This window comes from Monodon monoceros, unplaced genomic scaffold, assembly GCF_005190385.1.
Source record: "Monodon monoceros isolate NGI ecotype Baffin Bay Population unplaced genomic scaffold, NGI_Narwhal_1 Super_Scaffold_19, whole genome shotgun sequence".
Classification (NCBI taxonomy): Eukaryota; Metazoa; Chordata; class Mammalia; order Artiodactyla; family Monodontidae; genus Monodon; species Monodon monoceros.
The window spans coordinates 11,548,381-11,620,230 of record NW_021703775.1 but is presented as its reverse complement, the minus strand read 5'-3'; the positions used below and the strand labels follow the sequence as shown (position 1 = coordinate 11,620,230).

Genomic DNA, 71,850 nt, shown 5'->3' with positions numbered 1-71,850 from the left:
GCTGAGTTGGCAAATGGGAGCCTGAGAACGTGCGGGGAAATTCTGGTTCCTACTGCTGCTACTGAGTAATCGCTCTGAATTCATTTTGTCTCTACCAGAACTCTGCCTGCGCTTCCTTGGGAATTCCCCCAGAACAGGGCATTTGCAATAAACTTGATGTCATGCTATTTATTTCTAAGGCAGGAAATGGAATATTTGCGGAAATTCCTTTGCAAGAAGAAATGATGACCTTTAAACTTTCATCGAAAGAAAAGGAAGTATATGCTGTAATAAGATTCCCTCGGTCGATACTATCCAGCAGGGCTAAGAATCTCTTGCCTTTGGAGTGACCTCAGCAGAGCAACTGAGAGACAGCTTGGTAGTGGCTCCACGGTTCCTAGGACCTAAATCGCAGAGACCCTTCCTCCTCCCACACACCCTCCAGTCACATGAGGCCTTGAATTTCATTTTCTAAGACTCAGAATGAAAAACACTCATCTATAAGAACTCCATACTCTCTACCTGAGCTTGTTTCCCAAGCCTGTCCCTCCACACCCCCTTGCCCATCAGTCAGTTGGCGTCCCTGAATGAGGAAGGAACTTTCTACCTGGTCACCAAAAAGTCCTCCTTGGCCTTCAGGCTGCTCCTTATCAGCTGAGTTCCCGCCAGGCCGGGCCTCTTAAAACCTCTCCCTGAGACTTCCCTCGCAGTCCAGTGGTTAAGACTCTGCCCTTCCACTGCAGGGGGCACAGGTTCGATCCCTTGTCAGGGAACTAAGATCTTGATCTTGCATGCCTCGCGGGCTTCAGGCCCTGGAATCCCTATACTCAGAGGCTTATCTTAACTCCCCTCCCCTTCTCCCTCCCCTTTTCCTGGCAGGAAGATCCATCCTTAACTGACCCCTGAGGTGCCTCCATTGACCTTCACACCATCCCGAATTGAGCTGCAGCATCTCTTCTATCCTCCCAAGACGTCGCCCTCACCCGTGGGCTGGCACATTCTCCTCCTGAGAAGTTTCCACAAAGTAGCTGCTGAAGTAAAAGGAGAAAAGGAGGGATAAAGGGGGAGAGGCAGGAGGGAAGGAGGAGAAATGACTTTTTACTGAGTACCAAATGTAACCAATATATCAGGCAGTCTGAACTTCACAAATGACAAACAAGAAATGACTTTGTTTTCAGTTTATTTTTGTACATGGTGTTAGAGAATGTTCTAATTTCATTCTTTTACATGTAGCTGTCCAGTTTTTCCAGCTCCACTTATTGAAGAGACTTGTCTTTTCTCCATTGTATATTCTTGCCTCCTTTGTCATAGATTAATTGACCATAAGTGCATGGGTTTATTTCTGGGCTTTCTATCCTGTTCCATTGATCCATATGTCTGTTTTTGTGCCAGTACCATAATGTTTTGACTACTGTAGCTTTGTAGTATAGTCTGAAGTCAGGGAGCCTGATTCCTCCAGCTCCATTTTTCTTTCTCAAGTTTGCTTTGGCTATTCAAGGTCTTTTGTGTTTCCATACAAACTGTGAAATTATTTGTTCTAGTTCTGTGAAAAATGCCATTGGTAATTTGATAGGGATTGTAGTGAATCTGTAGATTGCCTTGGGTTGTAGGGTCATTTTAACAACATTGATTCTTCTAATCCAAGAATGCAGTATAGCTTTCCATCTGTTTTCCTCCAGCAACTGTTTCACACATGCTCTATCAGATCCTTCTGATCCCTCCAGCCAGTGCAGAGCTTTCTGTTGAATAACCTTCATATCTGAACAGTCTCAGGTTCCAGATAAAGAGGGCAGATATGAACTCTTTCACTAATTCTGTTCCTTTTCCCAAACCCTACTAAAATAACATTAAAGGGATCTTTAAAGGCACAAACCCACAAGGATGTAGAGAACAGGAAAGGAACCAGCAATAGTGGAAGGAGATGAAGATCAGGCAGCTCCCTGGCATGCATTTTGCTGAGTGCACATTCACAACAGAGATGCAAGAGGTCTTAGCCTCACATAGGAGTTTTTCAAAGAAAAAAATTTTTTTGAAAGCTGGAAAGCAATAGTTGGACAAGTGGAAGTTGATCTTAAGTGAGCAGTGGAAAAACTGAGAACCAGCCAACATTTAGTATCTCTGAGAGAGGGATTAGAGGGTAAAATATGGAAGACTGCTTGAAAGCCAATAAAGAGAGCAAAGAAAAAGTACATCTTGTGCCATTCCATTTTCATAAAACTCTAGAAAATGTAAACTAGTCTACAGTGACAGAAAACAGATCAGTGATTGCTGGGAATGAAGGAGGGGAAGAGAAGGAATTACAAAGAGGCCTGAGGGAACTTATGAGGTGAGGAATACATTCGCTACCTTGATTGTGGTGATGGTTTCACAGAGGTATGTCAAAACATATAAAGTGAACAATTTAAACGTGCAATTTATTATATGTCGGTTTTACCTTAGTAAAGTTGTTTGTTAGAAGTACTGGCAGGGCTGTGGGGAAATTCTCATTTGTTGCTGACTGGTTCAGTGTTTTTGAAGAATAACATGATAGTAATTTAACATCTGGATAATAATTAAAATGACATTAACAGGGAAAAAAATAAATAATTATATCCACAGATGACTTTTCCCATGTTAACAGAAGACAACAAGAAGATAAGAAGACTCCGTAAAGGGTGTAAAATAAAGGGTCTTTGAACTAGGGAATACCAGGTATATTTGAAGGTGGGAGAAGTATCACAAACAGAGTAATTAATGACAGCATGCAGCATGATGCTGAGAATCCCGGCCCTTCCCCCACACATACCACTTGCAGAAGGCTGATGGCCAGGTATTTACCCTTTAGGCAGGAGACTAAAAGAGGCTTCTCTGGGGAATCAAGCCAATACTGACACTAGGGCTTGTTCAACCCAATGGCCCTGCCGGGGCATCAAAGGACGACAGTCACAGTCAACAAGCCTTACCCATACTCTCAGAGTTTCCAATCAGCTTTTGAGCACCCACTTTTGCACATAAGCAGAAAATCTAGGATTACTAAACATTTGCAGGAACTTTCTAGCAAGGTGGGTATAAAAACAAACCAACTGAAAAAAAAGCAGAGGGAAAAGAAGAGACTATGCAAAGAGAATGAAACTTTAAAAGCAACAACAACAAAAACTATTATGAATGTCCTCAAAATAATAAGATAGTACGATCATGAAACAGGAGGAAGATACCATGGGGGAACGAGAGAAGGGCTGGGGGAAAATATTCAGAGAAAAAGAAAATATGGTAAGAGAACTGAAAATAATTAAAAAGTTGGGAGATTAAGCTAAACAAATCTCCCAGAAAGTAAAGCAAAAGACTAAAGACTTAGAAATAGGACAGAATCAATAAGAATATTAGAGGGCAGATCCAGGAGACTCAGAAGCTAAAACTAGAGGTTCCAGAGGAAAAGACAAGAGGAAAAATCAGAGAGGAAAGGCACTTACTCAAATAATTAATAAAGTTTTCAGAACTTAAAGGACAGGAGTTTCCAGATGGACATGGCCCATTGAGTGTCTAGCATAATGAGTGAAAAAAGATCCACAGCATAAAATCAAGACACGTCAAGACACTGGGGATGAAGACATAATCCTACAATATTCCAGACAGAAAACCACAGCCACGTGGAAATAACGGGCATTTGAATGGTATCAGACTTCAAGCAGCAATATTGAAAGCTAGAAGAAAAGGGAGCAATGCCTTCAAAATCACAAGGGAGAATTAATTCCATCCAACCCAGAATTCTATATCCAGCCAAACTATCAACCAAATGTCAAGGTAGAATAAAGACTTTCTCAGACATGTAGGTTCCTAAAAATAGTTTTACTTCTTTGGCATCTTTTCCCAAGAAGCCACTAAAGGGAGTAAACCAAGATAGAAGAATACATGGGAAACAAGGAAAGGGTGGCTCCAGTGCAGGAGTAAGGTGTAGGGAATCCTGATGGTGAAGGAGATCTCAGGATGAAGCTGTATGCAGCAGTAAAGAGAGCCACCAGTCCAAGGTAGAGCAGGTCAGAAAACCTAGGAAATACTCTTTTTCTAAGATAAAAGAAACTGCCTAATACATCTGAATGTCTTAAAATTTAAACAATTACTGGAAATTTAGAGTTGGATTAATAATCATCAGAGGTGGATTTACTGTGAAGCTAATCAAGCTTAAATCTCAAGACCCTTCATTTACAAGGTCCCTTGCAAAGCCTGTGCTTAGTTTGCATTTGTAATTTTTTTTAAATAAATTTCTTTATTTTTGGCTGCGTTTGGTCTTCATTGCTTGTGTGCAGGGCTTTCTCTAGTTGTGGCGAGCGGGCTTCTCATTGAGGTGGCTTCTCTTGTCACGGAGCACGGGCTCTAGGTGTGCGAGCTTCAGTAGTCGTGGCACATGGGCTCAGTAGTTGTGGCTCACGGGCTTAGTTGTTCCACGGCATGTGGGATCTTCCCGGACCAGGGCTCAAACCCATGTCCCCTGCATTGGCAGGCGTATTCTTAACCACTGCACCACCAGGGAAGCCCTGTATTTGTAATTTTTATTTGTTTTCTTAAAGAGGGCTGCCAATAGAAACTATATCCAGCCCCAGTGATAGGTACATAAAAACTAAGCAAATGAAAAAAAGACAGTTATTAACTCAAGGGAAAACAACATGTTGAACTGGAAAGGAAGAGTTTACTAACTGGCTTAGGTCTGAATAGCACTGACATATTCATAATAATATAAACTCTTATTATTAATCTAAGAAAATTAAGATATAACTGTATTAGGAGGACTGGGAAGTAGGTAAAGTGGATGGTTGGGGCAGGACAGAGAACTGAAATTCTCATTCTCCAAAGTGGGAAGACCACCGTTAATGCCTAAAACTTAAAGTTCAGGAAAAAGTAAAGCAAGTATCTCATTAAAAATAAGAATTAAGTACCAAATGATAGAGATGGGAGAAGAAGAACCTGCTATATTTAATATATTTTATATTTATAAATATACATTTATATCTATTAATAATATATTAGTATTTAACAAATCTTCTAGAACTATTTGACTCTTTACATGTGGAACTTTGCTTTTAAAAACAAACACAAAACACAATAAAGCTGTACTTTTTTTTTTTCTTTACTGGCTTACGTCAAAGATTCTCTATTATTTTCTTTTCTTTTGGCCATGCCACATGGCATGTACTATGTTTTAAAACTAGATTTAAAAAGGAGAAGAAAAAGTCTAATCAGTCTCATTTCAGTAATTAAAACTCCCTTCCATAACACAACATTGTAAATCAACTATACTTCAATTAAAAAAAAATTTTTTTTAGATTCCCTTCCAGGTTAGTCCACCAATCTAAGTCAGAACTTCAAACTTGCATTCAAAATCAAAACGTCAGTCTCACATGTGACCAGTACACCAATTCCTTACTCTGAAAGGGGCAAAGAGAAAATAATTAAACGTTAGCCTGCCTCTGTGTGTGTGTGTGTGTGTGTGAAGCAAATGTGACAAAACATTGAGGACAGTTGCTTTAGGAAAAGGAGCATGCAGATGTTCATTTTGCTATTCTTTAAATTTGTCTGAATGTTTGAAATTTTCCATGGTGAGAATTGAGGGGGAGGAAGGAAGATTACCAATCCCACAACTAATTCAAAGTTTCTCGGGATCCCTGCTCAGCCTGGCCTGTGGCTCTGGGAAGCGGGGCGTGTATCTTCCTTCACTCTTTCCTCCTTCCCCCCCCTCCAGTGTCCTACCTTCCTCCCTGATTTGGAGCCTAGGAAGAAGTAGTGGCAGTAGGGAAAGTCTTCCATGTCTGGGGTCTGCCAGCCAAACGGAGTCTGCCCTGAGCGGTGGGTGTGCTCGGCGGAGGCCTAGGTCAAGCCAGTAGTTGGATACAACTGGTGCAGGCAGGTCAGATGAGCGGGTTTGGCAAGCAGCAGGAAGTCACTCATTGGCATGAGCTGATTTGAATGAGGGGGCAATCTAATCAGAGGGATCTCCCCATGAGGAAACTGTGGCATCCTTCTTTAGTAGATGCCTCGGCTCAGGCACAGGAAATCACGGGGAAGGGGCTTGGAGGTAGTATTTCATCAGACACTCCGTGAGACGTGGCTATAAAAGTACCCAGGACACAGAGGCAGTGGGTAGGGATGTGATCTTCCCTCTTCTGCACTGATGCAGAAAAGCCTTGGTGCCTGTACACACACGGGTCCTCAGAGGACAGCCTCTCCTGGAGAGACGGGCCTCTGGCGTAGACATCACATCTCTGCTGGTCCCTGGCAGCAGGGCCAGTGCAATGCCCTCAGGAAGCATCTCAAGCCGCTCCCAACAACAGCAGGGGCAGTGCCACGTGGAGACTGTAGCTGCCAGGCTGATTTACATGTGAGATAGCGACAAAGCTATCTCTGAATCTAAGATAAGCTGGGCGACACTCTGAGTTCTTGGCCAGAAGAAAACAGGAGCCAGGGAAACTGCAATTATGTTTTTGCAGTTTCTTTTTTTTAATTTTTATTGGAGTATAGTTGATTTACATGTTGTGTTAGCTTCAGGTGTCTAGCAAAGTGAATCAGTTATACATATACATATGTCCACTTCCTTTTTTAGATTCTTTTCCCATATAGGCCATTAGAGAGTATTGAGTAGAGTTCCCTGTGCTATACCATAGGTCCTTATTTGTTTTTGCAGTTTCTTTACGCCCGCACGATCGTGAGGCCCAAAGCGTCTTTGTTTTGTTTTTCTATGTCTAGTCTTTTAACAGACTTATTGAGATGCAACTTACAGTTAAAAAAATGCACGCACGGAAAGCATACAGTTTGATAGTTTTGACAAAGGCATACATTGGTGAAACTTTCCCCACAATCAAGGTAATGAACAAATCCATTACCCCCAAAAGTTTCCTCATGCCCCTGTGTAACCCTCTCTCCCCCGACCAGCACGCCCCCCAACACCAGACAACTACCGATGCTTGCTGTCCCATTAGTCAGTTTGCATTTTCTAGAATTTTCTATAAATGAAATCATATGGTATGTTCTCTTTCATGTTTGGCTTCTTTCAGAATAATTATTCTGAGATTCCGCCACATTGATGTGTGTGTCATTAGTTTATTCCTTTCTGTGGCTGAGCGGTTTTCCACTGTGTGGATGTACCATAGTTTGTTTATCCAATCACTTGCTCATGATGTTGAGTTGTTTCCATTTTTAGTAATGACAAATAAAGCTGCTATAAATATTCCTGTATGTGTATTTGTATAAACATATGTTTTCATTTCCCTTGGGTAAATAAAAACCGAAGAGTGGAAGGTCTGAGTCATATGGTAGATATATGTGTAAAGTTTTAAGAAACTGTCAACTTGTTTCCCAAAGTGGTTGTACCATTTTTCATTCTCACCAGCAGAGTATGAAGGTTCTATTCTTCGACATCCTCATCAACACTTGATATGGTCAGTCTTTCTCATTTCAGACATTCTTGTAGGTGTGCAATGAGACCTAAAGAGTCTGGAGTTACACTGGTATCTTCTTTGGCACCAAGAACAATGCCAGGCCTAGAGGAAATACTTGTTGCTTGATTGACCAGTTGTTTTCAGTAAATGGAATCAGTTACAAACTGGTAGTCCCACGGGTTAAACTGTTCCTAATCAAAGGCACAGACACAGAGACAGTGAGGTATAGAAGACAAAGCAAGGGGTTGGTAAGGAGGTGACTTGGGCTCTAGTCCTGGCCCATCGTCTAGTAAAGTATTAGTTAAGTAGCCATTAGTTAAGTAGTACTATTAGTTAAGTAAAGTATTAGTTAAGTAGTCACTCAACTTCCCAGGGGTTCAATTTTCTTATCCGTAAAATGGGAAACATTAGGATAACTGATTTGCAAAAGTTTATGGGTGGTCAAAATTATGTATATCAGTGAAGAAGTCTTTTCTATATAATAGAAATTTCATTTTTATGAGGGATGCAAATTTCCAAATATTTTAAGGACTACATCAGATGCAAAAGAAGAGAACTTGAATATTTTTGAGTCTTCATTTTTTACCCGGAAATTCAGCTTTTGTTTGATTTCCACAACTACCTTACAAGGAGAACTACCCCATTTCAGATGCTAGAAAACGCCAATCTGTCAGACTCCAAAGCCCAGGTTCTTCTTCTGCAATGAGAAATGAAGCAACTAGTTCCCTACAGATGCATTAATCACTCAGGACCCCTGTGTATGTGCACTCTGTCCCCCAAATTGAATAGAGTTGCAGTTTCATAATAATCCCCTCAATCATCCTCAACCCGATCCTTAACACGAATGCTTTAATCAGGCCTAGAAACAAAGTTGCTGAGGATTTAAAAGAAGAAGACTGTGTTACAAATGAATTTACATACAAAACAGAAATAGAACCACTGACATAGAAAACAAACTTATGGTTAGCAAAGGCGAAAGGGGGAAGAAGGGATAAATCAGGCATTTGGGATTAACATATATACACTACTATATATAAAATAGGTAAACAACAAGGACCTACTGTACAGCAGAGGTACAGGTACCCCATTTCTTGAATCACTCTCATCTCTGCAGGAAATGCAGCTGAAGGTAATAACTGCCACCCTGAGGAAGAGTTGGACTAGGAAAACTGTTCCAAAATTCTAAGAAGTAGAAGGTATGGTCACATACTTGGAGTTTTCTAAGGTCTTTATCTAATGAAACTGAAGAGTTGAGAAAGGACATGCCAAATTAGACATTAATAGAGATTGCATTAAGACAACACAAGTAGGGACTTCCTTGGTGGCTCAGTGGTTAAGAATCTGCCTGCAAACGCAGGGGACACAGGTTCGATGCCTAGTCCGGGAAGATCCCACATGCCACGGAGCAACTAAGCCCATGTGCCACAACTACTGAGCCTGCACTCTAAAGCCCACGAGCCACAACTACCGAGCCCACGTGCCACAACTACTGAAGCCCGCGCGCCTAGAGCCTGTGCTCCACAACAAGAGAAGCCACTGCAATAAGAAGCCCGCCCACCACAACGAAGAGTAGCCCCTGCTCTCTGCAACTAGAGAAAGACCACACGCAGCAACGAAGACCCAATGCAGCCATAAATAAATAAATAAATAAATAAATTTATATATCAAAAAAAAAAGACAACACAAGTAGATGGCAATGAAGTAACGAGTTCTAGGGTCTAGCTCAATTACAGTGGTAAAGGCTGAGAAGGAAGGCTTCCTAGAATATTAAGTAATGCTGAGCATGGGGCCAGCTCAGCTGGAGAGCAACAGACTGGAAGGACTTTTATACAGGGGTCTACTACCCCAAAATCCACCAAGGTGTCCAACAAAAAGAGGCGTACCTACCCTCTTCAAAGAGCCCAGAAAAGTCCCAAGAACTGAAGGCCAGAGGAAGATCTCTTTGTAAAATTTTCATAAGCTAGCTGGGAAGACTTCTTTTTAATATTTTAAATCTTTTAAACATTTTTTAAATGTTTTTCTTATTATAACAAAAGTAATATAGGTTTGTTGCAGAAATTTTTCAAATAAATAAAAGCACAAAGAAGAAAATTTAAAACATCTGTGATTCAAAATGCAAAATATTCCTGTTGTTGACATACTGGTATATATCCAGCCAGTCTATTTGTTTTTATAAAACAGAATCATAAATACTGCTCAGTAACTGAAATACAGGCCAAAAGGAAAAAAACATATTTGCTTCATCCGTGTCAATGAGTTTACTATTTTATGAAGAGGTTTTAAAAGCTAACAGTAAAAAATCGAAAAGGGTAAAAATCATTAACAGAAAATTAATGAAATTTTTAAAGTGAAAATAGCATTGGTGAAAGTGTGAGAAAATGGGCACTTTCATACAATGCTAGTGGCAGTGTATATGGACACAACCTTTCTGGAGGGCAATCTGGTGATAGAGTCCATAAACTTCTGGACGCTGAATTCCACTTTCAGAAATTTAGCCAGAGGAAAATTTATCCTATGGAAATGTATTCCCAAGATTATATAAGTATTTGCCTTTATTTTCTTCTCATAATTTTATGATTTCTTTTTTTTTAATGTTTAAGCCTTTCATTTATTTGGAATTGAATTTGGCATGAGGAAAAAAATGCAACCTTTTCATTTTTTATTTTCCAATGATTATCAGTTCCCATTTATTAATTAATCCATGCTTTCCCCCTCTGCTTGTAAATACCGGAAGTTTGGCTTTGACATGTAATCCACTGCCGTTCGGGCTACACTTCAGGAAATGTTAGACTGAAAGTCAGAACATCCTGTCTCCTCCCTCAAACCTATGAGACAAATAATATGTCACTTCCTCTCTTTTTACTTTGGTTCTATGAATTCCTTCTTTCCAAATTCTGCAAGGAAAGGCCACTGGTTCCCGGGGCTGCAGACAAAGCAGAACTAGCTAAAATGGGGAAATCTGGGAAACGCTATTGGTTCAACCTACCCTAAGCTGTTACTCAAACTGTCTAAAGCCTAAATCATCATCTTGCTCCCCAAACCATTTCCTCCTCCAGACTTCTCCATTTCTATTGTCCAGACTCAAGATCTTGATGTCACCCTAGAGTCCTCTTTCTTCTCTCTCACACACCCAGGACCCAGCACGTCAGTTCCTCCTTCCCCACTCGGGCCTCTCAGATCCGCCCCTTCATCTGGTCCCATCACGGCTTCTCTCAGCCCACACCTTGCACACCTTTTACCTTTCACTTCCCTGCCTCACTCATTTCCTGTTCTAATCACTGTCAAAATGTTCTCCATCACAGCATCGCTCTGCTCCAAACGCTCCAGGGCTTCCTCCTTGCTCATAAACGACAGTCCAGATATCATATTGTTGCAGCAAAACCAGAAATGAGACTTTCCTGAGAAACAAGGAGAAAATGAACAGGCTGGGGAAACAACATAAACAGGCCTGAAAGAGTTAAGCAATCTTGGTTATTCTTTAGCTGTTACTACTAAAAAACACTTGTAGCTAGACTTATGCTTCACAAAGCTGATTACCCTCTGACTCCATACAAATTACCCTTTGCACCTGGCATTTCGTCTCCCCGTACATTCCCTTGTAGCGTTCTTCATTTCAGAAAGAAGGTCACGGGCCAATAACAGCAGACCAGATAACTTCAAGGATGCCAGCTTTGGCCATAAATTTGCAGAAGAAAAGAAATGCAAGACCTTCACCAAATTGCTTATCATATACCCTGGACTACAAGCCCCACCTATAAAATCTTCTCCGATTCCCACAGGAGGGGGGCACAGTTCTTGAGGCGTTAGCATACTGTGTCTTCCCTTTGCCTGGCAAAGAAAATAAAAAGCCTCTCTATCTCTTATGTTCCAATTCTCTGTCTCGGTGTTTTTATTTGGCATCAGTGCACAGGGAGCCAGATTTGGCCGCAATATCAATACTCAGCGATGCCCCCTGCAATTTGGGAATCCCACCCACCTCCTCAATCTTTTCTCCTTCCTCTGACACGAGCTCTCTGTCTATCTCTTAAATATTTCGTTATTTCTCTCCTCTTTTACCTCCAGTCTCAACTGGATTTAGGGATCTTTATTCAAGTATTGCATAAAGTATGACGGTGCCCACTGTTAATTTCTAAAATTTTAAATTACACTGCACCTTAATGCCCACGTATTTACTTTTCTCAGTGGGTCAGTAGCCCTCACAAAAGCACAGTTCTCAGTACCAACGTAAGGCCTTGCCTTTTCCAAGCTCTTCTTTTTTTTTTTTTTTGCCGTACGCGGGCCTCTCACTGTTGTGGTCTCTCCCGTTGCGGAGCACAGGCTCCGGACGCGCAGGCTCAGCGGCCATGGCTCACGGGCTCAGCCGCTCCACGGCATGCGGGATCCTCCCGGACCGGGGCACGAACCCGTGTCCCCTGCATCGGCAGGCGGACTCTCAACCACTGCGCCACCAGGGAAGCCCCCAAGCTCTTCTTTTAAGAGACATAAATGTCTGCGAGTTGCACCATATTCGGTCCCGGAAATTTTGCATCGACGATTTTATCAGACCACTTTCCTCTAAGCCAAGAAAGAGCTGGGGTCAGAATAGGGCACTGGGTGACTGCAGTGAAAGGGCTGAAAGAGGTCAGAACAAGCTGGAAGGAGCGGTAACACTAAAGGTGAGCCGGCAGTGGTTTTGGCTGCACTGGGACCTGTATCCTCACGTGGATGGACCAGAGCCGGCAGCTCCCTTGCCTCCCAGGACCGCACACTCTCCATGCTTCCCCTACTTCCCTGGCTTCCCAGTTGCCTTTACCTGCCCCTTCCTGGGCACCTGCCCTCTGACCAGTCGGTTTGCCTACCGGGCCCTCTCACCCGCTCTCAAGTCTTCCACTGCTAAGGATTCCACACCACCAGCTCCAGCCCACTGTCTCTTCTGAGCTCTAAACGCATGCCTGCAACTCCCGCCTCATAAGCTCCTCCCACCCCACAGCCTCTTCTCCAAGTCTGCCACCATTTCTCTCAGAATGTGGTGCCTTGGTATTCCTCGCTGCTCCTTCCAGAATATGGATAACTCAAATACATCAACCATCCAAGTGGGTAGTTTTCTTAGGGCCGTCTATCTTCTTCACACCCCACGTCTAACCAATAATCGAGTCGTGTAGACGCTGCCTTCTAATAACTCCAGTACATCATTTTCTCTCCACCTCCACTGCCACCACCCAAGTCCGAGCCATCCTAATCTCTCACTGGGAGGATTCAATAGGCTTCTCCCCTCATTTGCTTTCTCCCCCTTTAAAAACACAGACCTGACTTTACCTGCTTAAAATATCTCAAAATGCCTTCAGAATAAATCCAATGTCCTTAGTATGTTTACAAGGTTGTCAGTGACCTGGCCCTGTCTACCCCTTCACCCTCAACTCATGCCACTTTGCCCCTCACTCTTTTGGCTTCTGCCAGACTGGCTCTTTTCCAGTTTCTCTAATACACAACAGTCCTTCTAGATTCGGGACCTCCACGCATGCTGTTCTCATTGCCCGAGACATGAATCTCTTTCCATACATCTACCTGCACCTTCATCTGGCTAAACCCTCCCCTCCCTATCCATTAGGTTGCTTTCTCAGAGAGGCTTTCCGTGACTTTTCAGAATAGATTTTGTTCTCCCCTCCCACTGCATACATTGACATCTCCATACGACCCTTTTCTTAATAACCACCCCCAAATGTGATCATCTGTGCAAGATACGGCTTCCCTGCTAGCAGAGATGCTCCGTGAGATTCAGAACAGTGTTTCTTTTCATCATACCTCATTTCTCAGCTCCAAACACGTTCCTGGACCAAAGATCTCCATCTTCTATGAATGAATGAAAGAACTGATAACTTTAATAAGTATTCCAGTCTACTATACTCACTATAGACAAGCTTGCATTCCACTTTAAATTCCTTTGACTGTAACCTGATTTTTGGCTAGCCATATTTGACATTCCCTGCAGCAAATCTATGCTTTCCATTCTGCATCACGGAGAGACCGGGACTAGTAAGAAAAAGGTCTAAAATTCCATGGATGGAGGAAGGCGGATGGATCCAAAAGAAGGGGCAGCCTGAGCAAATGTGGAGAGATGGGAGAGCATTGGACATTTGGAAAGAAGGGAAAGGAAACTAACACTAAACTGAACACTCTTACAAACACAACCTCGTTTAATCTTTCTAAAATCCTGTGAAGGAAGAATTACTAGCCCAGTTTTACAAATGAGGCAACCAAAGTTCTAAAAGTTAAGGAAATTGCCCAGGGCCACACGGTAGGAGAGACAGACGTGAAATGTTACTCCTTATGCTTTTACTCAGCCTATTTCCTCAGCCTGGACTATCCATTCTCCACTATCTAAATCTAATTCTTCAAGACACGGCTAAAATGCAGCCTTCGGGAAGCTTCCTTAATTCTTGGTGTTAGCTTCAGTCACTCCCTTCCCTTCCGTCTGTTTCTGTCTCTACTACAGCACTTCTTTTATTCTGCTTGTGCTATTGTCTTCTACACAGGTCTTGCCCACAAGTTCCAAGCCTGTTAAGGGTCAGTGGCTTTCTTTGCCACCTCTTTCCCATGGCTTCCAGTACAATGCCTTACACATGATGGAACCATGAAGAAGGTTGTCAAGAGGGCTCCAGGAAGGCTTCACGGAAGTAGGCTCTATAGGATCACCTTTTCCCCTCTGCCTCCAAGCCCTGCTCCTGAGTCCAGGCTCTCTTAGGCTTCTCCTCCAGGGGAGCCACAGTGCTTTGAGCAACCCTGCAGGGAATATAATGGCCTACTTGGGGACAGCACTGGATGGAAGACCTCCTGGATGGAAGAGTCCAGAAAAGGGGAAATTAAGATCATATTTTTTCCTTGGATATTCCTTTTTTTACCAAAATACTCCAACACTTGTCCAGCCTTTCAGGCTCAGAAACCTAAACTACCTTTTCTTGAGGGTAATCGAGGGCTCAGATGGTCCTCCATGTATATCAAGCTTTCTAGAAAACAAGCCTGAGTCATCATCACTTAACAGATGGAGTAAAATTGTCATTTCCATCTAATTTATCAGCAACTGTTATATATTTCTGTACTAGAAAAGGAACTTTTTTCTATATGCACTCAGAGTGACAGATCAAATTTGCCATTGAAGTAATGAAAAAGCTGGTATGTCTTTGTGACTCAACTGTACGTGTGACTGAGAAAGATTATACAAAGGATAGTGAGAGGACTTCCCTGGTGGCGCAGTGTTTGAGAATCTGCCTGCTAATGCAGGGGACACGGGTTCAAGCCCTGGTCTGGGAGGATCCCACATGTCGCGGAGCAACTAGGCCCGTGAGCCACAACTACTGAGCCTGCGCGTCTGGAGCCTGTGCTCCGCAACAAGAGAGGCCGCGACAGTGAGAGGCCCACGCACCTCGATGAAGAGTGGCCCCCGCTTGCCCCAACTAGAGAAAGCACAGAAACGAAGACGCAGCACAGCAAAAATAAATAAATTAGTTAATAAACTCATACCCTCAATATCAAAAAAAAATAAAAAAGAATCTGCCTACCAATGCAGAGGACACGGGTTCAATCCCTGGTCCGGGAAGATCCCACCTGCCTCAGAGCAACTAAGCCTGTGTGCCACAACTACTGAGCCTGAGCTCTAGAGCCCGTGAGCCACAACTACTGAAGCCCACATGCTCTAGGGCCTGTGTGCCGCAACTACAGAGCCTGAGCGCTGCCACTACTGAAGCCCACGCACCTAGAGCCTGTGCTCCGCAACAAGAGAAGCCACTGCAATGAGAAGCCTGCACACCACAATGAAGAGTAGCCCCTACTCGCTGCAACTAGAGAAAACCCGCACGCAGCAACAAACACCCAATGCAGCCAAAAATAAATAAATAAATAAATTTATTTTTTAAAAAAAGTTTAAAAAAGATAGTGAGGAATGAGTTCAGTGTGGGCTCTATGTAAGCAAACATAACATTTCAAGAGCACAGAGCTGCCATGAGGCAGAACATGGTCATGTTCAGGGTAGTCGTGAAATATGGAATGGACAGCCAGGGCTAGAAGCCTAGTAGTCATTCAGTACAACTTCCTCCCTTTATAGATAAGGAAGGTCCAGAGAATGTGTGGGAATTGCCAAAGGTCACACAACTGGTTAGGGTCAGGGTCAGAGTCAGATCCAACTCTATTGCCTCTCCCATCACACTGTCGGCCACACCTGCCACTCCACACCTCTGCCTGGGCCACAATTGCTCTAATCAGGGGCCCATCCTCTCCAGCAGCCAGGAGTTTATAACAAAGGGAGGGAGGAGAGAATCATGCACTGGGCATGGGATCTTTGCAATTGACCACTTGCATGCATAAGTCAGTCTCACATCATATTAAATGCCCATATTTTGTTTATTAAAAATGCTTTGAAAAATTGTAAAGTACCATATAAAGGTTAGAGCTTGAATGTAATTATTATGTGCTTTGATTCTGGGCTGTTACTTCAACTTTATTATTGGCTATTTTGTTTTCACAATTAATTGATCTTTGTATCTGGAATTGAAACTTGGCCAAAATGACCTTAGTGGAAAATTCGTCTCCCAGAGGGTAAAGAATGTGACAAGAAGAATGCTAATCTAGACACACTTCTGTCCAAGAAGAAATCGATTATGTGAAAGAGGAATTTTGAGAAAAAAAATGCATGTCACTTTGGAGTTTGTGATAAAGGAAGGACAGTCATCCATAGTAGTAGTCAGAATAAGTTAGGCTGTACCAGAGTAACAAATAAACCCTGAAATCTCAGTAACTTAAACACTAATGCAGGTTGTTCTAGTCTCATACATTTACAGCCACACCTCACGCATTTGTAACCACACCCTCAGGAACACACCACCTCTGAAGTTGCTGCATCAGGGGAAGTTGGCAATGACAGAGGCACATACTGACCCTCGATTGCATCAGCCTAGAGGTGTAACATGTCACGCCTGACTTCCTGCTCACAGTGCATTGGCCAGACAAACCATGTGTCCCTAATCTAACTGCAAGGGAGATCAGGGCATGAAGATAGACATTTATCAAGTAATCCCACAAATGAGTAGATGGATATTCGATTAGCATGGTCTACCAAATATATGTTCCTTAGATTTCAGGAAAGCAAATATTGAAATGCTTGGAGCATCTCATCTGTATCAAAACAAATGTATACATGCCTTGAGAAAAAAAAAACTGAAAGGAAATACACCAAAATAATAATAATGAATACTTTTTTGAATAATTATTCAATTGTTTGGGGATTTTATTTTCTTCTTCTCTCTTTTTTTTTTTTGTATTTTTTGTATTTCCCTAGCAATATTTAATCAACATGTTTTAGAATCCAAAAAAGTAATACAAGTGGTTTTTTTTTAATTGAGAAACAAGTTCAGGCCAGAGATAACTATGATTCCCATAAGGAAAAGAAAAGAAAATCTTTTAAGAATGCACTTCTAATTAGACAGTCACAATTAGCCAGCAAGAAGAAAATGAGAGAGAAGCATAGACATGACTGTGCCACACAGGAAGCTTTCTGATGAACTATGATTTTTTTTTAAGGTTTTAAAAATTTATTTATTCAGTTCATAAAAAGCTCCCCACCCTCCAAGTCTTCATCCATGGCATTTTCAGGACCACACCCTGTTCTGTAGCTTCTTTTACTGTCCAAATTGTATCACGTTTCTTGCTGGAGTCCAGGCAATTGAAAATAAACAGACTTACATCTGGGGAATCAACAGACCAACAGTGGCAAAACACAATACCATGAAACAGAAAAATAAAATGTTTGTTACAGGAGGGCATCTCACGAGTGTGGCTCACTATGTGAGCGTTTCTTTCTGCCTCGAGTTCAGAAACAAGCTGGGCTATCTCAGGGTGACTGAAGTTTCCTGCTGTGGAATCGTAGATGTCCTGCAGTCTCCCAGGTTTGTTCTCAAGGTCTTCATATTCAGATGCTTGAAGAATCATTTCACATTGGTCCAGCTGCTTCACAGATTTAGCTTCTGCACTCGATTGGGTCTCATATTCTTTCCAAAGTTCATAGAGCTCTTTTCTGAGATCCTCTGGGAGTAGCTGGGTTAGCTGCTTCATAGCTTCCTCTTCTCGCCTATGTTTTTCTTCTTTGGGGATGTTATCTGCTGGTGCTATGTCCCCAACGATGCATTCTGCCAAATCATGAACCAGGGCTAGGCGTACACATCGGTCTTTGTTAAGATGTTCATCTTTGGTCACCAGGGCCATAAATGCCATCCTATACATGTGACCTGATACGCTCTCTGGCTTCTGGACATTTCTGTATGCCCAGCCAGTACATGGGACTCTCTTGAGCTGCTCCACCAGCCGCAGGAACTGCAGCAGGTTCTGGGCCCCGTGGCCCGAGATGGGCGCAGCCATGTGGCTACCCAACGCAACAGTGAACTATGATTTTTAAAGTGTGTCTGTGAAAGAGAGAAAAAAGGACACAGAGCCAATGGAGAAGGCAAAGAGGGGGCACAGCTCTATTTACCACCATCTCAAGAGAAGAAAGAAAGAGAATTTAGAAACAATAAAAGCACATACATCAGGGAACAAACAAGCTTAGGGGAAGAAAGGGGATCACAGCTAAATGGGGATTTGCTGGCTGACCAGGAAACTGTCCCTTCCTCACCCTGTCAACTTGAATTTCTCCATCTGCTCCAAGCCACAGCCATCCCTATGCTCTCCACGTTCCCAGAGCACTTGCCCAAAGTTTACCCAAAATTAAATGGGTAAAGACCCTAGTGGGGTCGACACAAGGCGCTGCCCAGCTGGCTGTTGCCTCCCTTCCCACCCTCATCTCACCACCTTCTTAACTCCCCTCAACTCTGGGCTCCAGCCTCAATGCCCTGCTTTCATGTCATCATTTGACCCCCATGACTTTTTCTCTGCCTGGAACATTCCCTCTTCCCTTCCCATTGAACTACCCACTCCCGATCTCAGACTAGCTCCTCTGTTCAATGCCCTCACAACACTTTTATCTCAGTTTGTACATATCTACTCATATAGGGGATTATTGATGAACACTTTTGCTGTCAGCTTCCAGGAGAGCAGAAACCATAGCTGGTTTCGCTCACTGAATGGGGTTTCATCTTTTTAACTCCTTTTTTACTTACTAATGAGGAGCCATAGAGAGATTATATCTTCACCTTCCCTTTCTTTACTACAGAGCCAGTGTCACTAGGTAGTGGGATATTTTGAACTAGAAATCAAGAAACAGCGAGTTTTCATTTTTCGTTCCCACTCTCCATGTGACCTTGGGACACTGACGCTCCCCCTCTCTGAGCCTACTTCCTCTTTTAGGAAGTGTTTAATCTAGATAGTGTCTGAGGTGCATCCTTCTCCAACATATCATTCTAGGTCCTTTGAAAGACTAACAAGACAAAGCAGAAGAAATTAGAGATTAACAAGAGCGAAAGAAAGAAAGAGTTCACCCACTAAGAAAAAGAGAATCCCTCGTGGCTGACTGAGCCTCGACGCTGGAATCTAAATTCCATTTCGACAACTTGGTAACCTTGCGATCTTAGACAGATTGCTCCATCTCCCTGGACCTAGGTTTCCTCTTCTATAAATGTGATAAGAATACCGACCTCACAGATTTGATTATCTCCCTTCAATCAAGCACTCTGTCACCCTGTCACATCCAACTACATGCAATGATTTTAAAGTTGGTTCCCAAGACGTTTACAGATGACTCCTGTCTTCGTGATACAATGACAAGAGCATCACCAAAGTCCCCATTCAGACTCCACCACGATCATGTACTCGATTATGCTGATCGCCTTCACCCCTTTCCTGTATTTCCAAAGAAAAAAGTGAGATTTCATAGAAGAGAGGAAAGCTATTTCAAACCATTTCTTTTTTTAATTTTTATTTATTTATTTTTTTTTACAAAGAACCTTAGAATCACTGAATGATAGGCTGTTTGAGGCAGGAAAGACCTTTAAGGACAACCAGTTTCAGCCCTGTCACTTGGCGTTGGTGGTGATAAGAGACTGGCGCATCTATATGCAGTGGAAAGAGAAGCTTGGACTTGGAATCAGAAACCTGAGTTCAAGTGCTGGCTCTGCCAGTTTGGTGACCATAGGTTGGTCACTTAACCTCTTCAAGGGTCCTCAGCTGTGAAAGGGCATGGTAATCACTGTCTCTCGTAGGTAAAGTGAGGAGCCAGTGAGACAGTGCGGGTGAGAGTTCTTTGTGAACTATGTAAAGCAGTTTTCAAGTGAAAAGCACCACCGTGACTGTTAGACCCACAGCCTCCAAGCTCATAAAGCGTATCCAATCACCTACCAAAATACTACATCCTCTCATCCTGCATACCTATATAATTTTTTATTTACTTATTTTTTTTTTTTGCGGTACGCGGGCCTCTCACTGTTGTGGCCTCTCCCGTTGCGGAGCACAGGCTCCGGACGTGCAGGCTCAGTGGCCATGACTCACGGGCCCAGCCACTCCGCGGCATGTGGGATCTTCCCGGACCGGGGCACAAACCCTTGTCCCCTGCATCGGCAGGCGGACTCTCAACCACTGCGCCACCAGGGAAGCCCTATAATTTTTTTTTTAAGATTTAATTTTATTTATTTTTGGCTGCATTGGGTCTTTGTTGCTGCGTGCGGGCTTTCTCTAGTTGTGGCGAACGGGGGCTACTCTTCGTTGCAGTGCGTGGGCTTCTCATTTGCGGTGGCTTCTCTTGTAGCAGAGCACGGACTCTAGGCACGTGGGCTCAGTAGTTGTGGCTCACGGGCTCCTAGAGCCCAGACTCAGTAGTTGTGGCGCACGGGCTTAGTCGCCCAGCGGCATGTGGGATCTTCCCGGACCAGGGCTCGAACCTGTGTCCCCTGCATTGGCAGGCGGATTCTTAATCCCTGTGCCACCAGGGAAGCCCCAATACCTGTCTAATTTTGTGAATCAGGAAAGAAAAATACTGATGCCCAGCAAAACCCCTGGTACAGAATAAGGGCACAATAACTTTTTTCTGAATGATTTAGATTAAAATGACTAAAGAAGGATTTTTGAGGCCTCCCCAGAGTCAAGAAGTGGATACAGGAAACCACCCAAATTCCCAGTCGCAGGACAACCCACAAACACACTTGGGGCTCCAGTATGTTCCTCTCTCTGTTTCCTAGAAAGAGGTGGTGTGGTGCTGAGAATTACTTGCAAGTCAAGCTTCGTTCACACTCACAGAAAAGCACGTTCCCCAAAACAAAGCAAGGACTTCTCACTCTCTAAACCTCACCCGCATTTTTGTTCTTCCTTTAAAAACCAGTTTCCAAAAAGGTCATGTCCGGGAAAAAGTTAAGTGAGACACAACCTGAGTTGATTGGCGAGAAAATCAGTTCAGACCCTCCTTGAGAAATTCAGCAACCACATTTGAGTAATTTTCTATGACAGAGATGTGACATCGGCCAGGATGGGTGTTGCCACTGATGGTGGAACCAAGGGTATTTTCCTGGATTACCAAAGAGGTGGTATGTATTCCTCCCAGAAACTGAACCCACCCTAGGTTTCAGTGGAGGCTTTCACCTGAAAATGTCCTCCCTGTTGAAGTTTCAAGTCATTATTTTCATAAGAACTATATTATCTTCAGTGAACATTACAATGATGACTCTACAGGGTCCCAAGTGACAGAAGCCATCGTTAGCGCTGTTATTATTTTTGTTTAATTGCATCTCCACAGCAGCCCACATTCACTATGTGCTTTGCCGTTGTTTCTTAGTAATAGTCCTCACAAGATCCGTAGGAGGCAGAGGGGGTAACGAGTGTTAATATTTCTGTGTCGCCTGAAAGAGAAGCACAGACTGCCAACACCCTTCACAAAAGGATCCATCCTGAGACACCCAAGCTCGTCCCAGTCTGGTCCTACATCTACATTGCCTGCACCCAGGATGCCAATTATTCCTGTGGCTCTTATTTATAACTATTATAACACCAGGTCTGTGAACAGGAGGAACTGAACTGGACAATAGAATCAGTACCAGAGATTTTGCAACTGGGACAGACCTTAATGATCACCTAACCAACCTCATGATTTACGTTAAACAAGGCCCACACAGCATACTTTACTCAACTCACACCAAACCACTTTACTCCTAGCCCTTCTGAGCTTTTTTGCTTTTTAATATCATGTTGCATTGTGGTGTCTTGCCTTCCTCTCTTTACTTTTTATATTCCTCCTCTACCCTCTTTTCCCATCCATTTCCTTTATTTTAAATTATATGGCTTAAACTCCAACCAGGAAACCTGAAACATTTATCTGCTAAGAGTCTGGTGTTCTGCCACCTGAACTGGGCCAGCCTCAGTATACTGAAAAAGTCTTTGATGATAACAGCCAGGTAACACTGAATCAGGGTCGTGTATAAGAGTCCCTGAGTCCCTTCCTTTCTCAATCTCCATTCTTCTTTTATTTTTGACCGTGCCACGCAGCATGCATGATATTAGCTCCCCGACCAGGGATGGAATCCAGGCCCCTGCAGTGGAAGCGTGGAGCCTTAACCAATGGACCACCAGGGAAGTCCCCCAATCTCCATTCTTGAATCCAGCCACTGGCTTCCAGCCTTGTCCATACCTCCCTGAGTCTGCAGCTATCCTCACACACCTTGGGTTTATCCTAGAGAAGACCATTCTTCTCTCTGGGCTCTGGCAGAAGCCAAACATGGCCAGGAAAAGAGTTTTCTCCTAAAGCTCTGTCACTTCTGTCTGAAATGGATTGACAGTATTCAGAGGAGTAAAAGGATTGACTTCCGTGGTTGACTATCATTTTTCTCTCCTCTACCCTGCCCTAACGGAGAGGTTGTCACCCCATACTCAGAATGATGTATGCCTACTCAAGCAGACCTCCCTCTTCAGAAAAGATGGATCGTCTTCTCTCAAGAGCCACCCCTTAGCTGCGGGGGGGCTTCCAAGTATTCCATCAATTCATACTCAGCCCTGGGGCGCAATAAACAAATTAAGCCAAAACACGAACTACAACTCCTAAGCGCCCCTCCAACTCTAACCATCTACAATTCTGCTTTTAGTAGTTCTCCCTCCATTCCCCCACCAAATATTTTTAGAAACTTAAGTTTCCTGTTCTTCTTCCCTTTTTCTAAGACTACATGTTTATAACTGTTTAGAGCAAAGCAATAAATAAATGAACCAAGTCAGAAACTCCTGGAATCTCTGCAAACACTATGATCAAGTATATTGTTTGTCATTATTTTGGCCAGTATAAGGTCGGATGAACTTAAAAAAATACAAAGCAGAATTTTTCCCTGTGAATTTCCAGTGGTGCAGTCATGGCCACGCCCACTCCAGAGCAGACAAAAGGCGAAGAAAGCTGACTGGGGCTACAGTCTCCACACGGAAAGAGAGCAAGTCACTTCACTGTCGCTCGCTTGAGTCAGCAAAGGTAAAGTCCTTATCACATCTTTGGATCTTAAAACATTTTTTTTGTTTTTCCCCTTGGCTGTGATCTCCCAAACTGCCTCCTCTGAAGCTAAAGCCTCTTCCTTCCTTTCCCATCCCTCTCTGGTTTGGTGTGTGAGTTAGAATCACAGTCAGATTTCAGAAAATCATTCTCTCTACTGGTGGGAAATTGAGGGACAGAGGAACTGGTTACATATGAGGGCATTGGAGGGTGCAGCCAAGGCTTTCCTTGAAGGGAATCTCTACAACCAAAAACTGTTAGGAGAAAACTGGGAATTTCTAACTCTGTCTCTTTCTTGCATCTGTGTAAGGTAAATATCTCATCCTTGTTGGGGGTTTTCTGTTTCTTGTTTTTTACTTATTCAAACTTTCACTGAATGCCTACCATGTGTGGTGCATTGGGTTGGACACATAAGGGTTACCAAGATTCTAAAAGAAGTTTACTGTGTAGCAGAGGAGGCAAATACATATGCAAATAATTCAAGGGAGTGAAAAGAAGAATGCTGAGTGTGAGCTAAGTCATTCATTAAATTTAGTCTCAAGAAACACAAAGGGGAGGCGGTTCTCGTTGCCGGCATCTGGTTCAGAGGCTGGCAGGGCTGACAGCTACTGGTGCTCTTTGTTGCAGAAGTGAAGATGGCCAAAGTCCCTGACCTCTTTGAAGACCTGAAGAACTGTTACAGGTAGGAAAGAGCTTCTGTCTCTTGTGATTTAATGAGGGGATCAAGGTACATTAGAATCCAGCTGGGCCAGACCCGCAGAGGCTGTAAAGATGCGTCCTACCTCTGAAGTCAGGGCAGGTTCAGTGAAGACCCAGGGAAACAGCACCCAGAATTTAAACTGAGGTGAGATTGACAGGGAGGCAGCCATTCTAGAAAGATCACTTTTTTTTTTTTTTTTAAATGTCTATTCAGGTCTTTTGCCCATTTTTTAATCCGGTTGGTTTTTTGTTTTTGTTTTTTTTAGATGTTGGGGGTAGGAGTTTATTAATTTATTTATTTAGTTTTGCTGTGTTGGGTCTTCGTTTCTGTGCGAGGGCTTTCTCTAGTTGTGGCAAGCGGGGGGCCACTCTTCATCGCCGTGCGCGGGCCTCTCACTATCGCGGCCTCTCTTGTTGCGGAGCACAGGCTCCAGACGCGCAGGCTCAGTAGTTGTGGCCCACGGGCCCAGTTGCTCCGCGGCATGTGGGATCTTCCCAGACCAGGGCTCGAACCCGTGTGCCCTGCATTAGCAGGCAGATTCTCAACCACTGCGCCACCAGGGAAGCCCGAAAGATCACTTTTAAGGGCTGCTGAGTCCTAGTGGTTTTCAACATCTACTTAGACACAGCTTCAGTCTGGTTCACATGCCCTGATACAGTAAGGAGTTTTAATGGATTGTCAGAAAGAGAAACCTTTCTCAGGAAAACTTCTTGATCTCAATCTGGAAGAGGAAATGGCTTCACAGCAATTTGAGCATGTGAAACACACACGGTCAATCTCATTCAGACATAGGAGAAAGATAATGAATAAAAAGTTAAAATTGTATAACACTTTAAGCCAACATGGTATTCCCATTACCTATTAAGATACACTAACCACAAACTAGACTATGGAAATGTTGCCTGGATATTTGGCAAAGTATAAATTATTAAATCTGTTTTAGTAAATACATGAAAGCAAAGTGTAACGTATAACCCATTTGGTTCAAATTTAAGTGAGGTGCTTCAAAAGTGTTTCTTCTCTCTTGAGGAGCTTAAAATTTTTCCCCGAAATTCAATTACAGCTCTTCAATTGGTTAGCCAAGTCTTCTTTTTATAGATAGAGCACAGGTAGAGTTCAAGGCCTGGCCCGATGATTACTAATTCCAAATTATCAAGTACAAATTACTGTATGGGTGTGTATGCACAGAGGCCCTTAATTTTCAAAGATGACAGTAATGGCCGTGTGTGTGTGTGTTACCCAAAGCTAATATAGTTATTAAAATATGTTGCCCAGTGACTGTAGTGATATAACAAACAGAATTAAATTCTCATCCTCTTGTTTAACAGTGAAAATGAAGAATACAGTTCCGAAATTGACCATCTGTCTCTGAATCAGGTAAGCATATGACTGTAATTCTTATGAGATTGCTGTGTTTACGCAGTGTTTTCTCCACTAGTATAACAATGGCTTGAATCTTAGATGCTTCTGTTTTACCTTCACTAGAAGTCCAGAGGCATGCATTTTTTCATTATAAGTGAGACCAACTGCCTCTTTGCACTAACAGTTGATGGCATCATTCATGCTCACCAGATTTTCCCAGAACAGAGCAGAACTCACCTGAAACTCCAAGAATGGAGTCTGCTCCATCAGCCTTCAATCAGAATGTTGGTTTTGCCATCCTGGGACAGCCCCTTTGGGCCACTTCACCAGGGGTCTGTCTCCTTAAGTGACGTGTTGTTGACACCTTCTCTAACACCAGCTCCAGAGATTAGAGATAGCCCTCTAAGTGTAATAGCCCATGAAGCTGAGGTGGAAGAAGCAGACCAGTTGAAAGTAAAAAATCTGCAGCCATTCACATGCTGTGTTATTTGGTTAGGAGACCACAAATAGGTACTGCTTTGTGTGTCTTCGGTACTAGTTCTAAAAGCTATACCTAGAGGAGTATTTCTAAAATATTTAAGCATTGTCAAGTAGGTGTTTGACCTCCTGAGGGGGAACTGACTAGAAGGCTACCACTCACTAAGATCACTTGTAGACCTGTTTCATTACAACATGTCATTTTTTTTTACTGAAATATAGTTGATTTACAATATTGTGTTAGTTTCAGGAGGAGAGCATAGCGATACAGTTTTTTTTCTGGTATAGGTTATTACAAGATATTGAATATAATTTCCTGTGCTATACAGTAAATCCTTGTTGCTTATCTATTTTATGTGTAGTAGTGTGTATCTCTTAATCCCATATCCCTAATTTGCCCCTCCCCCCTTACATCTCCCCTTTGGTAACCATAAGTTTGTTTTCTACGTCTGTGAGTCTATTTCTGTTTTGTATATAGGTTCACTTGTATTATTTTTTAGATTCCACATGTAAGTGATATCATATAGTATTTGTCTTTCTCTGACTTACTTCACTAAGTATAACAAGATCTCATTTTTGAGTCTGTGGTTGGATGACAAAGACCTTCCCAGAGATCACATCTTTTCAGGGAAATCCTCAAAGGAGGGATGGGAGGAAGTGGGTAAAGAGGAAAGAGGCAGAGGAAAAGGAAAGGAGGAAGGAGAAAGGAAAGGAGGAAAGGAGGAAGGAGGGAAAGACTGATGAAACATGGGTTACCCGAGACCAAAATGGACATCCTTCTCTCTAAGTCTGTTGAATAAAACTCCTATTATAAAGGAGTCTCATTCTACGGCCATGGGCAGCCTCTCAGTTTTCATTTTCCTTCCTCACAGAAGTCCTTCTATGATGCAAGCTATGAACCACTTCATCAGGACTGCATAGATAAATATATGTCTCTGAATACCCCTGAAACCTCTAAGACATCCAAGCTTACCTTCAAGGAAAATGTGATGATGGTGGCAGCCAACGGGAAGATTCTGAAGAACAGATGGTTGAGTTTAAATCGGTTCCTCACCGACGATGACCTGGAAGACATTGCCGATGGTACAGAAGAAGGTAAGGGGTCAAGTGCAATAATATCTTTGTTTTCTATTTTTAAGCAAATGGGGACAGCAGAGTACAGGGAAAAATAAAACCTTGAGTAACAAGAGGGCAACCAACCACTCGTCTGGTAACTATAAGAAAGGAAAATTAATTTTTAGCCTTCTCCGGTGGGAAGAGGTCAGCAGTGGCTTGAGTTTAGCATACCTGCTCACAGGCTCACTTCGTGGCCATATTCTTAAGGTCATGTGACTTTGCACCTTTCGACAGAAAGCAGTTATATACTGTTAGTGGGTGACTTCCACTGTAGAAGTTATGCTCCTCCACATACTAATTATGTCTCCTTGGGCAAGTTACTTAACCTTTCTGTACTTCAGTTTCCTCTACTGTAAAATGGGGGTAATCCCCTAACTGTTGTGAAGATTAAATGAGTCGATACTTGCAAGCTTCTGGACTAAAATAATGCCTGGCACATAGAAAATACCTAAAAAATGTTAGCTATTATTAGCATTATTACTACTACTATTTTGTTAATACTACCGACACTACTAACTTACTAATGGCTGCATTATCTCTCACCTTCACAACAACCCTACATTCTTGTTTTATATATGAGGAAAGTAAGCTCAGTGAGATAGTGGCCTGCCCAAAATCTCACAGTGTGTAAGTAGTAAAGTGTCAAACCAAATCTGTTCTATCTGACTATAGAAGTCATGATTTTTCTCCCATGCCTTCACTATACAAGCCTCCACATGAGATATAAACCTAACATTTTTAAAGTAACAGCTAAATATTAACACATGTTCACCTAGAAAATTGGAAAATACAAGAATGAAAATTAAAACCACGCATACTCATACTACCCCTCAGAGTTTACCACTGCCAGCACTATGTTACCTTCCTTAAAGTCTTTTCTATGTGCATGCACACACAGGAATATACATGTTAAACATTATTAGGTCAATTACATACAATTTAATATCCAACTTTTTTCATTTGTCAATAAATAAAAGACATTTTAGAGCTCCAGTTTTTTACCATTATAAGTAATGTGACAATGAAGAGCCATATCAATAAATCTTCATTTCTATCATTTATTTCCTTAGAATAAAATATTCCTGGAAGTAGAATTATTCAGAGCCATGAGGATTTGTGAAGCTATTGACATATACCCCTGTTCAGAAAGGTGGTAGATAGAAAAAACAAAATAAAAAAAATTTTTTTCAAAAAATAAAAAGAAAGGTGGCAGACTATGGAGAACAGTATGGAGGTTCCTTAAAAAACTAAAAATAGAATTACCATATGACCCAGCAATCCCACTACTGGGCATATACCCTGAGAAAACCATAATTCAAAAAGAGTCCTGTACCACAATGTTCATCGCAGCACTATTTACCATAGCCAGGACATGGAAGCAACCTAAGTGTCCATCGACAGATAATGGAAAAAGAAGACGTGGCACATATATACAATGGAATATTACTCAGCCATAAAAAGAAACGAAATTGAGTTATTTGTGATGAGGTGGATGGACCTAGAGTCTGTCATACAGAGTGAAGTCAGAAAGAGAAAAACAAATACTGTATGCTAATACATATATGTGGAATCTAAAAAAAAAAAATGGTTCTGAAGAACCTGGGGCAAGACAGGAATAAAGACGCAGACGTAGAGAATGGACTTGAGGACACAGGGAGGGGGAAAGGTAAGATGGGACGAAGTGAGAGAGAGGCATGGACATATATACACTAGCAAATGTAAAATCGATAGCTAGTGGGAAGCAGCCACATAACACAGGGAGATCAGCTCGGTGCTTTGTGACCACCTAGAGGGGTGGGAAAGGGAGGGTGGGAGAGAGATGCAAGAGGGAGGAGATACGGGGATATATGTATATGTATAGCTGATTCACTTTGTTATAAAGCAGAAACTGACACACCATTGTACAGCAATTATACTCCAATAAAGATTAAAAAAAAAAGAAGGTGGCAGACATTTAGACCTGCACCTCAGTGACATATAAAATTCCTAGTGGATTCATTATTTTCTCAGAGTGCATTCATTTGAAAATATAGGTGGAGAATATACAAGGAGTCTTCCTTGTTACTTACAAACCTCCAAACAACCAAAAAAGTTGTACGGGTAATCTTTAAAAAAAAAACTATTGCCTGAAGAATCTAAGTTTAAAAAGAAACAAATAAGTAACCACAGGGATAATCCTAGAACCAATTCTGCTGACAGGGTGATTTCACTTCTCTCTCAGTTTCCTAACCTAGACTGGGATATTCTTCATGTCCCTTCAATAGCTTGTATTAGAGCATGTATATCATCTATGTTTGTACTTGGACATTAATCTGAGCTCGTGATAATGGTTTTAGAAATCATCAAGCCCAGATCAGCACATTACAGCTTCCAGAGCAACATGAAATACAACTTTATCAAGCTCATCCAACAGCAATACATCCTGAATGACGCCCTCCATCAAAGTATAGTTCTACATCCGTCAGGTCAATACCTCATGGCTGCTGCATTAAATAATCTGGATGAGGCAGGTAAATGGACAATTCTGTCATCTTCCCCCACCCTTTTTATTTCTGTATTCTTTTAAGCTTTCTGCTTTTAAAGAATAAACCTCTCTAGATTCCTGGCTTTGCACGATTTATCTAGAATAGGATGAAGCACATCACCCCTCGTAAAAATTCTGGGCAAGGACAGGAACTTCAGCCAAATCTGGAAGCTTTAACAAGAGAGAAGTGTCTTAGCTATGAAAGCTCTAAGTGCAGTTTAAAGCTTTCTGAGATACTGTCTCCTTTGGTTCTCTGAGATAGTCTTATCCTTGATTTTAAAGGTAAGTAAACGGAGCCTCAGAAATATTCAGTGACTTATGCAAATTTACTCAGAAGCCAATGAGGAGCCTGCTGACCAAACTTCCAAATAACACCAAACTAGGAAGAATCATTATCTTTTTATATATATATATAAATTTATTTGTTTATTTTTTCGCTGTGTTGGGACTTCGTTGCTGCACACGGGCTTTCTCTAGCTGCGACGAGCAGGGGGCTTCTTTTCCTTGTGGTGCTCGGGCTTCTCATTGTTGCGGCTTCTCTTGTTGTGGAGCACGGGCTCTAGGCGTGAGGGCTTCAGTAGTTGCAGCACGTGAGCTCAGTAGTTGTGGTGCACAGGCTTAGCTGTTTCGCGGCATGTGGGATCTTCCTGGACCAGGGCTCGAACCCGTGTCCCCTGCACTGGCAGGAGGATTCTTAACCACTGCGCTACCAGGGAAGCCCAAGAATCATTTTCTCTGATAACATAATTGTGAGGCAAAGTAGCCAAAAAGCTGCAAATATGTTCTGAAGAATGAAATTTAGGATGCAAGAAATTTTGTCACAACGATCCAATTTCCATGGTGTACATATTTTAGCTTAAGGACATGTCATCAGTAAACAAAATTATCTTCAGAGGTCCAAAGAGGCTACTTTGTGATAAACAAGCAGGGCTCTTTCTGATTGGATATATTTCAGCTAACATGCTTTCCACTCTAAGACATTTACAAATTATTTTGTGTTCTACTTTCCTACTTAATATTATTTCACACAATTTTCCCACATATTGACAGGGTATATGTATTTGCCATTTTTAATGGCACTAGAATATCCAATCATGTTGCTATACTGGTGCCTTGGGTTTGCTCTAAATAATTCAGTTGCAAATGTCTTTGTTTAAATTATTTCTTTCTCTATGAGCGTATTTCTTGGAACGTATCCCAGATGCTGGATTTCTAGGCATAAATAATTTTACAGCTCTTATTAAGCATTGTTCTCTAAGGAAAACTGAACTACTTTTCACTATCTTTAGCAACATATGAGTGTATTAGCTTCTAAACCCCTCCATTTTACTCATGACTTCACAAATTCCAGGGTCTTATCCCACTAATATAATTATAAGAGATTCAATAAATATGCAGCCCCCAAGCATTCATTCAACATAGAAAATTCTAAAGCCATTAACCAAGTATTTACCTGCCTAGTGAATAAGGCAGACATTGTGAAGGATACAAAGATATATAAATTCCATTCCTGACCTTCGGGTACTTACACCATAGTTGGGGACATAACTGCACACACACACACAGAGCATCTTTTTTATATATATATATAAATTTATTTCTTATTTATTTATTTTTGGCTGCATTGGGTCTTCGTTGCTATGTGCGGGCTTTCTCTATTTGCGGTGAACGGGGGCTACTCTTCGTTGCAGTGCACGGGCTTCTCATTGCGGTGGCTTCTCTTGTTGCAGAGCACGGGCTCTAGGCATGTGGGCTTCCGTAGTTGCAGCACGTGAGCTCAGTAGTTGTGGCTCATGGGCTCTAGAGCACAGGCTCAGTAGTTGTGATGCACAGACTGAATTGCTCTGTGGCATGTGGGATCCTCCTGGACCAGGACTCGAACCCGTGTCCCCTACATTGGTAGGCGGATTCCCAACCGCTGTGCCACCAGGGAAGCCCACACACAGCATCTTCATAAACACTTGATTTTTACACAAATACAATGGATTTACTTTTTTTTTTTTTGGCTTTTCTCTTTGCCAGTGGAATTTGACATAGCTGCTTATACATCAGGAGACGATACTCAACTTCCTGTGACTCTAAGAATCTCAAAAACTCAACTGTTTGTTTGTGCTCAAAATGAAGACGAACCCGTATTGCTAAAGGTCAGTTGTTCTCAGTCTCCAATTTACCTTCATTTACAACCCATGCATTTGTAGATGATCCCAAGAGGCAGACACCCCTAGCAGGATGGCACAGTCCTCTTTTCTTCCTACCACAGTCCTACCTGCCCACCTGCCTTCCCATCCTACTTCTTTTTTTTTTTTTTTTTTTTTTTTTTGTGCGGTACGCGGGCCTCACTGTTGTGGCCCCTCCCGTTGCGGAGCACAGGCTCCGGACGCGCAGGCTCAGCGGCCATGGCTCACGGGCCCAGCCGCTCCGCGGCATGTGGGATCTTCCCGGACCGGGGCACAAACCCGTGTCCCCTGCATCGGCAGGCGGACTCTCAACCACTGCGCCACCAGGGAAGCCCCCATCCTACTTCTTACCCACTATATTCAAAGGCAGTTCTAGGCAGGATCTGTGGAGGTAGAGGTGGCAAAATTACATAAAAGGCAAACTGCCTTCTTCTTCTTTCTCTTTTCCCTGCCTGGTCCTATTCACCTCCCATCCCTGGGCATCTGTTTATTGCATCCCTCTTTGAGCTTTACTGACATCTACTATCTGACCTACATGACAGTTGGCTTTAGTACCAGGGGGCCTGCCTCCAAGAGTGTCAAATAAGCCACTGAGATCACAGAGGATTAATCACCTGCCAGTGGGTACAAAGCAAAAGCTGGGAGCCAAGGCTCAAACCCTGGCCTTCTGACTGCAGTGGCTCTCTCTCTTCCTTGGTGCCAGTTTTCTCTCTCAGCCCAGCCTCATCTCTACTACCACATTCCCCCTCCAAACATACAGACACACACACATGCCCACTAGAGTCAAATGTTTTCTCCACTGATTAGTGGGTGACTCTTATTCAGTAAATGTGTAAAATCCAACCCCCGCTCCCACCCTAACTAGGATTTACGTGGATGCATGTGTCTCTCTTCCTGGATCAAGTCAGATGAAAGTGAATGTCTATAGAGTAGGGCAGTAGCTTCATTCGTGAATTCATTCAACAAACGTTGTTTATTGAGAGGCTTCTATTTTTCAAGCAGTGTCAACAGCTCAGTAGACAGTGGTGAGCCAAAGCCTTATAGAACTCACTCTTCTGAAGGGCACAGACAATAGACGAGCCAAACAACCAGCAAAAAGTGCAAGATGCTGTAAAGCCAATGAACAGGGCGCTGAGATAGAGAAAATGAGAGCATGATTTTTACACAGAGCTCCCTAGAGATGAGAGCTGCTGCTAGGAGGGAGCATGCCATCGGGGGTGGGGGTGGCATTCCAAACAGAGGGATCTGAGTGCACCCAGCCCTAGAGCTTTACAAGGCCAGCTTCAAAGATCAGAAGGGACACCCAAGGAGCTGAGACACCTTGAAAAAAAGGAAAGATAAATAGAGGAAAGGACTTCAAACAGGGAAGTATCCTGACTTTACTTATATTTTCTAACTCAGAGAATAGATCAGAAAGGAGGCAATAGGGAAAATCTGATTAAGATGTGGTAGTAACAGTCGGGGTGGGCGGGGGCGGGAGTTGTGAGACAGGTGGAAAGAAGGAGACAGAATCTGGTTATATTTTGGAGATAGAACCAACAAGAGGAAGAGGGGGAAACTGGGAGAGAAATACGTTTGAGAAATAAAATCCTTGTTGACATTGAAAAACCCAAGGAAACCTCAAAAGGGTATTTAGTTCTTTTCTATTAAAAGAATAGAGAAGAAGCATCTTAAGTTAGAACTTGAATTTTGTTTTTCCATGAAAGTACTGTTAAATTTTTTTCATACTCGCAAGAGGAACAAGAGGAGTGCCGTCTAAAGGGATCACAATTTTCAAAACATTGTATTGAAAGGATTCAGCTTCTAATATGCCTGGAAAGTTTTGTGTATGTGTGTGTGTGAGATTTGGGTTTCTTTAGTCTTCAATTGTTGACTTAAATACAGAGATAAACATGTCTAAATTCTAAGTTATTTTCCCAAAGTATGTTTTGTACATTTAGAGGTCAAAAGGTTTCCAGGTCTTAGCGTCCTTAGTGCTCATATCTGATGCAAAATGTTCTATTCCCATGTTCAGGCAGGACAAGAAGAATGTTTCACCCTACCTGTCAGGATACAGTGAGACACTAGTGTCTTTGGCGATCTTCATGATGACATTGGATTTCTCTCCAGTTAACTGAGGAAATCAATTATTATGAATAGATGGGGCCATACATCTAACAGGCATGTAATAAATGCTTTCTGAATGAACAAATGAATGAAGAACCTATATCATCATGTTACCTAGTCATAGTCCTAAAGTGCTGTGTATCTCATGAAGACCAAACGCCAAGGGATTGAGCGTCAGTTCTTTTTTTAGCATCTTCCTGTTCTCTTTTAATAGATCTTTGTTTTCCTTATCCTAGGAGATGCCTGAGACACCCCAGACCATCAAAGATGAGACCAATCTCCTCTTCCTCTGGAGCAACCATGGCAGTATGCAACACTTCAAATCAGTTGCCCATCCCAAGTTGTATTTTGCCACAAAGCAAGAAAAACCGGTGCACCTGGCGAGGGGCCCGCCCTCTATCATTGACTTTCAGCTTTGACTGTGGAGTCTACTTACTTGTGAAGTGTTGACAATCTGTATGTACCGTGTACATGAAGGAGTCAAATCCTGCACTCTTAGTCACTCTCTGAGCATGTGCTGAACCTTTGTAACTCTAAATGAATATTTACTCTCTTTCTAAGAGAGGGCACAAAGTCTAGTAGAACCAACACTAACATATAATGTTGCTTGTTATTTAAAGAACACCCTATGCTTTGCAAACTACCAATCATTTTAATTATTATTATGCATACAATCTTGGGAGGGCCAGGGCTACTGACCGTGGCTACCAAAAAGGCTCTACCCATATTACAGATGGGTTAACTAAGGCATAAGAATACTAAGAAATACCCACCATAGTATTTGGAATGAGAAGCCATGGACCCAGGATTTCATTCCAACTGCTTAGCTTCTGCTTTTAAGTTGCTGATGGACCCTTTATCAAACACTGTAAGTTTCTGGGACCTCAGTTTGATCATCTTCAAAATGGAGGGAATGATGGCTATATCCTTCCTGCCTCAACAGTATTTTATGCCAATCCGTGAGCTCGTTTTAGTAAAATACTTCTTGAAGCTGAGCCTCAAGAAGAAGGCAAAGGATGCAATATTATTTTAAATTATTATTTATTACACTTATATATTTATAAATATTATTTCTAAGATAATTGTAACATTATTATATTTATGGCAATTCTTTGCAATCTCTGAGTATGCCCATGTATCTTCAACAATTGTAGACAGTGTTTTCCAGGCTGAATGAGTTTCAGGCACTAAGGCACTTTGATCCAAGTTGTGCTTTTTCCATTGCTGTGAAGCTCTGTATTCTAGTACCTGGGAGTTCTGTAATTACGATAATAAATTTGTATTAGTTACCTTGTTCGTTTGAACTGATAATTGGCCAAACTCTTTCACTCCTCTGCCTTTGTCATTCTTGTGTCATTCAATTTCACCTGCTCTCAAGTCCTACTAGCTAAAATGGGATGAACCTAACTTTGGCAACCACAGGACAACTGTTATCTCAACTTTCTTTTCTGGAACATGAGCAACGTTTCTTCTAGGTTCTAGAAGTTGTGATCCAATCGTAGTGTTACATTACCATCAACAATGTGAACTGATACGTTATCATCAATCATAATTTAGAAAAAAGTAAATCTGGCCCATAATTACATGTTGTCTTAATCATTATTTTACAGCATGGTAATTAGGAACACATAATAAAAGTAAATAACTATAAGTAGTGTTACAAAACCATACCAAGATTTTATGGTTTTTCTCTCCCCTTTGTTAGCTTGCCAGTATGCATAAAAGGCGTAAGAATGATGATATTCCCAGGTTCGTTTAAAGCTCATATTACACACAACACATGTGTTCATATGTCCATACAAACTCACACATTCAGAGCCACATTAAGGACTAATGGCTCCTTTTGGAAAGCATAGATACAAAGTACGTTGAGTTGGAAAAAGTTGAAATCAAGAGAACTTGGAATTAGATGTGGGAAGTAGTGGAGAAGGAGTAGTCCAAGATGACTCTCAGTTTCCTGCTACTGGAGAGATGAAATATAATGAGTACCATTTTAGACACGTAACTTGAGCTACTGGCGGGACACCCAGATGCAGATATACAATGGGCACATCATGATGTGTCTGGAGCTCAAGAAAAGTTAGAACTGGATACAGACTTGGAAGACATCAGCAGGTTTTTAGTAGGTAAAATCCTAAAAATGACATCAGAGAGAGAAGAGAAGAATATGATGAACACTGTTGGTTGTCCACCCAATCACCGTCTCCCCATCTTCCTTACTGACAGAACCCTGACTTCATTCAGAAGGAAATATGTCTTGAATTGCCTTAGACCAACTGGACTCAAAGAATGAGTCCAACTGGTCTGAGCCAATCATGGTCATTCTGTCCTCCCATGACTAAGTCACGTTGAGTTAGTCCTGCCTAATGAGATGTCTGCTGGGGGCAATTTCTGGGAAAGATTTTCTACTCTGATAAAAGAGCCATGTAGAAGAAAGTCTTTTTTTTCTTCCTTCCTTCCTGCATGAGACATGTTCTATGAGGATGTAGAGCTTGGAACTGTGCTAACCAACTTGCACTTAGGAAGACACAGCCACACGCTGAGGATGGCAGAATGGAAGGAGAAATAGAGTCAGCATCTCTGATGACATTGTTGCACTAAGAACCTACTTACTGCCAGACTTTAAGACCACGAGAAACATTATTGCAATTTTATTCTTTTTATTTTTGGCCGCGTCGGGTCTTCGGTGCTGTGCGCGGGCTTTCTCTAGTTGTGGCGAGTGGGGGCTACTCTTCGTTATGGTGCGCGGGTTTCTCATTGCAGTGGCTTCTCTTGTTGCAGAGCACAGGCTCTAGGCATGCGGGCTTCAGTAGTTGTGGCGCACAGGCTTAGTTGTTCCAGGGCATGTGGGATCTTCCCAGACCAGGGCTCGAACCCATGTCCCCTGCACTGGCAGGCGGATTCTTGACCACTGCACCGCCAGGGAAGTCCCATTATTGTGATTTTAAATCATTTACATTTGGTTTGCTATTACTTACAGGCAAACTCAGCCTAATTGAGCACCACAGAATACAGACACAGATACAGAGCACTGCAGAAAAACAGAGAGAAAAGGAAAAAACCTGTTCTCTTGTTTGTTTCACACTGTTCTTTCCAGTTGCCATTACTTTCCTAGGTTTTCTGTACCCCAAGTCTGGCTAGAGTAAGACTAGGTATCAATATTTTAAGAAATAGAGAAATATAAAACACTGAGCAAGCAATACCAATTCAAGAAATCTTAAAAAGCATAATAGCTGCTCAGTCTTTAACAGTGAAATATTGAATCATTCTAGAAATGGCCTCAAGTATTATTCTAACAGGGTCAGCTATGCATATCCCTTACTCCCTACTCCCCAGCTGCATAAACAGTGAGAAGGTCACCATGATGAGCTTCAACAATCCTAGCACTGAACTTGTTGGAGTCTATTTCTTTAATATGGTCTTATACATCAGTCTCCAAATTGATGAGTGTAGAGCCACATCACCCGTAAGTCCAAGTTATGGAAGGAAAAGGGAAAGGATATTTCCCTAACCCTCCCCCCAATTAAATCATCCCCCTGATGCTTACATATACCTACACTTGAACTTTTGGGGGATGATGGAAATAGTTGGGATAACAGTAAGTACCGTGTTGGATGTAAAATATGCTTGTGTATCTATACCTATTCCTTGATTGTGTGGTGGTTTCATGACCATATACATTTGTCAAAATTGTCCTCTTGAGTCTTGGCCAATGTTGGCTTGTCAATATCTCTCATAAAACTTGTTACCCAGAAATTGGTATACTATTCAGGATATGGCCAGCCCAGCACAGCTTAGAGTGGGACCTTGTCCTTCCAATTTTAGACACCATGCTGTTTTTAGAAAGTGACATTAGCTTTTTGAAAGCAAGTGACATTGTTGATTCATATAGGGTTTGTAGGCAACAAAGACCTACAGGTTCTCATCCTAAATTCAAAACTTTAAATATATCCCTGTTCAGTTTTAATCTTATTTGGCCCCAGATCTTTCTAGATTGTTCCAGATTCTGATTTTTTTTTTTTATACACTGACTCTTCCTCTTAGTTTTGTGACATCTGTAATTTGGTGAGCATGTTTTCATTTTGTACATAGTATATCATAGAGTATAAAAAATAGGTTACAAACATTTTTGCAAGAGTGCCTGAACTACAGTGACCAAGGGGAGAGTGGTATGAGCTGAAGCTGTAAAAGTAGGCAAAGGCTAGGCCCTGCAGGAGTTGTAAGACTTTAGCCTCAGAGCAATGGGAAGCCATTCAAGCCACAAGATGGATACTTTGCTAGATGAGTTGAGAATTGTTAAACCTATTTAGCTTTTTTTCCATATTTTGTGCCCTACAAAATAGTTCTTCAAATATCCAAAGAATTTAGAAAAGGGTGCAGAGTCAGCCCACGTTGCTCCAGAGAACAAGGACCAATGAGCAAGAGGCTTATTTGAGCTCTTTTTTTTTCTTTAATTTTCATAATAATCAGCAGTTGTCTAAAAACAGGACAGGTGAAGCAGCTCCCTGACCCAAGCAGTATTCCTGCAAAGATGCAATGCACACATGGGATCTGTAGAATACTCTAGCACTGGGTGGTGGACAAGATGACTTCTCAATCTGCAACCCATTTGATCACTAAGATTCTATAAAGACCAAGAGAACTCCTTTCACTTTTCTGAAACTGTACATGAGCCGCTTTCTTACTCATTAACCAAAAATGTTCTGCCCAGCTGCTAGATTTAACCATTAGGCAAGGATTCATGGCACTAGACAAAGAGTCCAAGTTTTTCACTTAAATAATGATAAGTTGTCCTATTTTAAACATATTTGTATACTACTAGTGTGTCAAAATATATAAATCCAGAAACCCCAGCATGGCTCCCTCCTGAACACCCTGTTTGGAAACAAAGAGGAGAGCTGCCCCAATGGCTTCATGCCCAGCTGAGCACCCAAATGGTGAAGCAAACCTGGCAAAAATGGGCCCACACACAGCTCCACCTCTCTATCCACCACCTCTCTGGCACCTAGGGAAGTGGAACCCTAACACATAGAGTGCCAAAAGCATTTCCCAAACCTCTTCATGAAACTGTGGACTAGCCAAACTGGGGAAATTTTTGAAAGAAAAGTTTTAGGACAGAAATAAAAGGAATGATGTGTGTCTAGGGACTCAGGAGGTCTGGACCTGCCCCCATTGTCCCTTCCTTGGTTAGGCATACACCCAGCTGATAAGGTCTAATCAAAAATATACATCAAAAAGGAGCCATCCCGAAAACAGTATGGCGGTTCCTCAAAAAATTAAAAATAGAGTTACTGTATAATCCAGTAATACCATTTCAAGTTATATACCCAAAGAATTGAAAGCAGAGGCTCAAACAGATAATTGTACACTCATGTTCAAAGCAACATTATTCACCATAGCCAAAAGGTAGAAGTAACCCAAATGTCCGTGACAGATGAATGCATGAACAAAATGTAGTATATACATACAATGGAATATTATTCGGCCTTAGAAAGGAAGGAAATTCTGTCATATGCTACAACATGGATGAACCTTGAGGACTTAATGCTAAGTGAAGTAAGTCAGCCACAAAAAGGCAAATACTGTATGATTCCTCTTAAATGAGGTTCCCAGAGTAGTCAAAATCATAGACAGAAAGTAGAATGGTGGTTGCCAGGGCCTGGGGGGAGAAGGCAACAGGGAGTTAGTGTTTAATGGGTACAGAGTTTCTGTTTAGGAGGATGCGAAAGCTCAGGAGACAGACGATGGTGTTGACCTGAAATAGACTGCCAGATAGTTTCCCAGCAGAGATGGGTTTATTCAGGGTCAGCAGAGAATTGCAATTTGGGATCTGCAACCATGACGAGCCACACTGAAGTCGAGGGAAGAAGGAAAATGCTTTTACAGAGGGGGAAACGGAAGTTGGGAAAGCTGTAACAAACAAAGGGTCCCTGGCTTTTCATTGGCGAGTCCTTGCCAGGAAGCAGGAGTCTTTCTTCTTATGACTGGGCTCCCTGTGGTCGCAGAATATGAGAACTCCCCCTTCTGATCTCCCTACTCTATTTGAGGTACCTGTTTGATTTTTTACAGTGGTGATGATTGTACAGCATTGTAAATGTACATAATGACACTGAACTGTACACTTAAAAATGGCTTAAATGGTAAACTTTGTTTTGTATATCTTAGCACACTGAAAAACATAAAAGGAGACACGCTGCAGTACTAAAAACTAAGATCCTTTAGCTTCAGAGACCCATAACAAGTGGAGATGTACACTCATGTGGAGTCGCCAAATTCATCATTTTGGTTTTATCTTATTTTTATGTGAACCTTAGCATCTAAGGGGGCTGGGGGGGCGTTGTCTATGGGGCCCGGGGGCTCCCCCATCGCCCATCCCCGCCGCCTTCAGCGTAAGTGACAGCACAACGGCACAGAAACCGCATCCTTAAAAGGGGGGCTTCTCCCACCCAACCAGCCGCCCTTAGTGCCAACTGCCCGTTCAACTGTACGTTCTTCCAATCAAAGGGCCCCCTGGGTGATTTGACTGGCAGAGCCAACCACAACGCGTCTATTTCCTTTTGTCCCGCCCTCCCCTGCTTCCGACTGGCGGGTTTCAAACCAACGGGAGCCAATGAGAGTGGGCGCACGCCCGACGCGCCTGCCTTGACTGCAGGCGCGGCCTTTTGAAGAAGAACTGTAGCTGGGGAGTCATGGTGCTGCCGGGGCCCTCCGCCGCCGCGGGTGAGTATGACTTCCAGCCGCTGTGTCTTACGGGCGGGGACGAAGGAAGGCCCCCGAGTGAGTCCTTTAGGCGGAAGTGGCCGGTCCGCTCGCCTGCCTGCCTCTGCCTCCCCGTCGGCGTTTCCGGTCCAGGGGGCGCTGACCCTAGCCCAGGCCCTAGGCCCCGGTGAGAAGTCGGGGCCGGGGGTCGGGGAGGGTGTGCGCGGGGCCATGTGCCTCCCAGGCATCTTCCCAGTGACTCCCGCAGCAGCTCTGCAGAAAGCTGTCATTGTCACCTCGTTTGGGTAAAGAACCTGAGGCCCCTTGCCCGGGGTGGCACAGTCAGTAGGAAGCTAGGCGCTCCTGCGGCCCATATTTGGCTCCAGGCGGAGCCCGGGTGTGGCCCTCGGGGCAGCGCCGGCCGCCCGAGTTGTGACAGCTGTCAAGGAGGGTCTCACCCCGACGCGGAGCTCATCTCCTCGCAAGCCCGCGCGCCCTGGTGGAAGCTGATGGGTTAAAAGTGCGCGGAGGCTGAAGGGCTCCCCGACCTCTTAGATGTGCCTGGAGCCCTTTGCTGACTTTCCGCATACTCCTAATCAGGTACCTGCCACCTGCTCCAAAATGCGTGAGTGTTTTGTTGGTTCCGGTAATAATGCATGTTGACTGTTCTAGGCACTTTACACAACAGCCTTTCAAGATGGGCGTTTCTGCCCCATTTTAAAGGCTCAGCAGCAGCAAGGCTTGGTAACTTGCTAGAAGTCACAGAGCTGGGATTCCAGCCCCGTCTCTCAGTCTCCAACAGTCCTCTTGACACAGCTGTCTCCTAGGGATGCATCAGAGCCAGATATCAAAATACAGGGCATAAATACACTACCACGTGGAAAATAGATAGCTCCTACTCTGTGACGGCCTAGTTGGGTGGGATGGGGCGGGGGGGGGGCGGCCCAAGAGGGAGGGGATGTGTGTATGCGAATGACTGATTCACTTGGCTCTGCGGCAGAAGCTAACACAACATTGTAAGGCAATTATACTCCAAAAACGAAAAACAATAAAACCCCAAAAGACACAGGGCAACTCAGTTTAAATGAGGTTGAGTTGTTTTGCACCCCTATTTTTTTTTAAACCATTACTGAATTTTAGCCTTTTCCAACCACCCAGTCCCCTCACTCAGTCTCTGCCTCTGGACTCCCATAGTTCTTTCTTTGACCCTGTTTTATGGCACTTAGATTTTGCCTTATATTGTAATTATTATTGTGTTTATTTTATCTCCACTACTAGATTGAAACTTCTTGAAGATGGAAATACTGACTTTTCATTCCCTCACAGATACCTTGCTTAGAAAGTCACCATATGGATAGATGTTTGCCATGAACCCCCTAACCTGGCCTATTTTGTCCTTAGTACCAAAGGAAACCGTGTAAAGGTTTGGGGTCAAAAGTCATCATTCCTGTTAGAAGGGATTAATAAAACAAGGCCCGGGGTTGCCAGCTTAGGTGGGCCAGTAACAGAATCTCTTCAAGCAAAGTTTGATGTGTTGGAGCTGAGAACAGTGGCTGTGAGCAAGGGCTTTGGGTTTGGATAAACCTGGTTTCAAATCCTGGCTTAGCCACATGTTATCTGGGCGTATCATTTATCCTCTTTAAATTTCAGACTGTAAAATACTTCATAGGATTGCAGTGGCGATGAAAGGAAGTGTGTGTGACGAGCTTTGTACGTGGCATATAAATGATATTGTTGATGTTAACGTTAACCTGGAGGCACATTTGTAGGGCTAGGGACTTTATAGCTTTATGGTCCAAAGCCAGAATCATTACAGAAAGGTGTCATCTTTTAGAATAGAAATGAACTGGTTAGAATCTCACACGTTTGTTTGCTCGCCTGTTTTGCAGAAGAGCGGCAGAGAAAGCTCCAGGAGTACCTAGCAGCCAAGGGAAAACTGAAGTGCCAAAACACCAAGTGAGTTTGTCTCCCACGGTTATGCAAGTTTGCCCTGGTTGCTAATAGCAACTTAAAGCCTTTTCAAAACATAGCCCTTTTGTTTGCAGTCTACTCAGACTTGCCTTGGGATCCTATGATTATTCCAAAAGGGCATTTCCAGGCAAGCCATGACAAAAATGTTGGCAAAGATTTAAACATTACTACTGTGACAGTCTCCAAAGGCGGGAGAGGAGGGTCTACAATATCACCTGCAGTGCTGCAAGCTTTTCCTGTCCCTACTGCGTTTCCTGGGAGAGTGATTCTTGTGAAGGCAATGTTTGGCCGAGGAGTTGAGTGACCCTGGTTCTGGTGCTTCTCTCTAAAGCAGGAGAGCCGGTTCAATCCATCCTCCATAAGCTGCACATCCACATCCTCCAGCCTGACAGTGCTCTTTGGTCTTCCTCTTAGCACTTACTCTTGAGGTAAACAGAATATGACTGCTTCACTTTGACCTTTTGTCAACATCTTGTCATCTAAATGGTGTTATCTCACTTGCCTTAGCATTGATATGTTTTTCTACCCAACATGTTGCTAAATTTTTATTTGAAAACCAATTTTTACAAAGTTAGCTTTCACCCTTTGTTTTAGTTTCTTTTTACTTTGGGTTTTTACTCGACTCTATTTCATTGATTAAATAAACCTAATTCATGTAGTCAACATATATTTATTTAATACCTATAATGTATCAGTCACTCTTGCTTCTGAAGGTATGCGCTCCCTGCCTTCCCAGGACTTACGTACATCCAAGATGGGAGAAACAAGCATCAAGTCATGATCAAAGTCCCTGTTAATCTTGTCAGTTTATGATCTGTGAAGACTGAGTCTAAATTCTCTGTTTTTCTCTTTTTGTTGCATTTTATCTCTCACTAGCTAGATTTCATATGTGCCTCAGTATTTTTTATTTATATCACTTTCCCCACCTGAAAATTCACTATGTGAAGATACTTGAAAAACAAGCAAGTTTTTTCTTACTTATAGTTGATTTAATATAAATGAATTTATTTACAAAACAGAAACAGATTCACAGTCATTGAAAACAAGCAAGCTTTTTAAAGAAGCATTTTATTATCTTATTTGGCATTGAATCTCTAGTGCCTGGCACATTGCAGTGTTCCCGGAATGATGTTCCAATGAGTAAGACTATGCAGATATGAAGAAAACACATATTTTATTAATACTGTTAGAATGTTATGTTTATGCATAGGACATCTATGAAAGGATCACAGAAAAAAACGGGCAACAGTGCTTGTGGTCGCTGAGGAGTAGAATAATAGGACTGAGGAAGGGATGATAAGGAGACTTTCTATCAATCATAATTTTTGAATTTTTTTTTACCGTATATGGAAATTCTAATGCTTTAAAATTCTAACCGTAAAAATTTTTAATCACTGTACTGTTAATCGCTGTACTTCCCAAGCCTTGCTGATGCTTCTGCACCAAGAATTAATCTTATTTCATCTTTTATAGGCCTTATCTAAAAGCCAAGAATAATTGCCCGAATCCACCACCTTCTAAATCTGTAAGTAGAAATTAGTCTTTTAAAAAATATCCGTTTTGGATGATTAGCAATAAAAATAACAAACATGTTAACAACCTAAAGAACATGTTTTTCAAAGGTATTTACATAAATATAAGAACAGTTTGGTTTAGTAAGCAATAGTATCATTTTTTTGAAAAGTACAACATACTATAGTTCAGTTTATTAACCAAAAAAAATCTTTAAGTGCACTTTTGTCCTCTTAACGTTTATTGAATACTTACTATGTGTCTGGAACTTTGCTGACTTGCATTAACTCCTTGAGTCCTTACAACCTTATGAGGTAGGACTATTAGTAGCCCATTTTACAGATGAGGGAACTGAGTCACAGAAGGGTTAAGTTCCCAAGGTCACATAGTTATTAATCTCTTAATAGGTTGATAGGCTGAGAGCCCATGGTCTTAACTACTTTGGTATGCTGCCATGAAGTTAAATAGCTCAGTAGTCATTAAAAGAGAACATCTGTGTTGGATCTTCCAAGGTACTTAACAAACCTGTGCTTCCCAATCAGTTCGGTTCAGCTAGACTGTGGATGGAATGATAAAAAGATCCTAACATACTTAAGGTTTTAAAATGGGAGAAATTATCCTCCTGAAAATGGCACAAATTGTTCATCTGCAATAAAATAATCAATAAAAATCCCAACTTTAATTTTTAAAACCATAGTTTTATCTAAGTTCAAGTGTAATTGAAATAATGTTGCCCAAAGCGTGACACTGGTGCCAATTTTCGTAAGTTTTAATGATTTGTTCATTAAATGTACACAGACACACACATATGCATATACGCCTATATGCATAGACGTGTGTATATCATATACAGATTATACATGTTATGTGTGCACGTGGCATCATTAGACACTGTGGAGGATAGAAAATGCATAGAAAGCGGAAGTGGTGCACGATGATGTGAACAGTTGAGAATTACTGGGCTAGACTTTTTTTGTTATATTTATTTTTTATTTATTTATCTTTGACTGTGTTGGGCCTTCATTGCTGCGCGGGCTTTCTCTAGTTGCGGAGAATGGGGGTTACTCTTCATTGTAGTGCGTAGACTGCTCATTGAGGTAGCTTCTCTTGTTGCAGAGCAGGGCTCTAGGCGCGCAGGCTTCAGTAGTTGTGTCATGTGGGCTCAGTAGTTGTAGCTCATGGGCTCTAGAGCGCAGGCTCAGTAGTTGTGGCGCACGGACTTAGTTGCTCTGCGGCATGTGGGATCTTCCCGGACCAGGGAATGAAGCCGTGTCCCCTGCATTGGCAGGTGAATTCTTCACCACTGCACCACCAGGGAAGCCCCTGGGTTAGACTTCTGCTTTAGGAAGATTGAACTGGTATAGCATGCAAGGCTTAAAAACTCTGTTGGAAGGGGCCCTCATTAAGAGCTCCCAGAAGGTTCGCTCGAAGCTGACAATACTGATTTCAGTAAATCTTCTCTTAAATGAGGTGATACCTACCCTTTACGGTAGATATCACAGTAGTGAAGATAAAAATGAAGTGGGGAAGGCAGTTATGGAACTTGGGAGAAACTCAGCGTACTAGGCAAATAGCTCATCATTACAATTGTATAAGGCTTCACAATTTATAAAACATTTTTTGTATATAACCGTAAGAGTTAACATTTGAGTACTTATTATTATCCAGATACTGGATGAGACACCTTACATACAATATCTCAGTTAATATTCAAAACAACGCTATAAGCAGGGTGGTCATATGATTTAATGTCCAGAGACCTTTGAGAGTAAAAGGAAGTGCTATTAATATGTTGGGCCAACAGGCATAAATCAAAACTATCTTGCAAAAGCCAGGACTTTATAGCACCTTCCCTAGATTATAGATATTATTATTCCCATTTTACAAATGAGAGGACTGAGGCTCAAGGAGATTGGCCACATTTATACAGCCAGTAAGGACCTGAACAAAGCTTTTCTGGCATACTCTTAGTGTACTGTTACCATGCCTCACTTTTTGAAATTAACAGCCTCACCATAACTGTTTCAGGTTTCATTCTGGCACACAAAGGAACACACAAAAGAAGTTTTTCATTTTCTGTTCCTATCAGGAGTTTTAACATATTTGAAAAGATTCCTTGGAGCCATCCTCTTGGATTTATTGAGAAACAGTAATGTATAATAGTTAAGAAACTGCCTTGGTCCAAATCCTGACTCCTTTGTTTTCTAGCTCAGGGACCTTGGGCAAGTTATTTAACTTCATCTGTGAGATGGGAATAATAGGAGGTTTCTCATAGAGTTGTTTGAAAGGATTGAGCTAATGCAGATTGAAGTACATTTAGAAGTGTCTGCATATTGGGATATATGTTCCTCTGGAGGTGCATAAAGCATCTCCAGCAGGTACACATTTTAACAGAACCAATTTCCACATCTTCAGCTTCCGTATGTGCTTTTGCCCAAAATTGATTTGTCGTCGAATGTGCTTCATTTCTCCTTTCTCACCTCCCGTGACACTCCTTGTCATCCTTCTTCCACTTTTCAGTTCTTTCTCTGCTTGTTTTGCCCAGGGATGGAAATATGTACCTCCAAAGTACAAAATCAAGGGACAATTTGAAATAATGGTGGTGATGTTCAGAAAGCCTTTTGCAGTTCAAGCAGCTTCCAGTTCTTTGCATTCAACATTGTCATGTGGAAGAACATTAAAAATAATTTTTTGCTGAGAGATCACTGCATGACTTCTAGCATATGCCTCTGGATGAGTTCAAAGAATTGACTGTAATTGCAAGAAGAACAAAACATCTTCTATTCCCATCTACTTGATAATGTGAACAAATTTTCTGTGTTTTTATTTAAAAAGCCAAAGGAATAAAACTGAAGACCTCTGTCTCATTCTAGCAATAAATAATATAATGTCTTCCAGTGAATACATGAACTAATTGTGGGGGGAAGAAGCTCCAGCCATCTCACTAAGAGATATTTCCATTTCTTTATGAAAAAGTATTTTACTCTTTATATTTAATAATTATTGATCAAAATTGGTAACATTTATCTTCTTTTGCTGAATTATTTATAGTTATGGTAAATACAGATTAAGGTAAACTTATATTTGTTGAGAAGCATGATAGGGTAATGGATTATAAACTTCCAAGCACAAATATCTAGTATAAAAATTTTGTGGTGAACTGGAATGAGAACAGACCAGGAGAAACAAGAAAGGTATTATATTTTCAGTTGTTAAAGAAGAGTATGCTTCTATAGTTTTTAAATGGATTGTAGTGGGTATCAAATTTCATTTCATCTTGAAATGTCGGTATTGACAGTGTGCCTGAAATTACACATTTGCAGCTGTTTAAACTAACGATGAAAAATGTTAGCTATTAACTTTTAAAAGTATAGGAAGGCACAGAGTTTGTCAAAATTATTTTGGGAGTATATGAACAAAAATGCTTGAAAACCACCAATCGGATGAGCTCTACAATCCCTCCCAGCCCTATTACAGCCCTCATGTCTTCGTATCATAATTTTCTGTTAGCACTCCTCAGGGGCATGTGTCATCTTCTGTCATCTTTGTATCCCCTTGCAGTCTAGCACAGTGCCTAGTACAGATGCAGTAAATCTCTCCTGATTTAAACCCTAGTCATATCCTTTGTGAATTTTCTCCCTTCTCTGGCTTCATATGTACAGAATGAAGTGACCAAATTCAGTTTGTGTCACTTGTTCCTTCTTGTACATTCTGTCTTTTTTTTTTTTTTTTTAATCAGATCTATCTGACGTGAGTTGTCTGAGGCCAGGAGTCAGAGACTGAAGTTCTATCCCCAACCCTGCCTCTTAACACCCTGCCTGACCTTGGGCAGCTCACGTTCCCTCTCAGATGAAGGGGCTCAATTTAATGATCTCCAAAATCCCTTCCAGCTCGAATGGTGTGTATTTGCCTATTGATTGCAGGCTATTCTGCTAGCCTAATGACTCTTCTAAGCCTAGTTTTTCTCTTAATGAAGTACTTGAAACTAACTGCATGACCAGTTCTACCACTTACAGTAAGTTAGCAAGGCCAGGCTGATCTAAAATACAGATATAAAAACTGTACAAGAGAGAAAATATTTGCAAATCTTATATATGATAAAGATCTAGGACCCAGGATAAATAAAGCACTCTTACAACTCAACAATAAAAAGACAGCCCAATTTCTAAATGGACAAAGGATCTGAATAGAAATTTGTCCAAAGAAAGTATACAAATGGGAAATAAGGACATGAAAAGATGCTCAACATTAGGGAAATGCAAATAAAAATCACAGTGAGATACCACTTCACACCCACTAGGATGGTTATAATCAAAAAGACAGATAATATGTGTTGGGGAGGATATGGAGAAATTAGAAACCTTATGCATTACTGGTGGGAATGTAAAATGGTGCAGTACCTTTGGAAAATAGTTTGACAGTTCCTCAGAAGTTAATCATAGAGCTACCATATGACCCAGCCATTCCACTCCTAGATATATACCCAAGACAGTTGAAAACAGATATACACAAACACATGAAACTTATAGCAAATATATTCATAGCAACATTATTCATAATAGCCAGAAGGTGGAAATGACCCAGATGTCCATCAATTGAATAGATAACCAAAATGTGATATAGCCATAAAATGGAATATTTATTCAGCCATAAAAAGTAGTGATGTGCCTGTGTGGGGACAAGGAATATATGGGAAGTCTCTGTACTTCCACTCAATTTTGCTTTGAACTAAAACTGCTCTGAAAATGAAGTGGGTTTGTTTGGGGTTTTTTGGTTTTTTTTGTTTTTTTGTTTTTTGTTTTTTTTGTTTTTTTTTTTTTTTTTGCGGTACGCAGGCCTCTCACTGTTGTGGACTCTCCCGTTGCGGAGCACAGGCTCCGGACGCGCAGGCTCAGCGGCCATGGCTCACGGGCCCAGCCGCTCCACAGCATGTGGGATCTTCCCAGACCGGGGCATGAACCCGTGTCCCATGCATCGGCAGGCGGACTCTCAACCACTGTGCCACCAGGGAAGCCCTAAAGTTTATTATTTAAAAAATAGAGTAATGAAAAAAAAAAAAAAAATAGAGTAATGAAGTGCTGATACATGCCACAACACGGGTGAATCTCAAAAACATGCTAAGTGGAAGAGGCCAGATTCGAAAGGCCACATATTATATGATTCCATTTATATGTAATGTCCAGAATAGGCAAATTTATAGAGACAGAAAATAGATTACTGGTTGCCCAGATCCGTGGGGAGGAGGAAATGGGGAGTGACTTCTAACAAATGTGGGATTTCTTTCTGCAGTGATGAAAATGTTCTGGAATTAGTGGCGATGGTTGTACAGTCTTGTGAATATACTAAAACCCACTGAATTGTATGCTTTAAAATGGTGAATGGGGTACAAATTATATGTCGATTTTTTTTTTTAATATACAAAAAAGAACGAGTAAGGAATAGCACATAATTGGAAAGTTTATACCAACATCCCTGCCTCTTCAGTAAGCAGTAATGAGCAATAATGGGGAGAGCCGAGGTTGATGTAAATGTTGGGGCTCAAGGAGTAACCCAGCTGCGGCCGCGTGAGCACACCGTCTGTCTCTCTGCCTCCCGCCCCCAGCGCTCCCCTAGAGTACCCATGAGCAACAGTGCACATGCCCAGGCCATCCTAGGGTGGCCATCTCTTTGCCCTTAAGGACAAGTGGTTCTAGTTACAGATGTCCTTTACACGTTCACAAAGCTTACATAGTAATTATTCATCATATTATCAAACCAAAAATAGAGAACAGTAACTCTAGCACTGCCATATCTCCCTGGATAGTCTACAAATCTCTGCCAATTCTCCTTTCTGAGTAACTGCGTTAAATGCAGACGCTCCAGAATCCACAGTGGCCTGTCCCTGTTATTTACCATATTAATTCTAAACACCCCTCCCTAGTCCTACCTTTCTTATCCAAAATTAAATCACATGACTGAAATATTTACTTGTTAATAATGTACAATCTAACCTTAAAACCCTTTCCTGACTTCACAAATATGACTGACTTTCTGCTGAGATGTTAGGTACTTATTCAGAACTGTTCCAGAGTATCTCAGGACTCCCAGCATATCCATACCACTGATCTCCAGGATGAGACAAAGTTTCTTGAGTGACACTCTGACCTTTACAAAGGCAGTGTTGTTTTAAGAAAATTAGTGTAGCAATACAAAGTACTAGGAGGAACTTGGGAGGTACCCTAACATAAGTCTATTATGTATGTATCTTTCCAGAGTCCCTAGAATGACACTTCACTTGGATATAATAGGCATTCAGCAAGTACTTGTTTGATGGAGCCAAATTTATTTTTTTAAACAGCAATTTTTATGTGTTCACTGCATCTCTGCTGAATTCTATCAAGCTAAAAGATTCTAATGTATTTCTAATAGGAACTCCAGTTATAAAAATCATCTATTAGTGAGTCTTTTATTTTCTCAGGATTCAATTCTCTTAAATGAAATTATAAACAAAATAACTAGTTTTTTTATTTTAAAAACAGTGGACTGTTGTTATGAGTTTACTTTTTTTATATCTTTCTCTGTCTTTTTAGACTATTAGACCTAAAAAGGATGTTACCAACCATGTTGCTTTGCCTGTCAAAGCTACAAGACCCATCAGCATTAAACCTCAGTCCAGACCTGCCAGCATCACAGGGTCCCAGAGGCCAAAGTTGGAGCCACCAAAACTTCTGGGCGAAAAAAGGCTCACTTCAGAATGTGTTCCTTCTCACCCAAACCGTAAGCCTTCCGGAAGTAGTCAACAACACCATGAATTTGGATCATCCACTACTGGAGAACTGTCAAGAAAAACCATGGGGTCACTTAATATACAGGAATTGAAAACTAAAAAGCAGCAGGTAACACAACAAGGAACTGCTAAATGTACAGACTCTGTGGACAATACCCATGTTGAAAATGAATCCTTGGGTAGCTGTCTAAAAGAGATGAATAAAGAGAACTTGCCCCAAATCTTACCAGACTCTGAGAGGAAGCCAAATCCTGAATTAGACACCGTAAGTAAGCCAAAAACTAATCAAACCAAGAGCAGTGTGGCTCCTACTAAAGAAGTCTTGGGCAAAAGGTCAGTGAACAGTGCTGTTCTGAAAGACAGAGTTAATAAACCATTTCTTGAAGAAGCACAAATCAGGATTCCACCAGAGAAGTCTCAGCAACTCTCTAGAGGAACAGATCTTGCAAGACCAGGGGGAAAACCCCCAAAAACAGTTTCCTCTCACTTTGTCCAGACACTTAACAGGACTCAAGCATCAAAGAAAACAGTGGTTAAGGACATAAAGAATATAAAGGTTAATAGGGGTAAGTATGAAAGACCAAATGAAACTAAGTTACAGTCATGCACTGTTACTGAACAGAAAGTAAAACATAGCAAACCCAGCACATACCCCAAAGTGCTTCAGAGAGGATGTAACAACAGACATCCAAACACAAAGCAAGATCATAAACCCACGCAAGCTTGTTGTAGACGTCAGACATCATATGTACTGCAAAAATCAAAAGCCATAAGCCAAAGGCCTAATTTGACAGTTGGCAGCTTTAACTCAGTCATTCCAAGCACCCCTAGCATAAGAGCAAATGGAGCCAAAGGGAATAAATGCAACAACAGCTGTCAACAAAAAGCACGGACTTTGGACTCCAAGTTGAAAAGGGCTCTTCCCCAGAACTGTTTTCTAAACAAGACAGCTCCCAGAACTCAAGCTGGTGGCACAACCGTAAATGGAAGAGGACTCCCAAATGGGACCCAAACTAATCCAAATAAGAAGACCACAGCAGAGGATCGAAGGTACTTTATTTTAATTCCAAAATTTTGCAAAGTAAGATGACTAGGCAAATTGACCATCAGGAGTGCTAAAGTCAGGAGATGGGTCATAAATAATGGCTCCTGAGTAATTTTTAGCTGTAACTCTGAAAAAAAGACAAAGCAAATATGAAGACTTGATAGAGCTGGGTGGTACATACATGTGTTCAAATTGTTCTCTGTAATTTTCTGTATGCTTGAAATAATTTATTTTTTAAAAAAGAAATTGAAACAGAATAGTTGAATAAGAAGTAGAGGTTGCAGAGGTAGACCATTCATGCAAGAAGTGCCCTGCAGGGACTGAACAGCAACAGAAGAGGCAGGGTAGGAGGAGCCAGAGTAGTGAACTTACACCGCTAGGAAGTGCGGAAATGGTAGTCCCTTGTCAAGCCAACTAATGTGAAATCCGAAAAGTTATCAGAGAAGAAGGAGCAGGAAACTTCTATGAGTCTGAGCAGACCAAGTTTTGGAAAGTACGCTAAGGCAGAGAGAAGTAATCAGTTCACATACAGAGTTCAGATGTTAGAAGTCAGGATCTCAGGCTGCTGGGAGTTAACATTAACATGTGTGATGCTTGCAACTGAGCCAAAGGATTTCATATACTTTCTGAACAGGACCAGACATATTCTGATGATGTGGTGAACCTCCCAGGAGAAGCACCTCTGTACACTTGATTGGAGTAGAAAATAAGGAGATTCCTGGCAAGGGCAAAAGGAACATGTAAAATTAGATGGTAGCTAAAAGGTATAGCAGAGTGAAGTGAGGGCAGGATTTATTCTCTGAATACAGCCCTGAACACCACTGACAAGCTCTCTGCCCTCCTGAAGAGACAGAAAATAACTTAATTCAGGGTGATGCGATTGAGAGAGGGAAGCTGGGATGACTTTAGATAGAAAGGTCAGGGGAGGTACTTTGAACAGTGACATCTGGACTGGGAAAAGGACAGTGACAGAGGGCTTCCCTGGTGGCGCAGTGGTTGAGAGTCCGCCTGCCGATGCAGGGGACACGGGTTCGTGCCCCGGACCGGGAAGATCCCACATGCCGCGGAGCGGCTGGGCCCGTGAGCCATGGCCGCTGAGCCTGCGCGTCCAGAGCCTGTGCTCCGCAGCAGGAGAGGCCACAACAGTGAGAGGCCCGCGTACTGCAAAAAAAAAAAAGGACAGTGACAGGAAGAAGGATGAGTCTTCTGAGCAAAAAGAAAACTGAATGCAAAGGCCTTGAGCTGGTGAATGAGGAGGTCAGGGTCCCTACCCTGGAGCTTTGCAGTGTAGACCAGATAACAGACGATGGATCCTAAGACAGGTTACAGTTGGGCCAAGTTTGATGACAAAAAATAGGAGGAGTCTGTGGAGAAGGATAGATCACTCTCATTCCTCGAGTGTTCCTTTAGCACCTACACTGGGAGATACAGTGATCAGCACACAGTCATTGTCTACTATTATGGAACATTTTTTCTGGTGTATATATGGAAAGTACTAGAATAATAAAGCCAGGTCCTAGGAATATGTTACCTTTAGAAAAAGCAAGTTCCCTCTTCATTTATGATTAGAAGCAAGGCTAAGGAGATAAGAAGAATGCCGTGAACATAGGGGAAACACATGCCAGATGACTCAGCTTCTATCATGAAGCCGGTGAAGGTAAAGGGGAAGCAGTTAGGGCTAATATAAGCACTGTGTGGACTGTGCTGAGAAATCAAGGGGGAAACAAGAGTTAATAGTTACTGATTTTCTCGGGGGCTTCCCTGGTGGCGCAATGGTTAAGAATCCGCCTGCCAGTGCAGGGGACACGGGTTCAAGTCCTGGTCTGGGAAGATCCCACATGCCGCGGAGCCGCTAAGCCCGTGCGCCACAACTACTGAGCCTGCACTCTAGAGCCCACGAGCCACAACTACTGAGCTCACGTGCCATGACTACTGAAGCCTGCATGCCTAGAGCCCCTGCTCTGCAACAAGAGAAGCCACCGCAGTGAGAAGCATGCGCACCACAACGAAGAGTAGCCCCCACTCGATGCAACTAGAGAAAGCCTGTGTGCAGCAGCGAAGACTCAATGCAGCCAAAAATAAATAAATAAAAATTTTTTTTTGATAGTTACTGATTTTCGGGAAAAAGCAAAGCTATAAGGACAGCAAAGCGGTCAGTGACTGCTGGGAGCTGGCATGGGTGGCAAGGTTGACCACCGAGGAACACAGGCATTTCTGAGGGTGTTATGTCTTGATTGGAGTCACAGTCACATGATTTCATGCATTTGTCAAAACTCACAGAACCGTGTACCACAAAAGGTGAATTTTACTGTAATTAAACACGTGTTCTAAACACTATGCTAGGCACTGGGACATCCAAGGTTTCTGTCTTCATAGACCTTGGATTCTAGTGGAAAAGATAGAAAATCAACATGTTGATTAAGACAGAATAATTACAGAAAATTACCTCTTCAAGGAGTTATCATTCGAGCAGAGGACTGAAGACAGACAATACAAGACCCTGAGGGAGGAATGAGCTTGGGTTAAGTAACGGAAAAAATGCCAGAGCTCCTGGAAGGCAGTGAGGGAGGGAGAGAGTGGTGTAACATGAGGTTGTAGGCAGGAACCAACCTGCACTGCACCTCCGGCCACAGAGAACATTTTGAATTTTATTCCAAGAGCCATGGAAAGTACCTGGCCGTGACTGGTTTACTTTATAAAGATCGCTAGCTGCTGTGCACAGGACGAATTTGAGAAGGGTTAGAGTGGAAGGAAGGGGGCTGCTGCCGCACTTCAGGCAGAAGGTGACAGTGATCTGGACAAGAATGGTGGTAGGGGAGATAGAATCAATACTGATTATGTGATGATGTGTTGGACGTGGGGAAAAGAAAGGACTACTCAAGACAACTCCTCGTTTTAGGCCCCAGCAACTGGGTAGATTGGGGCACTGTTTACCAATGTAGGGAAGGCTGTTTGGGAAAAGATTTGGAGATGAAAATCGAGAGCTTTGTTTTGAACAATATTAAATTTTAAATGCCTGCCAGACATCACATAAAAGTTATCAGTTAGGCACTGGAGTTTACAAAGTTTGGGACCCTAGAGAGTGATCTGGGCTGAAATGTATGTTTGTGAGTCATTAACATGTAGTTGTAATTTAAAGAAACTGAAGAGGCTACATTCAGATGCTTGGGCCTACATGTCTTGGTGCCTCCTTCAACAGTGGTCTGTGGACTGCCTAGGAGCAGGAGTGGAGAGTGAACAGTGTGGGGAGAGCGAAGATTAGGACGTGGCACCATCAGAGACTAGCTACTTAAGAAAAGAGCCCTGAAATTATTGATCTCGTTAGGGGAAGAGGGGGTCATGTGTGGTAAGAGAGGGCTAAGGAACTGGGCAAAGTGGGTCACTTTGAGTGGCCACGACCCTACTGAGGGCAGAATACAGGTTTGGTGAGTCTGGTTGAGTGGCAGATACAAAGCTCATGATAAGAGAAATGGAGTGCTGAGTTAATGATCTCAGAGATGGAGGGATGTCTTAGGACAGCAATTGTCAGGAGTAGCATACAGGTAAAAATTTTCAGAGAAAAATATTGAAAAATAAACAGGAAATTAAGGAGTTTGAAGATTGAGATGCTAACCACCTGTTGTAATCCAACTAATCCATCTGGCATCTGCCTTCTGAAGGGTGGGGGCAACCAGTGCTTCCAATACCAATTGGTAAATTATTTTTAAAACATTCTCCTGACTTTCTAGTTGAAGGTGTTCAGTGATAATTTATGCATGTCATACTTTAGAAGCTTAACCATGTACGAAAAAAGACCCCTAAAACCATCCCCCTCTTTAATTGTATAACAGGAAACAGTTGGAAGAATGGCAGAAATCTAAGGGGAGGATCTATAAACGGCCTCCTATGGAACTTAAAACAAAAAGAAAAATAATAGAGGAAATGAATATTTCATTCTGGAAGAGTATGGAAAAAGAAGAGGAAGAAAAGAAAGCACAACTTGAACTATCCAGTAAAATTAACAACACTCTGACAGAATGTCTGCAGCTCATTGAAGGGGTGAGTGAACAGTAAGCTCCCAGCTTTGCTGAATCTTAGAGTTTTTTAAACATTTTTGTTAAATATAGTGTAGGGGAGATAACCTCTGTCTAAGCAGAAATTTAGCTCCTCCTTTTAATAGAGAGGAAGGATAGTAATAATAAAAAACATGTACTTAAATAATGACTCTTGTATGCCAGGTACTGTTCTAAGCACTTTACTTATTTCATACAGTTACATAACGACTATTACGCTATTCACTTTACAAATGAAGCTGAGGCACAGAGAAGTTGGGAAATTAACCCGAGTAGTCTAGCTCCAGAGGGATTCAAAAGGAACTCTGCCTTCTTCATGTATTGAGGTCCAAAGAGTAAGCATTTGACATTTAGATATGAAGCTAAAGTCAAAAGGCAAGGCCTCGTGTAGAATTAGATTATCCTAACGTCTCTAGGTAGCTATGAACGGCATCTAAATTGTATCTTGGATTTGCAGATAAGGATAAAGTAAATGGTAAGCAAAGGGTATGATCCTTAGGCTATTCCTTGAAGGAAAAATATATTAATAAAAAATAACCGGATAGACTTCTATACTAAGGTCCTTGCCTGAAGCAAACTCAGTTCTGTCGTTTGACTGGTAGTATTGTATATCAGCGAAAAAAAGGAAACCTTCGAATTAGGTCTACTCTGGGCAGTTTTTTCATTAGATTCAGTTAAACATTAACTACTTCTCTTTTGTGGAATTAAACTTCAGTTCTTTGTTTGTTCTTTCTCTTGTTTTCATTGCATTAAAAAAATACCTGAATACATTTTTATTATTAAAAGCATTTCAGATAATACAGGTAAATTACTCCCAGCACTTGCACAGGCGCACGCACACACACAAGGTACGCACCCCAGGCTTCTCCCTGGAGGTGACCACTACTGCCCATTATCCTTCCAGACAGTTTTTATGCATTTGCTTAACAGTATAGGTATGTAGAGAAATGAAGTATATGGCTTTGTGAGCTGCAGTTATTTCAGATTTTTATGTGTGTTCTTTGGTTGTCTTTTCTTGTGTTTTCCTAGTATCAGTATTATGCTGGCTTTGTCAAATGAGTTGGGTATTTTCCTTTTTTCCTGTACCCTGAAAATACTTTATTTGCAATTGAGATTCATTAGAATTATTTTGTTCTTTGAAGGTTTGGTAAGAACTTACCTCTAAAATCATCTGGACTTTGGGGGATAATTTTCTGTTTTTCAATTTTTTTCCATGGTCATTGGTCTATTTAGGTTTTGTATTTCTTGAACCAATTTTAGTAATTCTGTGCCTTTTATTTAAATCAGACTTGCTAAAGATTTCTCTAGTCATCTTTTTAAAAGGCCGTCTTTGGGGTTTTATTTTTTTCTCTTGCATCAGTGTCTGCATCTATTTTTATGTTTATTTTTCTTTTCTAGCTTTTTTAGTTGAAAGCTTAGAGCATTTATGTCAGTCTTTCTTATTTTATTAAAAATATTTATTAGTGCTGTCAATTTGCCTCTGAATTTAGCTTTGGTCATATCCTTCATGTTTGACTAGGTAATGTTTTGTATCAGAGTCAAGTCAGAAAAACAGAAACACAAGGTATCTCAATAGAAAGAATGGAATATGAAGGTTGGTTTCACAGTGTCTTAGGTGAGTTTCCTTGAAGCAGACCCTTCAAGGAAGAAAGGGGAACAAAGAGAGGTTGGGGATATCAGAACCTAGCAGCTAGGAGAGACAAACCCTGGTGGAAGTGGGACTCCAACTCTAAGGAGGGCATACTACTAGCAATGCTGGTGCCACCGGAGCTGGAGGAGGGGCCCTGCAGGGCTGGGATTCAGACCTTGAGAAAACGATGCTAGCTAGCCGGTTGGTGCTTTTGTCTCTGAAGGAGCACAGTGAGGCAGAGTCTGTGAATGCCAGGGTAAAAAGGTAGAGGCTGGAACCACCTGCTGCTGCCACAGTGAAGGACCATTGCTGGGGTGATGAAAGCAAATGGGAAAGAGGCAGTCCCCTCTCTTCTCCAGCCCTGCAACCTCCCTCTAGTGCCCCATACTGGCCGAGCCCATCAGAGAACTGCTGTCAAAGCAGAAAGTGATTTACAGAATTCCAGCACATTTACAGAATTCTGCACAACAAAGCAGAGGATAAAAGGTGGGTTTAGAGCTAAGAGATCATAGCTTAATAACTGACATGTTCTCATTTTCGTTTCTAGTTTGAGATTTCCATTTTGAGTTCTTCTTTAATCCAAAAGTTATCTTAGAAGAGTATCTTTTAACTCCCAGATATGTAGTTGGTTTTGTTGGTGTTGGGTTTGGGGGGGTTCTTTTTTTGTTTTTTCTGGGTGTCAATTTTTAATTATACTGCATTGTGGTTGGTGAATGTTGAAATTTTCTTTCTGGTCTTAATGTCTGATCAGTCTTGGTGAATGTTCCAAAAGTGTTTGAAAAGGATACGTATTCTCTGTTGAACAGAAAATTCTACATGGGTATCCATTGCTCTCTGAAAGAAATATGCCAGAGTCTGTCACTGGCACTGTGATTTGTGATTGATAATTTCATTTTGTATTTCTGTCAACATTTACTTTCTACTTTTCAAAGTTACGTTGTTAGGTACTAAAGATTCATGACTTGCTTTGATTTTTCTTTTGTCTGATATTAATCTTGCCACACCTGCTTTGTTGTTCTTACAATTTGTCTAGTAAATTTTTTTCTATTCCTTTATTTTTAAAGGTATGTCTCATGAATACATACAATTTAATTTCTCTAACCAAATCTGGAACTCCCTGCTTTTAAAAAAGTGCATTTAGCCCATATACATCTGTTGTAATAATTACGCATATGTTTAACTTTATCTCTGCCGTTTTATTTTGTAATTCCATTTACATGAATATTTTTGGTTTATTTTCCCTCATCTCTTTATCCAGTTTTCTTTATTTCATAACGAAATCATATAAATTGAAATCACAAAAGAAAGTGGTAAGTGTGAGTTCAAACATGGTATGCAAGTTATATATTCTTCTCGTTGTTACTTTTGTTTCAAGTCTTCCACTTGAATTCTAAAGTTTGTTCACTAGTAACTTTATGTTTTTGAATGGTAAACTTTCTGAGTTGTTATGCTTGTAAAAATGTCATTATTTCACCCTCCTGCTGGATTCATAGTTTGACTGGGGGAAATTTCTAAATTCACATGATCTTCCCTGGAAAATTTGAAGTTACTCTTTCATTTTCTTTCTTACACCTGGAATTGTTGATTTATTAAAGTCTCATGTCAATCTAATTCTCATTCCTGTATAGGTAATCCTTTTTTTCCCTTCTGGAAGGATTTAAGATTTTCCTTTTATCCCTTTTTTTTTTTTTTTTTTTTTTTTAACTGGCCATACCATGCAGCTTGCAGGCCCTTAGTTCCCCGACCAGGGATCAAACCCACGCCCCCTGCAGTGGAAGCATGGAGTCCTAACCACTGGACCACCAGGGAATTCCCTCCTTGGTTTTCTAAGTATGGGTCTTTTTTCATCCATCTTGCTTAGCTCTCTGAGGACCTTGCAGTCTGAACACTTGTTTCTTTGTTCAGCCCTTGGGAATTTTCTTCTACAACTGCTTTGAGTGTATGTTCTGCTTTGTTCTTTCTCTACTTTTTCTTCTAGAAATTCTATTACATGGATATTGGAATTCTTGAGTAATAGATGTATGTATCCTCCAGAACTCTTAACTTTTCTTTTATACTCTTCATTTCTTTGTTCTGTTGCACTGGGTTCTGGAAGAATTCCACAGCCAAGTTTTCAGCGCACTGATTTATTCTTCAGCAGGGTCCATGCCACTGTTCTGCCTTTCTATTGATTCTTTTTCATAGCATTCGTTCTAGTTTTATGATGGCAATATTCTCTTATCACTCTGAAGATATTGACTACAGGTTTGTTTGTTTGTTTTAACATCTTTATTGGAGTATAATTGCTTTATAGTGGTGTGTTAGTTTCTGCTTTATAGCAAAGTGAATCAGCTATACATATACGTATATCCCCGTATCTCCTCGCTCTTGCGTCTCCCTCCCACCCTCCCTATCCCACCCTCACCCTTAGGTGGTCACAAAGCACTGAGCTGATCTCCCTGTGCTATGCAGCTGCTTCCCACTAGCTATCTATTTTACACTTGGTAGTATATATAAGTCCATGCCACTCTCTCACTTTGTCCCAGCTTACCCTCCCCCTCCCCGTGTCCCCAAGTCCATTCTCTACTTCTGCGTCTTTATTCCTGTCCTGACTACAGTACTCTTAAAATGTATTTCTCTTTGCTCCCTCAGCTGTTTGCTCCAGTGTTCATTCTTCTGGTTCTTGAGTTTTATGCCTCTTTCACGTAGTGTTGGTTTCCTCAAACATTCGTGATTCTTGACTGTGAGCTTACCCTTGTGTCTTTCCCGTCTCAGGAGAAGCAGGAGGTGCTGCTTGGCTGAGTGTGCCAGTGGCTGGGTTTCTGGGCATGTGGCTCTTCATATTCCTCCTGGTCCAGGTCACTGCGCTGCTCTTGGTACAAGGCAGACCAGTGAAGCCATTTTAAAGTTCCTTTTTGTGGGATTTAACCCTCTTTATCTTTATATACACCTGTGTGGATCCCCAGCACACACACACATATACACCCATGACCCTTGCATACCTTTGCCATCCTTCATTCTTCTGTTAGGGTCAAGCGGAAATTCTGGTCACCATTCAGTGTTCACATTATTATGAATGTGTAAGAAATACATGAATGGCTGATTACTCCAGGGTTTGGTTTGGTTTGGGTTTGGTTTTGCATAAAAATGGAGAACATATTTCTTACTTTCAACTATGATCAATATTTTTCTATTTGGTCTCTTAATTTAAAATTTAATGATCAGTGTCAAAATTCATCAAAACATGCTATTTAAACGGGTGCATTTTATATAAACTACTTCAATAAAATTCAATTTTTTTTTAATTCAAAAAAATATTGATCTGACTGATTTCTGCATACCTTCTATGATAAATATTAGGAGAGAATAACAGCAAGACAGTAATAATCACCTCCAGGTATTTTTCTCTTTTCCAGGGTGTACATTCTAATGAAATAGGTGCCATTTTGTCCAGTATTCCTGAGGCTAAAAAATTTGCTCAATTCTGGATCTGCAAAGCCAAGCTGTTGGCAAGTAAAGGCACCTTTGATGTTATTGGGCTATATGAAGAGGCCATTAGAAACGGGGCCAGAGTAAGTATCTACCTTGAGTGGGTGACTTCTTAAAACTTCTCTTTAATACGACTTCTCTGTTGTTTGCAAAATGGCGGCTATGTAATGTAACGTTGAAGCTTCTAATTCACTTCATAAAGTTATATGCAAAATATGAAGTACAATATGTCCTTTATGAACATTTTAATTAAAATATTTATTTTGTAGAATACAGTGTTACATGTAAACCAATAGAATCACTTTCTTGGCAAGCGAATGTCTCACTTTACACTCATTGTAGAAATAAGCACTTGTGAAAAGTAATAGCATAGAAAATTATAATGTAACGTCAATAGCCAATACTAAGAAAGTCATACCTCACCTAAAGAACCTAAAAATATATTAAACCCAACACATCAATGTCCATAAATCAATAATTCAGGGCTATTTTATGAAATAACTTTTAATCCTAAAACCTAGTAAAACCACTGTCTATATATAATTTTTTTAAATAAATTTATTTTTATTTTTGGCTATGTTGGCTCTTCGTTGCTGCACGTGGGCTTTTCCCTAGTTGCGGCGAGCAGGGGCTACTCTTCGTTGCGGTGCATGGGCTTCTCATTGCAGTGGTTTCTCTTGCTGCGGTGCACGGGCTCTAGGCGCGCGGGCTTCAGTAGTTGTGGCTCGCAGACTCTAGAGCACAGGCTCTAGAGCACAGGCTCAGCAGTTGTGGTGCACGGGCTTAGTTGCTCCGTGGCATGTGGGATCTTCCCGGGCCAGGGATAGAACCCGTGTCCCCTGCATTGGCATGCAGATTCTTAACCACTGCACCACCAGGGAAGCCCTATATATAATTTTTTTAACACAGACTGCATTAAATAGTTTCATAACTCTTTTCCCTATAATATCACTTTCCATGTCATCATATATTCTACCGTACCTTTTCCGTGATTGTTCAGAATCAGACTTGTCCATGGACATAGTTTACATAAATAATTTGATAAGGTCTGTTCCATAAGGCCTGATTCCCTCCCCTCCCATTTCCCACTTCCCACTTCCCAGAGCAAACTGAGTATTTTGTTACCTTGATAGTTTCAGATAACATGCTTATATTACTATTTCTTGATTTTTCTCTCTTTAGACATGATTTGTAGACATCCAACTATACAGGATGAGGATCTAACCTTCTTTCTCACACACACCCACACAGATCCCCAACACACACACATAGACACCCCTATCACCCCTGCAGACTTTTACTGTCCTCCATATTTCCATTAGAGTCATATGGAAATTCTGGTCACTATTCAGTGTTCACATTGTTATTGACTATGTGAGAAATATGCATTGAGCCATGTGGTATACACTGTGATTACTTTGCCTTTCAAGTATGGTTTCATAATTTTCCTGAAATTATTTTCTTGTTTTCCCTTTGCTTAGTTTTCTGAGTATTTATTATATAATTAATTCCCATACTCTTCTATAATTATCTAAATTTCTCCATACTTTCAAAACATTCGATATTCTGTTGATTTCTTTTTCTCAGAGACTTTTCTCCCAGACCCTTCTTAATCTGTTCCAGGCTCAACAGGTTGTTCTTTACCCCTGTCTTTATTGCCTGTCATTCTGGGATCTCCTTTCACCAAAACCCTCAGATTCCCGTTTCTTCCTGCATTGCCTGATTCTTCTCCAATACTTTTCTTCTCTCACCATTTTTTTTTTTTTTTTGGTGGGTAGGGGGTTGTTCTCTATTGTTCATTAAATGCTTTACTCAGATGCCAGTGAAACTGGGCTGTTTCAATATAAGAGGTGGATTTTAAAAAGCTTGTTAAAAACTCTGGACACAGATGAGGCTTTACCATAGGGTGATTTGGCTGAGTCAGTTGACTGAAGAACCCTCAGTATCAGTGTCTTCAGGTCTTCCTTCTAAGACTGGTTATATTCTCTGAAGAAGCCTCATCCAGTCTTCTTCCCAGGAACTAGAAGCCAGGCTACCAGGTGTTATGGGGGAGGAGAGAGCTGGGTGTCTCAACCTTCAGCGTGGAAACTTTCATTTATCCCTTTTTTCAGTAGGCACTCCCACCCTCAATCTTGCATGATATCCCCCAGAGACTTGGAGGATACATGCCCAGTGTCCTGTTTGGATGAAGGTGGGAGGGGCACAGTCACCGGGCTGCATGGAGTTTAGGGATGCAGGGTGGATGTGGAGGTCTGACCGTATTTATTTATTTACTTGCTTACTTCCCAAGCCACGCAGCTTGCGGGATCTTCGTTCCCCAGCCAGGGATTGAAGTGGCCCTGAAAGCGCCGAGTCCTAACCACTGGACCGCCAGGGAATTCCCAGGTCTGACTGCTTTTTGACAGATGCTCAAGAGCCCTCCTGATTTTGACCCCTCCATCCATTCCTCAGCCTTTCAGGGGCTCTGGGGTTGAATCAGGTTCTTTCTTAGCCACACTGCCAGCTTAGAATTTGGCTCTTTCAAGTTGGTCAAACTGCTTACCTCTTCCTTCCACGTTCGAGCTTCCAAAGTCTTGTTGCTGTTTCTTCTATTCCCTGTGGTAACTGCCTCCTTTTTAATCCCTTAAGTATAATTTCAGTAGAGTTTCAAGAGTGATTAGAAATAAATGTGTAAAAAAAAAAAAGAAATGTGTACTCAATGCATCGTCTTTAGCTAGAAGCCTGTGAAAATATAAAATACACTTGATGAGTGTTTTATATAATTAAGACCTTTTGCAATATATTCTGTACATTTATTCCCATTTCTTAAGTTTACAGCCTTTTAGATTTTGTAAAAATGTATAGATAGCTTTGCTTTTATGCTCTGTTGTCAGTTTGTATCTGTTATTTACTTGATACAGAGTCCCAGGTCAGGAAGACCAGGCTCCAAATATTATGTTCCTGTGAGAACGTACAATTCATTTATGATGTTCTGCTTCATAGCCTGGTTAACATGCTTTAAAAAGGATGGCTATCTCAGATAATTTTATCAGAAAATTACTATTCTGTAATAGTTTTTTTTATTGTTTTTTATGTTATTTTACCAAATAAAAGAAGAAAGGGAAGGCTGGGGGGAAATTGCCCAGAATGCCAACTAAAGGTTATATTTAGATGATGGGATTATGGGTGGTTTTCCTTTTCAAATTTGACCTATTGTTCAGTTTTCTGTAATAAGATATATGACTTTTGGGCTTCCCTGGTGGCGCAGTGGTTAAGAATCCGCCTGCCAATGCAGGGGACACGGTTCGAGCCGTGGTCTGGGAAGATCCCACATGCTGTGGAGCAACGAAGCCCGTGCACCACAATTGCTGAGCCTGTGCTCTAGAGCCTGTGCGCCACAACTACTGAAGCCCGTGCACCTAGAGCCCGTGCTCCGCAACAAGAGAAGCCACCGCAATGAGAAGCCCACACACACACCGCCATGAAGAGTAGCCCCTGCTTGCCACAAGTAGAGAAAGCCCGTGCACAGCAACAAAGACCCAGTGCAGCCAAAAATAAATAAATAAAATAAAAAAGATATATGACTTTTATAATAAAAACAAAAATTCAGTTAAGACAACACTAAAAACATATGACAAATTTTCTGTATGGCTCGCTTTACATCTTTGGATCAGAATCTTTATGTGGGAACACATCTTCAGTGGGATTATATAAGTCAATAAGAAAATTGATTTAGAGAAATTTCATTATAGACAACTTTCCATAAATACATCTCTTCATTAAAGTCAAGCATGCCAAAAACAAGATGGCGGCGGCCACATGAGCAAACCCCCCACCCCACCCAGGTCTCCAATGTCACGGTCACTGCCACCACCCACGCCGGCAGCCCCTCCCGGCATTCCTCGCGCTCGCATATAGTGCGCCAGCCTCGCACCAACCAAAAAGTGTCACCTCGGAGCACGGGACCCACCGCCCCGGAGAAGCCCAAGCCTACGTGTCAGACGCCGGCACTCCCCCCACTCGCACACCTCGCTCTCGCCCTGCGTGGCACACGTCAGTGGGGCGAGGAGCGGTCGCTCCGCAAGATGCACGCTGCTTACCTGGCAATTAAGTAAAAAGGCCAAAGAGGCAGCTACCGCCAAGAAGCCGAGAGACTGGGAAGGGCACCGCGCGGGAAGACTCCTGCTAAAGCCCTCCTGAAGCCAGTTTCTCGAATCCCCACCAGCAGACCGTCTGAGGTGCCTTCCGCGGAAGAGGATGCTTCAGTCCACGGAAGGGGTAAATCCCAATCCAACAGAACGATTATTTGCTGTCGCTCAGAGTTGCTGAACCCTTGATCCCCAGAAAGGACTTCCACAATACATCAATGCACTTAATCCAAAGCAAAGAGTGTCTGAGCCCACTCCCCACGGTTTGTTCTTGTTCAGCCTTCTGAGTGTGTGAGCTACCTTTCCAATGAATGGATTTGGCAGACTTGTCATTTCTGAACTCGCCAGCAAGAAAGAATGGGGGCTTCCGTGGTGGTGCAGTGGTTGAGAGTCCGCCTGTCGATGCGGGGGACGGGTTCGTGCCCCGGTCCGGGAGGATCCTGCGTGCCGCGGAGCGGCTGGGCCTGTGAGCCGTGGCTGCTGAGCTTGCATGTCCGGAGCCTGTGCTCCGCAACGGGAGGGGCCCCAGCAGTGAGAGGCCCGCGTACCGCAAAAAAAAAAAAAAAAAAAAAAGAAGGAATGGGTTAGTTTGCCCTCAGAGACTCTAAATATGTCAGCCATAGAATGGACTTGTCCAGCCTGCTAAGGGTCAGCACCCCAAACACAGACTAGATTTAACTTTTGGACTACAGTATGGTATGCATCCACAAAATGGACTTGTCTGGCTTTTGCCGTATCCAGACTTCTATGCCCAGGATGGACGTGAAGAGATTTCACATTGTCCACATAAGTACTAGTCTTAGCCCTCTGAGAATGTGAGCCCCCCTGCGAAAATAAGAGGTACCTATTTACCTCTCAAAGTGTCGGAGGTCTGATCATATTTTACGTTCATGACACATCGTCATGGTTGTTCTATGCAAAGCCTCTCATTTTATTTATTCTTTTATTCCTGTAGCCAACTATCATTCTCTTCCTCCCACAGTTAACTTTATTGAGTTTAATGTGTATCTCTTGGTGTGATCTCATATAAAATCTGCAATTTTGTGTAAAAAAAAAAAAAGTCAAGCATGCCAGCATTTAACCAGCATTTTCTTTGTTCCTTTATTTTTCCCATAAAGCTAAAACTGAAACCTTTTAAATGTTATTTATAGTTAGACAAGAGATAAAAAGGGAAATGTTTTTGTTATAAAAAGTCTATTTGATGTTGAACAACATCATAAGTTCCTTAGATCACTTTTTTCCATGAATGTTTTTACTACTGTTCATGTATTTTCTTCCTTCCAGCCAATACAAGAGGTGCGGAAAGTTGTCCTTAATATTTTGCAAGACCCAGGCAGAACCACAGAAGGTACTACTATTTTGTATTTAAATTCATTCCCTCCAGCCACTCAGGTAGAAGTCATTGAGGAACACATAGCGGGTAAAAAAAGAATTGTAATTGTTAAGTCCCCTGAAATGCCTCTTGCTTCTTGGTTTCCATGGCCTGCCCTTTTGGCCTTCATCGTCAGCTGATTCATTTCTATTCTGTTATTACAAGTAAATATACTGCTCAACACCAAACAAAGGTTTCCACCAGAGCAGCCTAGACTAGCGTGTCTTGCTTCCCTGGAGAGAAGGTGAGAGGAGAAGGCAAGTGACTCTTTTTTTTTTTTTTTTTGCGGTACGCGGACCTGTCACTGTTGTGGCCTCTCCCATTGCGGAGCACAGGCTCCGGACGCGCAGGCTCAGCAGCCATGGCTCACGGGCCCAGCCACTCCGCGGCACGTGGGATCTTCCCGGACCGGGGCACAAACCCGCGTCCCCCGCATCGACAGGCGGACTCTCAACCACTGCACCACCAGGGAAGCCCAGCAAGTGACTCTTTACCAGAAGAGACTGAGGCAAATGGGAGAGGTGCTTTGATTTAAGTTACATGTTTCATCATAACAAGCCCACCAACACGTATACATCCAAATTCATGTTACACCTTTAAATCATACCCATCTCAGGAATCATTTCACTTAATTCGCCATTACTGTCATTGGCCAGAACCTTTAGAGAACTCTTCTATGAAAAATGTGCCAAATACAGTGAGTGACACGTTAATTATAATATCTGTTATATGAACGGGAAAAAAACTACCTTGAGAAAATAAAATGGATTATTTTTATAATCTTAGAAGGTGACAAATCTTTTTCCTTTAAGTGTAGGTTTAGGGAATTGCCTGGCGGTCCAGTGGGTAAGACTCCGCGCTCTCACTGCCAAGGGCCTGGGTTCAATCCCTGGTCAGAGAACTAAGATCCCATGCGTGCCACGCAGCCAAAAAAAAGCAAAGGGGTAGATTGACCTTTGGGGAACAATCACGTCATGAGGAATTACAGCCAACTAACCCATTACTTTTGGGAATAAGGTTGTAGAGTACCTGTACTCAGTGGTCCTCTTGCTGAGAATGATGCTACGATTCAGGTGTTTGTTTATAATGTGTGGCAGTGTTCTTCAAAGGGATAAAAAGAGGAGACAGGAATCCATGCCTTTCCCACCTCTTGGCCCCTGTTGGCCTCTCTTGGGGTCTCAGCCTCCAGCCACAGTATCTGTCTGTCTCAGCCTGATTTCCTTCCCTTAATTTTGGTTGTTATGGTTGGGCTATCATGCAAATTGTGTCAACACAAGACATTTTTTCACCTACTGTCCAAGGTGATAGCCATATGGTCACACCTGGGTAGGGAGGGATCAGAAGGTCAAGTGAATTAACTCTAATTAGTCAGGAAAATTGATCCAAGGTGTGATGTAAGGGTAAGAAGAGGCCAATGATTAGTCACTAAGGGAGCTCCCTCGAGAGTGAATAAGAGATTGGGGATGTGTTCACAATGTTGAAAGGGTAGCAGGGATCCATTCTCACAGGCCCCAAGGCTGCCTGGAGGGCTGGTTAGGAGGATGGCCTGATGTAGCAGGAAAAACTAGTTGTAAGTCCCACTCCAAATCAATTACTCTTTATTGAGTATATGGAATCCATAAGGATCACTGAGAAATCATTGTAGATAACTGCTATTTCATTTTATTGATTTTTTAGCTTCAGTATTAAATTGCTAAATCTTTTCTTTTTGACCTTGTATACACAGGAATTACCTCTGACTCTTTAGCTGCTGAAACTAATATAACATCAATAGAAATGCTGGCCAAGAAGATGGAGTCTAGGACGTCTTGTCTTTCTCCAAAAGAGAGGGAACAGGTTTCAGCAACACCCCAAATAACCAAGTCAGGACAGGATAATCATCCTGGTATCAAATTACAGATCGCGCCGATCCCTAGGTAAGCAAACTCTAAAGCAGGCTTGTGTTCACAGGTCTAATTCAAGTCCAATTCTCAATTTCTCCTCCACAGATCCAGGATACCATCAGATTAGTGATACCTTCTGCCTCATACGAGGACCAGGTGGTCTAATCCATCTTTGGTGTTAAGGGAAGGAGCTGAGGGTGAGGGGAGAGTTGGAACCAGTGCCAGGAAGACCTGTGTCCTTTCTCAGTACACACGCCATCCCCCCTCACGCCACCCCCAAGGAGACGTGACCTGCAATGAGGAAGGAGCTGCCAGAGTCAGGAGGGCTGCTGGAGTGGAGTCACCCCTCCCTCCTGGCATTGGTCCTCCCTCTTCACCCTCATTTGTGCTGCACTTGCAGATCCCACCCACCTTTCCAGCCAGTCCTGGGGGGCAGGAGCAAACTGCCAAGCAGGCAACCTCTGGAGCTGTGGGAAGGAGGGAGCTGTGAATAGCCCTGTAAGAACAGGGAGGCGGCCAGGCACGTGCTAGTTAGAGACTGCGCACAGTATCAGAAGTGTTTGGTTTTGAGACAAGTGTAAGCTTAAGAATCCATAGTAATTTAAGGAACTGTGTCAGGGTATCGATGTCATTTTCTAAAACATTAGTGTAACATCAGTCTCTGTTCGTGCTCTTGAAAGGAAAATTCCAAACAAAAGCACCAAGACCACAGTTCTGTATCTTCATTCTCTGGAAAGCACAGCTGGGCCTCTTCCAGTCTAAACTCCTGTCTCAGACCTGTCATTTCCCCACTGTAGTCAGCTCGTGGGTGGATGAAAGCAGGCAGCTGACGTGAAGACCACCTCTTACCGTCTCCGGAATCGATGACGAGCGTTTTCAGCAGACTGGCCACGAGTTTTGTGAGGCTAATGTAATCCGTGGTTTTGTGATGTGTGACCAGGATTCACTGCCTGGAAAGGTCTCTGCAACGTACCCTCCAGGCTGCCTGTGACTGGAATGCATTCAGGTTTACCAGGAAGATGCCTGATTTGTTCCAGTTTCAATTTGTGGTTTGGTCCACCATCTTAAAAGATGTTTTTTGAATAATTTACTGTCAAAGCTAGAAAGAATCTTAGAATTCATTAGTCCAGCCTCATTTGGTGTTAGGCCCAATTTCATCAAAACGTGTCAGCTCTTTGAAAGTTTATGGAATAAACAAACACCAACTGCCAAGTAGCTGACTTCAAATAAAAGCACACTCAACAATTCATTCAATTAAATCCCTGTGCTGACACCATCTGAGAGCAGATGGACACCACCCAGTTCATTCTGACAATGAGGGCAAGTCCACCTTAGGACGAGAGCTACTATAGACATTTCTCTTGTGTTTTATTAGGGAATAAGAAAAAAATAAAGACTAACAAGTAGAATTTTGAAAGAAGTTAGAAGGTTTTGAATGCATCTCTTGCTGTCTCTCAGAATAAACGGAATGCCGGAAGTGCAAGACATGAAGCTTATCACTCCTGTACGGCGGTCAGCCAGGATCGAGCGAGCAGTGTCCCACTACCCGGAAATGCTGCAGGAACATGACCTAGTGGTGGCTTCTCTCAACGAACTGTTAGAAGTGGAAGAGACAGAGTGTTTTATATTCCGCAAAAATGAGGCTTTGCCGGTAACATTAGGGTTTCAAGTCCTTGAGTCGTAATTTCTTGATTTTTTTTTTTTAAAAAAGAGAGACATTTCAGAGCCTCCACAAGACAAGAAATGCACTTACCTAGGTGGCCTGGGGGAAACTGTGTAATAGAGGGGCATCGTGGATGCAGACTGTGGGCCCCAGGGCCTGGAAAGTAATTCCCTGGGCTTACTCTCAGATTTTACACCCCCATGGGAAAGTCTGGTTATTTAAGACTGTAGTTTGCCACAGCTTTACAGCACACATAAGTTTCAAACTTTGAAAATTAACTTACCCCACAAGTATGGTAACAATTTGAGTTTTATTGACCTACCTTAATCCCAACATAGTCATTTTTTATATCAGGAGATCAATTCCACAATATGATAGACTTTCCTTCCTGCATCCACCTTAGCAGAGAGGGCAAGTCCTTCCAGCATGGAAGATCTGAGTGTAGAAACTAGCCTTCCCCGCTAGGTGGGACGTGACAGACCATCTGGTCAGATCCTCTCATTCTGCAGCTGTGTTTATGCTGGCTGTGCCTTTCGCTCAGAGATCACAGATGACTTTTATGTGTGATCTTTGACTTCCGTCACAGATCCTTGGAGATGAGAGGTAATTCACATCCTTTCTGGGCCTGGCCTCCTTAATGATACACAATCCTGCACTGGGGTGGTCATCTGGCTTTTTATATTCAAACCTAATTTTGCATTTGTTATTGAGAAATGCTTCAGATAAAAATAAAAGGGAGCAGCAGACAGGGGTGGGGAAAGGACCCTTGCCTCTTCAATTCTTTGCTCTGCTAGGGGACACCTGGCCTGAGAAGACATCTGAGCCCCAGAGACTATCATAGGTCGCCCTTCCTTCCTCCTGGGCAACTGCTTGTGGAAAAGGTAGAATCAGAATCGTTGTGTAAATATAATGTATAGGAAAACCTAGTCAATGTAGTTTAGATTTTAGTTTTCTTAATATTTATGTATCATCTAAAAAACAATTTTATTCATTCCTGCTTATTCATTTATCATATTTATTACAGAAAACAGTGCTGGTGGCTTGGCCTAGAGAATTAGGGGTTTGTCTGGGGAACGCCAATAGGCTATCCCAAGAGACCTCACAGGGAACACCCACTACCCTGGAGAACTCACCTTCATGTGGATTTTTCCATTGTGAGGGAAGCAGATCCATCTCTCTTAAGTCTGATTTATAAAAATGAGGTTCATAAAGCTGAGGTATAAAACCATAATGCTAATAGACTAACTTTTGATGAGAAATAGATTGTCACCACAACCAAAATGCAGGAATCCACACAGCTAGGCGTTCCCTTCCCTTTAGACAGACTCACTTTACCTCTAAAGCCCGAGGGGTTGCTTAGAAGTCCTGGAAGCTGAAAATGGGACTTGGGGAAATAAAATATTCAAAATCACGAGACAGAAAGAGCCTGAAGCACGTACCTCCTTGTTAGGAACGCCCTTGCCTCAGACCTCAGGCACTCCATCTCATGTCCATGGACCAGTCCTCTGATTGGGCCTGCACTGCTGTCCTTTGTGCATTACCTGTTCTTTGGCTTCATACGGTTCATCCTTGCCACCTAATGCCCATCCCTCCACCCAGACTGGGAATCAGCTGTCTATGGTGATTTTACGTCTCTCTCTCCTCAGAACATCGTCTCAGTATCACAGCTCAGTTCTCAAAAGAACACCTTCGCTATTGCCAGTTCCCAGCAGGACTTCTCACAGTACCACCCTGGGTACTAACAATGTCGGCTGAACCACTGGCATTGAATAACGCGTAGATTTCAAACTGACAAATTGGAGGTTTTAAACAGCCTGATTGGAGTAAGTAGCATCTTCAGGATATAAAAAGATGTGGAAGTGATGGGGATGGTATAGCAACGACAGAAAACTGCACCGTGATTCTGCAGCTCTTTGTAGATTCTTAGTAACCCTCTTGTTTAGTAAATAGCTGTTCCTAGATACCTGGAGCAGGAGGGAGGGAGAGAGGGAAGGTAAGAAGCAGGCCCTTAATCACTTGGGAGGAAGAATCATAGGGAATTGCAGGGGAGATATGGGCCTCGGCAGAAATTAAGTCTAACGTTCAACTTCTTAGAAGGGGGGAGTGTAAAGGGAGTGTTAAAGGAAGATAAATAAGGATGGTTATATACTGGCATCCTGGTGCAGAATGACCATGAACCAGAAGACGAGGAGAGAAGGAGGCATGACAGCTCACAGTTATTACTGTTTACTAGGTACAGGTACTCATGCTATAAAAGACATCTGTTGTGCCTGCTTGGCATGTATCTGTAGTCCTTCTTCTAATAAGAGTGCCCTAATTTCCTTAGGACCACCTCTTTCCCGCTCACAATCTGTCACTTAACAGGAACGGACTCCACCCACATGAGCATGTGACCCAGGCTAGGCC

General features: G+C 42.1%; 2 protein-coding genes and 1 pseudogene across 3 annotated transcripts; 2 read left to right on the top strand and 1 right to left on the bottom strand.

The window, feature by feature from the left end:
- Positions 1-16,938: 16,938 nt before the first annotated feature.
- Positions 16,939-17,768, bottom strand: LOC114901119 (annotated as a pseudogene). Its single transcript, XR_003795017.1, has one exon. The product of XR_003795017.1 is annotated as an HD domain-containing protein 2 pseudogene (transcript).
- Positions 17,769-23,425: 5,657 nt separating this feature from the next.
- On the top strand, positions 23,426-34,266 carry IL1A (interleukin 1 alpha). Its single transcript, XM_029232159.1, has 6 exons — positions 23,426-23,476; positions 24,823-24,871; positions 26,206-26,428; positions 28,786-28,959; positions 30,996-31,117; positions 33,493-34,266. Exons 1-6 carry the CDS (start codon positions 23,430-23,432, stop codon positions 33,673-33,675), a joined length of 798 nt encoding a protein of 265 aa, XP_029087992.1. The 5' UTR covers positions 23,426-23,429; the 3' UTR covers positions 33,676-34,266.
- Positions 34,267-39,945: 5,679 nt separating this feature from the next.
- CKAP2L (cytoskeleton associated protein 2 like) lies at positions 39,946-70,874 on the top strand. The gene is made up of 9 exons (XM_029232838.1): positions 39,946-39,976; positions 41,845-41,911; positions 43,400-43,451; positions 50,008-51,254; positions 55,080-55,287; positions 60,327-60,482; positions 65,811-65,874; positions 67,625-67,814; positions 69,240-70,874. Exons 1-9 carry the CDS (start codon positions 39,946-39,948, stop codon positions 69,463-69,465), a joined length of 2,241 nt encoding a protein of 746 aa, XP_029088671.1. The 3' UTR covers positions 69,466-70,874.
- The last annotated feature ends 976 nt before the right edge of the window (positions 70,875-71,850 follow it).

Coding starts and splice junctions, on each gene's coding strand:
- IL1A (XM_029232159.1), top strand. CDS start 23,430: ATGGCCAAAGTCCCTGACCTCTTTGAAGACCTGAAGAACTGTTACAG. Junction 26,429..28,785: donor TGCCGATGGTACAGAAGAAG/GTAAGGGGTCAA, acceptor TAATGGTTTTAG/AAATCATCAAGCCCAGATCA. Junction 28,960..30,995: donor AAATAATCTGGATGAGGCAG/GTAAATGGACAA, acceptor TCTCTTTGCCAG/TGGAATTTGACATAGCTGCT.
- CKAP2L (XM_029232838.1), top strand. CDS start 39,946: ATGGTGCTGCCGGGGCCCTCCGCCGCCGCGG. Junction 55,288..60,326: donor GTCTGCAGCTCATTGAAGGG/GTGAGTGAACAG, acceptor TCTCTTTTCCAG/GGTGTACATTCTAATGAAAT. Junction 60,483..65,810: donor CCATTAGAAACGGGGCCAGA/GTAAGTATCTAC, acceptor TCTTCCTTCCAG/CCAATACAAGAGGTGCGGAA.